Source organism: Lolium perenne, chromosome 6 (assembly GCF_019359855.2).
Source record: "Lolium perenne isolate Kyuss_39 chromosome 6, Kyuss_2.0, whole genome shotgun sequence".
Taxonomy (NCBI): Eukaryota; Viridiplantae; Streptophyta; class Magnoliopsida; order Poales; family Poaceae; genus Lolium; species Lolium perenne.
Genome location: NC_067249.2, coordinates 19,337,970 through 19,410,058, shown reverse-complemented (window position 1 = coordinate 19,410,058; position 72,089 = coordinate 19,337,970). Strand labels below are relative to the sequence as shown.

At 41.0% G+C, this 72,089-nt stretch overlaps 2 protein-coding genes and 1 long non-coding RNA gene across 5 annotated transcripts; 1 reads left to right on the top strand and 2 right to left on the bottom strand.

Annotated features, from left to right (window-relative positions):
• The first annotated feature begins 15,516 nt into the window (after positions 1 to 15,516).
• Positions 15,517 to 17,610, top strand: LOC127308678 (probable glucuronokinase 2). Its single transcript, XM_051339573.2, has 6 exons — positions 15,517 to 15,890; positions 16,083 to 16,232; positions 16,318 to 16,506; positions 16,643 to 16,759; positions 16,863 to 17,023; positions 17,146 to 17,610. The coding sequence occupies exons 1-6, from the start codon at positions 15,699 to 15,701 to the stop codon at positions 17,411 to 17,413; spliced, it is 1,077 nt and encodes a 358-aa protein (XP_051195533.1). The 5' UTR covers positions 15,517 to 15,698; the 3' UTR covers positions 17,414 to 17,610.
• Positions 17,611 to 41,449: 23,839 nt separating this feature from the next.
• On the bottom strand, positions 41,450 to 44,863 carry LOC127308676 (uncharacterized). 3 transcript variants are annotated; one of them, XR_011746545.1, is made up of 6 exons: positions 44,533 to 44,863; positions 44,336 to 44,411; positions 43,807 to 44,148; positions 43,144 to 43,282; positions 42,722 to 42,808; positions 41,450 to 42,049 (listed from the first exon to the last, which is right to left on the bottom strand). It is a non-coding gene; the product is annotated as an uncharacterized lncRNA (long non-coding RNA). The 3 variants fall into 3 exon arrangements; XR_011746546.1 differs by having other exon boundaries at positions 43,807 to 44,005; XR_011746544.1 differs by having other exon boundaries at positions 43,807 to 44,411.
• A 90-nt stretch (positions 44,864 to 44,953) lies between these two features.
• On the bottom strand, positions 44,954 to 47,565 carry LOC139829924 (uncharacterized). Its single transcript, XM_071822044.1, has 5 exons — positions 47,064 to 47,565; positions 46,340 to 46,495; positions 46,148 to 46,247; positions 44,999 to 45,150; positions 44,954 to 44,957 (listed from the first exon to the last, which is right to left on the bottom strand). Exons 1-5 carry the CDS (start codon positions 47,168 to 47,170, stop codon positions 44,954 to 44,956), a joined length of 519 nt encoding a protein of 172 aa, XP_071678145.1. The 5' UTR covers positions 47,171 to 47,565.
• Between the last annotated feature and the right edge of the window lie 24,524 nt (positions 47,566 to 72,089).

Here is a 72,089-nt window from a genome sequence, read left to right as displayed (position 1 = left end):
TGAATTTTCTATCATTTTCTTATAGGGATTTCTATTTTCGTGCCCTCGGGTCCTTAGTTGTACTCAGTTTTCCCCAGCTCCTTAGTTTTTCCTCAGTTTTCCCCAAGCCCTTGTCTGAACCCGCAGAAGGAGCTCGGACGAAAGGAATCCGTTAAGTTGACCGTTCCGTGCTGACGAGTGGGGTCGTGTCGTTTGTGGGGTCGCGTCGTGTGGGACCGCGTCGTGTGGGGCTGGTAGGAAGGGACCGCGTGGGACAGGACGAGACCATGTTTGTGGGGTGATACGTCTCCGACGTATCGATAATTTCTTATGTTCCATGCCACATTATTGATGTTATCTACATGTTTTATGCACACTTTATGTCATATTCGTGCATTTTCTGGAACTAACCTATTAACAAGATGCCGAAGTGCCGATTCTTTTTTCTGCTGTTTTTGGTTTCAGAAATCCTAGTAACGAAATATTCTCGGAATTGGACGAAATCAACGCCCAGGGTCCTATTTTGCCACGAAGTTTCCAGAAGTCCGAAGAGGAGACGAAGTGGGGCCACGAGGTGGCGACACCCTAGGGCGGCGCGGCCTGGCCCCTGGCCGTGCGGCCCTATGGTGTGGGCCCCTCGTGCCGCCTCCTGACCTGCCCTTCCGCCTACTTAAAGCCTCCATTGCGAAACCCCCAGTACCGAGAGCCACGATACGGAAAACCTTCCAGAGACGCCGCCGCCGCCGATCCCATCTCGGGGGATCCAGGAGATCGCCTCCGGCACCCTGCCGGAGAGGGGAATCATCTCCCGGAGGACTCTACGCCGCCATGGTCGCCTCCGGAGTGATGTGTGAGTAGTCTACCCCTGGACTATGGGTCCATAGCAGTAGCTAGATGGTTGTCTTCTCCCCATTGTGCTATCATTGTCGGATCTTGTGAGCTGCCTAACATGATCAAGATCATCTATCTGTAATTCTATATGTTGCGTTTGTTGGGATCCGATGAATAGAGAATACTTGTTATGTTGATTATCAAAGTTATATCTATGTGTTGTTTATGATCTTGCATGCTCTCCGTTACTAGTAGATGCTCTGGCCAAGTAGATGCTTGTAACTCCAAGAGGGAGTATTTATGCTCGATAGTGGGTTCATGCCTGCATTGACACACAGGACGATGTGAGAAAGTTCTAAGGTTGTGTTGTGCTGTTGCCACTAGGGATAAAACATTGATGCTATGTCTAAGGATGTAGTTGTTGATTACATTACGCACCATACTTAATGCAATTGTCTGTTGCTTTGCAACTTAATACTGGAGGGGGTTCGGATGATAACCTGAAGGTGGACTTTTTAGGCATAGATGCAGTTGGATGGCGGTCTATGTACTTTGTCGTAATGCCCAATTAAATCTCACTATACTCATCATGATATGTATGTGCATGGTCATGCCCTCTTTATTTGTCAATTGCCCAACTGTAATTTGTTCACCCAACATGCTGTTTGTTTTATGGGAGAGACACCTCTAGTGAACTGTGGACCCCGGTCCAATTCTCTATACTGAAATACAATCTACTGCAATACTTGTTCTACTGTTTTCTGCAAACAATCATCTTCCACACAATACGGTTAATCCTTTGTTACAGCAAGCCGGTGAGATTGACAACCTCACTGTTTCGTTGGGGCAAAGTACTTTGGTTGTGTTGTGCAAGTTCCACGTTGGCGCCGGAATCCCTGGTGTTGCGCCGCACTACATCCCGCCACCATCAACCTTCAACGTGCTTCTTGGCTCCTCCTGGTTCGATAAACCTTGGTTTCTTTCTGAGGGAAAACTTGCTGCTGTGCGCATCATACCTTCCTCTTGGGGTTCCCAACGAACGTGTGAGTTACATGCCATCAAGCTCTTTTTCTGGCGCCGTTGCCGGGGAGATCAAGACACGCTGCAAGGGGAGTCTCCATATCCCAATCTCTTTACTTTGTTTTTGTCTTGCTTAGTTTTATTTACTACTTTGTTTGCTGCACTAAATCAAAAACACACAAAAAATAGTTACTTGTTTTACTTTACTTAATATCATGCATGTTTTTATTTCACTAGTTAAGCATAATGGAAAACAACAAAAATATGAGAGATCTTTATGAACTTTATCTTGAATTAGGACATGATGTGTTTGAAGAGAGAATTAAAAAACCCATGGAACTTTATATGCATGCTAATGGGAATGTTATTACTATGAATGCTTTGAACACCATTGTTGCTAATGCTATGGAAAATTCTAAGCTTGGGGAAGCTGGCTTTGATGAGCATGATCTTTTTAGTCCCCCAAGCATTGAGGAGAAAATTTTCTTTTATGATTACAATATGCCTCCTATATATGATGATAGCCACTTTGTTGAATTTGCTCCCACTACAACTAATAAAATTGATTATGCTTATGTGGAGAGAAATAATTTTATGCATGAGACTCATGATAAGAATGCTTTATGTGATAGTTATATTGTTGAGTTTGCTCATGATACTACTGAAAGTTATTATGAGAGAGGAAAATATGGTTGTAGAAATTTTCATGTTACTAAAATGCCTCTCTATATGCTGAAATTTTTGAAGTTACACTTGTTTTATCTTCCTATGCTCGTCACTTTGCTCTTCATGAACTTGTTTATTTACAAGATTCCTATGCATAGGAAGCATGTTAGACTTAAATGTGTTTTGAATTTGCCTCTTGATGCTCTCTTTTGCTTCAAATACTATTTCTTGCGAGTACATCATTAAAATTGCTGAGCCCATCTTAATGGCTATAAAGAAAGAACTTCTTGGGAGATAACCCATGTTTTTACTACAGTACTTTGTTTTATATTTGTGTCTTGGAAGTTGTTTACTACTGTAGCAACCTCTCCTTATCTTAGTTTAGTGTTTTGTTGTGCCAAGTAAAGTCGTTGATAGAAAAGTTCATACTAGATTTGGATTACTGCGCAGAAACAGATTTCTTTGCTGTCACGAATCTGGGCTGTTTTCTCTGTAGGTAACTCAGAAAATTATGCCAATTTACGTGAGTGATCCTCAGATATGTACGCAACTTTCATTCAATTTGAGCATTTTCATTTGAGTAAGTCTGGTGCCTCGATAAAATTCGTAAATACGAACTGTTCTGTTTTGACAGATTCTGCCTTTTATTTCGCATTGCCTCTTTTGCTATGTTGGATGAATTTCTTTGATCCATTAATGTCCAGTAGCTTTATGCAATGTCCAGAAGTGTTAAGAATGATTGTGTCACCTCTGAATATGTTAATTTTTATTGTCGCTAATCCTCTAATGAGTTGTTCTAAGTTTGGTGTGGAGAAAGTTTTCAAGGATCAAGAGAGGAGTATGATGCAACATGATCAAGGAGAGTGAAAGCTCTAAGCTTGGGGATGCCCCGGTGGTTCACCCCTGCATATATTAAGAAGACTCAAGCGTCTAAGCTTGGGGATGCCCAAGGCATCCCCTTTTCATCGACAACATTATCAGGTTCCTCCCCTGAAACTATATTTTTATTCCATCACATCTTATGTGCTTTGCTTGGAGCGTCGGTTTGTTTTTGTTTTTTTTTTGTTTTGTTTGAATAAAATGGATCCTAGCATTCACTTTATGGGAGAGAGACACGCTCCGCTGTAGCATATGGACAAGTATGTCCTTAGTTTCTACTCATAGTATTCATGGCGAAGTTTCTCCTTCGTTAAATTGTTATATGGTTGGAATTGGAAAATGATACATGTAGTAATTGCTATAAATGTCTTGGGTAATGTGATACTTGGCAATTGTTGTGCTCATGTTTAAGCTCTTGCATCATATGCTTTGCACCCATTAATGAAGAAATACATAGAGCATGCTAAAATTTGGTTTGCATATTTGGTTTCTCTAAGGTCTAGATAATTTCTAGTATTGAGTTTGAACAACAAGGAAGACAGTGTAGAGTCTTATAATGTTTACAATATGTCTTTTATGTGAGTTTTGCTGCACCGGTTCATCCTTGTGTTTGTTTCAAATAAGCCTTGCTAGCCTAAACCTTGTATCGAGAGGGAATACTTCTCATGCATCCAAAATACTTGAGCCAACCACTATGCCATTTGTGTCCACCATACCTACCTACTACATGGTATTTTCCGCCATTCCAAAGTAAATTGCTTGAGTGCTACCTTTAAAATTCCATCATTCACCTTTGCAATATATAGCTCATGGGACAAATAGCTTAAAAACTATTGTGGTATTGAATATGTAATTATGCACTTTATCTCTTATTAAGTTGCTTGTTGTGCGATAACCATGTTTACTGGGGACGCCATCAACTACTCTTTGTTGAATTTCATGTGAGTTGCTATGCATGTCCGTCTTGTCTGAAGTAAGAGAGATCTACCACCTTATGGTTAAGCATGCATATTGTTAGAGAAGAACATTGGGCCGCTAACTAAAGCCATGATCCATGGTGGAAGTTTCAGTTTTGGACATATATCCTCAATCTCATATGAGAAAATTATTAATTGTTGTTACATGCTTATGCATAAAAGAGGAGTCCATTATCTGTTGTCTATGTTGTCCCGGTATGGATGTCTAAGTTGAGAATAATCAATAGCGAGAAATCCAATGCGAGCTTTCTCCTTAGACCTTTGTACAGGCGGCATAGAGGTACCCCTTTGTGACACTTGGTTAAAACATGTGCATTGTGATGATCCGGTAGTCCAAGCTAATTAGGACAAGGTGCGGGCACTATAGTATACTATGCATGAGGCTTGCAACTTGTAAGATATAATTTACATGATACATATGCTTTATTACTACCGTTGACAAAATTGTTTCATGTTTTCAAAATCAAAGCTCTAGCACAAATATAGCAATCGATGCTTTTCCTCTATGGAGGACAATTCTTTTACTTTCAATGTTGAGTCAGTTCACCTATTTCTCTCCACCTCAAGAAGCAAACACTTGTGTGAACTGTGCATTGATTCCTACATATTTGCTTATTGCACTTATTATATTACTCTATGTTGACAATATCCATGAGATATACATGTTACAAGTTGAAAGCAACCGCTGAAACTTAATCTTCCTTTGTGTTGCTTCAATACCTTTACTTTGAATTATTGCTTTATGAGTTAACTCTTATGCAAGACTTATTGATGCTTGTCTGAAGTGCTATTCATGAAAAGTCTTTGCTATATGATTCACTTGTTTACTCATGTCATATACATTGTTTTGATCGCTGCATTCACTACATATGCTTTACAAATAGTATGATCAAGGTTATGATGGCATGTCACTCCAGAAATTATCTGTGTTATCGTTTTACCTGCTCGGGACGAGCAGAACTAAGCTTGGGGATGCTGATACGTCTCCGACGTATCGATAATTTCTTATGTTCCATGCCACATTATTGATGTTATCTACATGTTTTATGCACACTTTATGTCATATTCGTGCATTTTCTGGAACTAACCTATTAACAAGATGCCGAAGTGCCAGTTGCTGTTTTCTACTGTTTTTGGTTTCAGAAATCCTAGTAACGAAATATTCTCGGAATTGGACGAAATCAACGCCCAGGGTCCTATTTTGCCACGAAGCTTCCAGAAGTCCGAAGAGGAGACGAAGTGGGGCCACGAGGTGGCGACACCCTAGGGCGGCGCGGCCTGGCCCCTGGCCGCGCGGCCCTATGGTGTGGGCCCCTCGTGCCGCCTCCTGACCTGCCCTTCCGCCTACTTAAAGCCTCCGTTGCGAAACCCCCAGTACCGAGAGCCACGATACGGAAAACCTTCCAGAGACGCCGCCGCCGCCGATCCCATCTCGGGGGATCCAGGAGATCGCCTCCGGCACCCTGCCGGAGAGGGGAATCATCTCCCGGAGGACTCTACGCCGCCATGGTCGCCTCCGGAGTGATGTGTGAGTAGTCTACCCCTGGACTATGGGTCCATAGCAGTAGCTAGATGGTTGTCTTCTCCCCATTGTGCTATCATTGTCGGATCTTGTGAGCTGCCTAACATGATCAAGATCATCTATCTGTAATTCTATATGTTGCGTTTGTTGGGATCCGATGAATAGAGAATACTTGTTATGTTGATTATCAAAGTTATATCTATGTGTTGTTTATGATCTTGCATGCTCTCCGTTACTAGTAGATGCTCTGGCCAAGTAGATGCTTGTAACTCCAAGAGGGAGTATTTATGCTCGATAGTGGGTTCATGCCCGCATTGACACCGGGACAAGGACAGAAAGTTCTAAGGTTGTGTTGTGCTGTTGCCACTAGGGATAAAACATTGATGCTATGTCTAAGGATGTAGTTGTTGATTACATTACGCACCATACTTAATGCAATTGTCTGTTGCTTTGCAACTTAATACTGGAGGGGGTTCGGATGATAACCTGAAGGTGGACTTTTTAGGCATAGATGCAGTTGGATGGCGGTCTATGTACTTTGTCGTAATGCCCAATTAAATCTCACTATACTCATCATGATATGTATGTGCATGGTCATGCCCTCTTTATTTGTCAATTGCCCAACTGTAATTTGTTCACCCAACATGCTGTTTGTTTTATGGGAGAGACACCTCTAGTGAACTGTGGACCCCGGTCCAATTCTCTATACTGAAATACAATCTACTGCAATCGTTCTACCTTGTTTCTGCAAACAATCATCTTCCACACAATACGGTTAATCCTTTGTTACAGCAAGCCGGTGAGATTGACAACCTCACTGTTTCGTTGGGGCAAAGTACTTTGGTTGTGTTGTGCAGGTTCCACGTTGGCGCCGGAATCCCTGGTGTTGCGCCGCACTACATCCCGCCGCCATCAACCTTCAACGTGCTTCTTGGCTCCTCCTGGTTCGATAAACCTTGGTTTCTTTCTGAGGGAAAACTTGCTGCTGTGCGCATCATACCTTCCTCTTGGGGTTCCCAACGAACGTGTGAGTTACACGCCATCATGGGGCCGTAGCGTGTGGAGCCGTGTGGGTCCGGGACGGGAGCACGAGTGGTTTCTGTCTCTTTCGCCCAGATTAGCAGTTTTCAATGTACCTTTTTCCCCTCTCTCGCTCGATCTCATTCATATTTGATAGCCCAAATTGGTAGCAAATCTAGAGCAGCTTGTCCTTCTGTTTTTTAACGCCATTCATTTCTTTATGCCTTCGTTTTTACCCAATCAGGTAGGAAATCTAGGGCACAAATCCAGAGAGAAAATATACGATAAGCTGCATACAACAACCAACATAGCATAGATATATTCAGGACAGATCCAAAAGTAGTACCAATAGATCCAACATAAGCTACATTTTACATGAATTTAAGCTGCTCTACAGATAGAGCAGTCACATACAGAGAGTGCAGTAGGCACGTTCAACGCCTCCAGGAAGCGCGTGTGACTCGCTTGGAGGTTGCGCAGGTGAATCCCAAGTGCTTTGTGTTTGGCCATGTACGCATGCACGTTCACGGTCCTTCCAACTCTAGCGCCACATCTGCCAATGGATTCAGCATGGTTCACCAGGGAGTTGAAGTTGGTGGCGCGGAGCTTCCTGTTGCAGAAGGGGCACTTGTAAATGCCTCGAGCAAAGGGGCCATCGTAATGGCCGGACTGCAGCCTCCTGAGGACGTGACGAGTCTTGGTGTGGAAGGACTCGTCGTCGCTGTCGACGTCGCTGCTCTGCACCTGTCACGTAGCACCAAAGATCGTGCAAAAAAACGGAGTCAATTGCAACGATGATGGAACAGAGAGTGAACAAAAAATCATGCATGCTAATATGGGCTCGAAAAAAAGAGGTAGCCTCAGTTACATTTGACACACTTATATCCAGGATTTGAGTCAAGAAACCAAAGATCATGCACAACAAATTTGTACACACCAATTGTTTACTGACCAAACCCTGAATCAATTTATGCCCAAATATTCATCATCATCGGCACAAATCTTAAACAAAAGCAAATCACAAACACTAATAACGCAAGATCTAACACAAAAGGATCGAACTAGGAACAGACGAACAGTAATAACGCAAGATCTAACACAAAAGGATTGAACTAGGAAATGTATTTAACCGTAATAACGCTAGATCTAACACAAAATGATTGAAATGAGATAAGAACAAGGGAACAAAGGGTTACCTCCGGCTCGTTGTCGACGATGCTGGTGTCGTAGGGGTTCTCCGGCGCGTCGTATTGCAATCGGTTCGTACGGGTCCCAAGCGACGGGGGACTGGACGGTGGCGGCGGCCGATGCGCCGGCTGCTACGTTGGAAGCAGCGACAGGGGCCTGGACGGGGGCGGCGGCCGATCCGCCGGCTGCTACGTTGGAAGCAGGGACAGGGGCCTGGACGGGGGCGGCGGCCGATCCGCCGGCTGCTACGTTGGAAGCAGCGACAGGGGCCTGGACGGGGGCGGCGGCCGATGCGCCTGTTGCTATGTTGGAAGCAGCGACAGGGGCCTGGACGTGGGCGGCGGCTGATGTGCCGACAATGGGCATCTCATTCTTCTCCATCGCCGGCGGTTTTCTTCGGGGTTTTTCTTCGGTTGTGGAGAAGATGATGGGACAGAGAGGCGGTTGCGGTGAGCTGAGAACGTGCGTCGAGGGAGAGAAAGAGGGGCTCTATAAAGACGAAGGTGGCGTGTACCGCAACACGCGTCCGCTATGCACGGCTGCAGCGTGCACCGCTACACGAGTCTAACCCTGGGACGTTTGGTGTACTCAGTTATAACCTCAGGCCTTATACAGAAATTTTATCTGTACTCAGTTTTCCCCTCGAGGACTTAGACCGGCAAGTGCAATATACTCAGTTTTACCCTCAAGTAGCTGGTCAACAGAGAGTCAACAAATGAGATTAACATAGCTAATTGAGTCATTTCATGCGCAAAAAATTCCAAAAAAATACAAACTTAGTGGCAACTACTCATGGAGTCTTCCTACGCAACCTGCCACCTAGAAAACCTTAACAAACATATATAAATCAAGTTTTACCACAAATTGCCACTTCTCAGAATCACTAGTGTAGCTATGAAGATGATTGGTTTTCCACCCAAACCCCTTTGCAAAACATCTTTCCCAAAACATAGTTTGTCTAAATGATGCCATAATTGTCACACTCATGTATATTTGAATTGCAAATAATTTGATGTAGCCCAATATGAATTATATTGTACAAAACACACATTTTTCATTTTGTAATTCTTTTGTTTGAATCCCTTAGTCTATTTACTATTTATGTGCCCTTGGATTCTTAGTACTACTCAGTTTTGCCCTCAAGTACTGTCACAAATGCTCTGAGAAGCCCAAACTTATCCTGATTGGTTGAGCCGTTGTCACACGGATCGACTCCACGAACCGTTGATCCACTGATCTAACGGGCAGTATACCCCTATCCGTCTCTTCGTGGCAACCTCTCTCTCTCTCTCTCTTCGTGGCCACCCCTCTCTCTCTGTCGGTGGAGAATGCCCACCCCTCTATTTATGTGCAATAACGAGTTTGCCACTTAATATAGTTTGGGATATAGTATTGGTATAAACATGAGGCATACATATTTGCGGATTTCGGTGATTGCATTATTTGTCACCCCTCTAACAATTATCAACTATCTTTAGCTGTCCTTTTCTTTTAGGGAATATAGTTTGGGATATAGTATTGGTATTTTGAAACGGCCTAAAAGTGGTATAATTTTGTTATAAACATGAGGCATACATATTTGCGGATTTTGGTGATTGCTATCAACTATCTTTAGCTGTCCTTTTCTTTTAGGGAATATAGTTTGGGATATAGTATTGGTATTTTGAAACGGCCTAAAAGTGGTATAATTTTGTTATAAACATGAGGCATACATATTTGCGGATTTCGGTGATTGCATTATTTGTCACCCCTCTAACAATTATCAACTATCTTTAGCTGTCCTTTTCTTTTAGGGAATATAGTTTGGGATATTGTATTGGTATTTTGAAGTGACCCTATTTTGAAAGGGATCCCATTTTGAAACGGCCTAAAAGTGGTATAATTTTGTTATAAACATGAGGCATACATATTTGCGGATTTCGGTGATTGCATTATTTGTCACCCCTCTAACAATTATCAACTATCTTTAGCTGTCCTTTTCTTTTAGGGAATATAGTTTGGGATATGGTATTGGTATTTTGAAACGGCCTAAAAGTGGTATAATTTTGGTATAAACACGAGGCATACATATTTGCGGATTTCGGTGATTGCATTATTTGTCACCCCTCTAACAATTATCAACTATCTTTAGCTTTCCTTTTCTTTTAGGGAATATAGTTGGTAATTTCGGTGAATGCACACACTAACTTTGAAAACAACTACAAGTACATGTAACTGAATAATGGATTTGTAAGGTATCCCTTGTAACAACTTCTAGCGCCTGGTGAGCAATGATAAGAATCCGATCGTAATTATACAACAAAAAAAACCCAGCCATCAGGTTAGCTTGCTTCTTCAACTCGATCAGCTGCCTTAACTGCTTGTTCATTTTCTTCAGTTCTCCCTTCACTTCCACCAGTTCTGCATTGGGAGCATTAGGCATAATCGGAACGGCTCCTCTCTCCGCCGCATTCTCTACAAACAAGTCCCCTCCCAAATTGCGCCCCCAATAGCGCCAATTGATTCCTCGCAAATCGAAGCCTACGAACGTACACATCGATCCACTCGAAATGCCTGCATTTCTTCAAGATCTGAAAACAACAACGTGAACCCTAAATCCCAAATTCGAGGGAATAACAAGAAAATCGAGAGAAAACAGAGAAATTGGAGCGAGATCTAACCTTATCCCCCTCTCTATATGGCAAGCTCTCGCATGCAACGAACTCACGTCCACGGTTGCCGTTCTCGTCCGTCTTACAGATCGACCGCTTCAGAGGCTCCTGGCGTGGGCAGTCAGGGCATCTTGTCAAAGGCACGGGTCCATACTGCGGCCATGAAGAACGGGAGGTCGAAGAGAAACTAGACATCACCCGCCTACCGGAGAAGGGCTACCGCTGGCGGAGAAGAAGAACAATGGGGCGCGGAGAAAGAAAGGGGAAGCAATGGCACGGGCACGGGCGCGGGGCTGGCTCTGGCTCCCATTTTGCAACGGTCACCTGGGTAAGCTGTGGGTCCGGCGCGCTAACGTGGACAAGTTGTGGGTCCCACGATGATCTGGATAAGTGGAGACGTGTCCACTGCGGGGCACCAACAGCGGCCCCACTTGCCAGCACCAACCAACGTCAACTAAACGGGATTCCTTCCGTCCGAGCTCTTTCTGCGGGTTACAGACAAGGGCTTGGGGAAAACTGAGGAAAAACTAAGGAGCTGGGGAAAACTGAGTACAACTAAGGACCCGAGGGCACGAAAATAGAAATCCCTTTCTTATATTTATTCGAGAACTGAAAAGGCGATCCATGGGGGGGTGGGGAGGGAAAATTGCATCTCTCCTTACTACCGGCGCACCACCATGTAGGTGTTTCGGTAGTAAGGGGGTCCCGATTTTCAACTTTGCTTGGAACCTGGTTCACCATTATCCCAGGCGCACTGAATTTCTTCTTCTTCGGCGGTTTTGGGTCATCACCGGCGCGGCGGAAACATGGTGCGCCGGTACTATTTAGCACCGGCGACACAATTGTTGGTGCGCCGGCATTATTTTTTGCGGCTATAGGCCTCACAAAGATGAAACTTGAACCAAAGGGATGCATGCAGAGAGGTGTCAAGCCCAGGACACCAGTCCATGGACTACAAATAGAGGCAGTCGGCGGAAAAAAAACCAAGATACATTCCATCTACTCTTCTTCATCAAGGCAACAAGATAATATCCTTGAATTACTAAAGAACACAAGCAACTCTATGAACTCAGAGAATATTTTCAAACACCACCAGACCATCACAAGCAAAAATTCTTACTTAGTAATAGCAGGCCAACAAACTAGGAGTAGCGTCTTATCCGCAAGAAGCGGGTTAACCAGAGCCAGAAGACCGAGGAGCAGTTGTTGGATAACCGCCTCCAACATGTAGATTTCACAGTCGGGGAGCGAGGCACCATGGATCTTTCACCCTCCGAAGTCCGTTTCACCCCCATTCGACTCTAGCGCTTCCACTTACCCTAAAAATTGTCAATATATACCCCTCTCTAGCGATCTAATCTCGCATCGAGTCTTTTTGAATGAACCTTGTTTTGTTGTCCTGTCCTTTCATCCTTTTAGCGATGGCAAGTTCCTTATCTGATCTAGGAGGAGAATACTCCGAGAAGAGGGACATGATGAACTGATGCCTCAACTCTATGGTGGCTCCTTTGAAGACCTTAACCTTCAAGGAGGGGGTGCTTTTCATGGAGGAGGTGAAGGCTCCCAAGACCGAGGGCACCATGGAGGAAAAGCTGCAAGTTCTGGAGGACACCGTCTTCAGTTATGGAACTGTGATTGAGCACAACCTTGATGCCCATCACTTTATGAATATTGAGATGGAGAAGAAGTTTGAAGCCTATGCTGCAAGGATCAAAGATATGGGGAAGTATGTGCACACCATCACACATATGGACATGTTCCAAGCCCTCATGTGTGATATGGAAAACCAAAATTTTGAGTACAAAAATCGCTTCAAGAAGATCGCCAAAGATGCCTCCACCATGTTCAACGATCCACCAATGTCCTTATACAATGGGAGGCCCTATTCTTGGAAGCTCAAGAAGTGGGACACCTACTACGAGGAGAGCGATGCCAAGAAAGAAGATCCAACGCCAACAATCTAAGATTGGGGAAGTTTTATCCAGTCTTTATGATGTTTAGTTAGTTATATTGCTTTTAGTCGTGATATTTAGATTGGTTTTGCTTCTATCTAGTAGGTATCGATTTTCTCATAGATTGAAAATCTCTTCGAACATTATTATTTATATTTGGTCGAGTGGTTTTTGAATAAAGTATGAAGTATGGTGTCATCCATGATTCTTTTGTTTGGAGATTTATGGGTAACACTCATGTAGATGTGCACCTCATATCTAGAAGTTTCAGTTACACCTTGTCTTGAATTAGATTAACTTGAGTGTGTCGGACAAGTATGGAACTTCTCAAACAAACAAAAAAACTTGCAACAAAGGAAAGATCCATGCAAGTGATGTTTACAACCAAAGAAAAGAAAATAATACCTTGAATTTGGGGTTGAGATATGGTTTTGTACAACAAACAGTTAGAAAGAGATGATGACAAAGGGACATGAGAAACTTTTGTACTACTTAGTAATCAATGAGTAAACTGAGAGTCATGGATATTTCAATACATATGCTCAATAGAAAAGTGTATGAAAGGTAGGTACCCGAGGATTCAACTAGAAATGGAAAGTGTGAAGCAAAGGTTGAGTAGATCATATGACACGATTGAAATATCCATGAATAAGTATTATATTGTTTACTAAAAATAGGACTGTTAACTTCTACCATTTAAAAGTGGTGAAAGTGTTCGATAGAGTTGAATTTCATGTCTATATTGTTATTATAACTCTCTTCTTTTAACTAGTTATCCTATGAGAGTTTATCCGTTTTGTGAATTCAATAGTAAAACCAAGATTAGCAGAGTGGATAACTTTGAAAAAATAACAAAACTGAGGATGGTTCAGTTGTCCAACATACAATATTATTCATGTTCAAAAGTAAGGTGTAGTTGCTAGAACTTCTATTCATGTTTCCCTCATTTGAATGGTTGATAGTTTATACATATTTTAAGATAAGTGAACATGCAAAAGTTGATGATACAATGTTCGTATTTAGTTGATCAACCATAAGATCATTGATGCATGATACGATCTATTCGTTTATTTGCTTGAAGATGAGCAAAGGTTTAAGCTTGGTTGAGTTGATACATGCATTTTGTATCATCATAATAGAAACATATATGATCAATTTAGAATGATATTTGCATCAATATACCATTTTTATGCATTTTAGATGATTTCTAATACTTTCCTACAAAGTATCCTTCATTCATATTAATATCTAGGAGGAAGAAGACTTCCTTTTTTGTACTTTGATATTTCAGGGACCTTCTGGAATCCAAAAAATTCGGGGAAAAAATACGGTAAAAGTTTTTCACCAGGAGAAAGACTATGGGCGAAAGAAACACGTGAGCGCAGCCACGAGGACCAATAGAGCCCAGGTGGCGCGGAGCCACTGTAGGCCACTCCACCGCGAATCGTTTGCACCTTGAGCTTTGCCTCGCCTCTCCCTTTTTACATACACCTCTGTTTCACTAGAAAACCTGCACCATATTTTTATCACGATTTACAGAGGTGGAGGCGGAGACGGAGGCGAAAGTTCTCTCCTACTCCGGGAGAGGGCAAACCTGCTGCTCCGGAGCCTTCGGTGAGGGGGAAATCGAAGCCATCGTAATCACCACTCCTCCTTGGCATAGGGGGGGCTCTCCATTAACTCAAACATCATCCCCAATATCAACACCATCTTCATCTCCATGTTCCACCTCGATCCCCTCAAAGTTTGAGATTGATTGAACTCTCAATATTGGTTAAGTGCTATTTGCATGATTGTGATTGGAAACTTATCTTTATTGGTGGTCATATTATATTTTTAATTGTATTTTAATCCATATGCCACTGATCCATACCATGTTTCATCATTGCTTGCCATGTGAAAATGACCGATAGTGCGCTAGGAAACTGGTTCCTCCCATGATGATAGTGTGCCGTCTGGAGCATGAAAAGGTGATATCCCTGCTAGTTGACGATACTGTTGGCTAGGAATGAAACCCTCATGCCAGGTGAGCCATGGTAGCGTGCGAGGTAATTAATAGTGGCCCTCTCATCTTGGACATGGCGGCCTGCTTGTACCTCTTGTCGGCCTCTCCATGTTTTGAGCTCCTTCCTATGTGTGCCTCACCTAGTCCTTCTATCACAACATAATTTCGTGTTCGGTTGGCTAGCGGACAAAACCAGGTGCGGACACGTGCGTCCTTGGTTTCTTCGGATATGTAGCCATGGCACTTCGACATAAAACATAGATGGAGTCCATATAAACATGCGAATCAAAATATGCAAAAGCACAACATGGTCCAGAACCCCCAAATCTAACCGCTAATTGAAGAATCAACACTACACTTTGAAGAATCAAAAATATAAACACTACCAACTTGTAACAGGATTTCAAGATTAAATAAATAAAAAGTAAAATAAAGGAATATAAGCACATCGTACTGGAGGACGACGGTGCCTCCAAGACGACGAGCATTTGGGCACACATGCTTATATGTATTGATCGCCGATGTTTCCGTTGATCACTTTTGCGTGATACTTATGTCATACTCTTTAACTTTTCCTTTTCAACATTTTGATCATGTGCATGATCGATGTATTCACTATTCCTAATTTTGTGTTACTGCAAATGTGAATGTACTCTGTGTCGTCATGACACACGTATACTGAACAATATCCTAGAGAAGTAATGTTTGGCAGATATGATCGCCAGATGTGTGCACGTAGTCAAGATTATCATGATACAAAATATTGAAACATTATGCCAATAACGTAATAGCTGGCAGATATGATCGCCAGATGGAACACACTGCTGTTGCCGGAGATAGCACAGTATATGACCAATACACCGGCAACAGTTCAAGTACAGGAGTAGCGGCATCGGAGAAACCGGTGGTGACGAACTCTTCTGCTGGCGTCGTTATCCGGTCCACCAACCTGACCTGACTTGTCATCCATCTCTACCCGGAGCCGGAGGATCAGCGGCGGCGGCGGCGATGGAAGTGGAACACAGGGCATACGCGCGCGTGGGTCTCCTCGGCAACCCCAGCGACGTGTACGGCGGCCGCGCCGTCTCCTTCGCCGTCGCCGGCCTCTGGGCGACCGTCCGCCTCCGCCCCTCCGAGGAGCTCCTCATCCAGCCCCACCCGCGCCATGACCTCGTCGCCTTCCCCTGCCTCTCCGCACTCGTAAGATCGCAATCCCCAAATCGAAATTCTTCCTCCTTCCCACCGTCTCTTCTCCTCCCAATCAGCTAGCCCAATCCGATCATGCAGAGATTAATCGGATTTGGCAAGACATAGTTTCTTTCGTGCCAAGATCGATCGGCACCGATTAGTCAATTGCACGAATCAAAACCGACATCTCCGTGCGTGTAACAGGTGGAGCGTCTGGACGGGGGAGGGTACTACGGCGGCGTGCGGCTGCTGCTGGCCATCTGCAAAATCTTCCACAGCCACTGCAAGCACAACGGCATCGCCCTGGAGGACAAGAACTTCACTCTGTCCTATGACACCAACATTCCTCGCCAGGTACCCCGCCCTTAGATTCCTCTGTCCTACAACACCCTTTTGTCATGACGTAACTGACAGTCCTGTTTCCTCTGCATTTCTGTAGGCCGGGCTCTCCGGCTCGAGCGCCATCGTGTGCGCGGCGCTGAGCTGCCTCCTCGATTTCTACAATGTCAGGGACAAGATCAGGGTCGAGGTCCGGCCTAACCTCATCCTCGACGCGGAGAAGGAGCTCGGGATCGTCGCCGGGCTCCAGGACCGGGTCGCGCAGGTCTACTGTGGCCTTGTTTACATGGTACGGCAAATTTGTGTGATTGGTGGCAGCTATATTATAAAACACCCCTCCACGTCGATCACCTAACCTAGCTACCTGATTGTTAGTCATGATGATGACTCTTGTGGGCTAATCTTTCAGTTTTGCCACTTGTCAGGATTTTAGCCAAGAGCATATGGATAAGCTGGGTCACGGCATATACACACCGCTAGACGTCAATCTACTCCCCCCTCTCTATCTTATCTATGCTGAGAACCCAAGCGACTCTGGCAAGGTTTGTTCAATCTTGGTTAATATTCCAAACCTTTTGTTTGAAAAATATTTTTACACTCCTTTAGACTAATATATCAAACTTCAAACCTTGTATAACCAATTAGGTCCACAGCAGTGTCAGGCAAAGATGGCTTGATGGCGACGAGTTCATAATATCATCCATGAAGGAAGTCGCGCATCTAGCCTATGACGGCCACAATGCGTTGTTGCAGAAGAATTACACTGAACTCGCGAGGCTTATGAACAGAAACTTTGATCTGAGAAGGTGAGGCTAACGTCAACGAGGCTTAGAAATCAACAATCTTGTTAGCCAAGATATGAGATTTTCCATCGCAACAATATTACCGACTAGTGAGTTAACTAGTTAAGCGTGATTGGTGGTTGTAGGCAAATGTTTGGAGACGACGTGCTTGGAGCGGTGAATATAAAGATGGTCGAAGTAGCGAGGAGTGTTGGCGCTGCATCGAAGTTCACCGGCAGCGGAGGTGCAGTGGTTGCGTTTTGCCCGGATGGGGACGCACAGGCGGAGCTCCTGAAGAAGGCGTGCGAGGAGGCTGGCTTCGTCGTGGAGCCGATCGAAGTCGCCCCGTCGGTGCTGACAGAGGAGGAGGTTGCAAGCTTGTACAAGTCACCGGTAGACAAAAGGATATCATAAGCAAACTCTTGCTATAAAGCATAGCAAATATCCAATTTGTTGAAATCACTCGCAGTCACAGGAGTTGTGTCATGTGAACGATATTCTGAGAGTGAGAAGTGCTGTTTGATAATTGATATATTTTTCATGCGGTGCAAGTGTAACATTGTTCTTTTACAGGAAAAAATAAATATATACTAGCAAAGCTTCGTTTTTTTTCACTGGTTGCTAGCTAGCTAGAGGAATAGTTATACTCCCTTCAATTCGTTTTAATTAACACAAATTTAGTCAACTTTTCTACTAATTTTTTATCAATTAAAAAAATCGAAGAAAATATTAAAAAAATATGGATGAAATCCCTCAAAAAGGAACAACATGGATGGAACCAATGAATCTAGTTCTACTCCTAGTGAAGGATAACCCGAATTCGGTAGAGAAGGCTCCATCTTCGGGTACCACTATTTTTTTCGAAACGCGGTACAAACGTAGATGCTTACAAAAACGTGCATACACTCGCCCCTATAAACGCACACACGCACACCCTACTTATATGAACATCTCCGAGAGACTGTGTCCAAAAAACTTGATCCGGCAGGTTTTGAGATTGATGAAGTCACCACATGCATCTCGCGGTCGACGGGAACGCCGCCTCCCACTAAAACGTATTACACCTTAATTTGCATCTAGCTAGAACGCGTTTTTCATCCACACAAACGCAAGCAGACGCTTTTCGTCTATTTGCGTCGATCCGTTGATACCCTAATTACCCAAACATCCAGCTAGAGATGCACTACGGAACCAGTCAAGGTGCCGACGGCCGGCGGCCGGCGGCATAGCTTGCCTTGCCTTTGGCACAGGCTTGTGCCGACGGCAGCCGTCGGCACAATAACGCCTCGGCACAGGCAAATATGCCGTCGGCATAGAAATAACGCCGTTTGGTAATTCTGGCTCGAATTTTTTCAAAAAAAATTCAATTTTTTTATCCCAATTTTTTAATCTCTCACCTGCACCATTTTAACTCTAACTACACTTACTATTAGGTCTAATTCCACTCATGGTCAAACTTCCCAGTCAGTCACCCATCCTCACACTACTCCACCCCTAGCACGCTTAACTTCTCGGTTCCATTTAGATTGGATTCCATGAAAGAAATGACACCTTCTGACAATAATACCATATCAATACTATTAATCCTTATTGCTTGATGTTGCACATCATTATTTTTTGAATTCCAAACAATTACCTACATAAACTACAAGAATGAGTATATTAATCTTGAATTCAAATGGACAATAAAATAATTTTTTCTTTTTTATTTAATATGGAATAATTAATATCTTTAAATCTGTAAATCAAAATTTGACAAATAATATGTCTAAATCGATTAGAAAAATGAGAGGAATCCAAATATGACACCTATATCATATTTTGAATCTAAAAATAATTTTTCCAAAAATTCATGAGCATTAGATCATGTACCAGTTGTTCAAATCTGGCCAGCCTCCTACCGATTCGGGATTTTGTCTTTTTCATGAGGGATGGATGGAAAAGTTCCAGATCCACCGGTTGGGAAATTTTCCATCTTAGGTGGTCTAGTATTTTTTTAAAAATGTGTCGGTACCAATGTGAAACTTTAATTTGGTGGTTGCTTCACAAAACATCGCGTTTTTGGCACCTCAAAAAAGGAAAATGGCTTTTTCGCGCGATGAAAAGGAAAATTTCCTCCTGCAACATCGTAAGACATCTCAAAATACACATGTGTGCATAATATAGGCACATTATCACAAACTATGCCGCGATTCTATCCATAACATTGGTCGTTTGACCTAAATGTCATGAAACCTCGAACATCATAGCTCATTTTGTGAAGGATTTTTTGTGATGTTCGCAATTTTCCAACTTTAATATTTTTCCTTGCAACTATGACATATAATATGATAGCACGCGAAGGTTTCACATTGTTTGGACCATTTTTGAATTTTTATTGCCGTTTCAAACTACATTCAAAACGGCGGGCATGAAGATCCTTTGCCCGGGGCCGAGGCTCGCTAAACTTGCACTGGATCTCTGATGAAATAGCATGTTGTGAATCTAAAAATATTTTTTACAAAAAATCTTGAGCAATATATCATGTACCTGTAGTTCAAATCTGGTTGGCCTCCTACCGATTCGGCGGGAATTTGTCTTTTTCATGAGTGGTAGATGGAAAGGTTCCAGATACACCGGTTGAGAAATTTTCCATCTTAGTTGGTCTACTATTTTTGAAAAATGTGTTGGTACCAATGTGAATCTTTAATTTGGTGGTTGCTTTACAAAACACCCCGTTTTCGGCACCTCAAAAATGGAAAATGTTTTTTTCGTGCGATGAAATGGAAAACTTCCTCCTGCAATATCGTAAGACATTCCAATATGCACATGTGTGCACAATATGGGCACATTATCACAAACTATGCCGCGATTCTATCCATAACATTGGTCGTTTGACCTAAATGTCATGAAACCTCGAACATGATAGCTCATTTTGTGAACGATTTTTTGTGATGTTCACAATTTTCCAACTTTAATATTTTTCCTTGCAACTATGACACATAATATGAGACCACGCGAAGGTTTTACATTGTTTGGATCGTTTTCGAATTTTTTATGCCTATTTCAAACTATATTCAAAACGGCGGGCATGAAGATCCTTTGCCCGGGGCTGAGGCTCGCTAAACTTTCACTGGATCTCTAATGAAATAACATGTTGTGAATCTAAAAATAATTTTTACAAAAAATCATGAGCAATATATCATGTACTTATAGTTCAAATCTGGTCGGCCTCCTACCGATTCTGCAGGAATTTGTCTTTTTCATGAGGGGTGGATGGAAAGGTTCCAGATACACAGGTTGAGAAATTTTCCATCTTAGTTGGTCTAGTATTTTTGAAAAATGTGTTGGTACCCATGTGAATCTTTAATGTGGTGGTTGCTTCACAAAACACACCGTTTTCGGCACCTCAAAAATGAAAAATAGTTTTTTCGTGCGATGAAATGGAAAACTTCCTCCTACAATATCGTAAGACATCCCAATATGCACATGTGTGCACAATATGGGCACACATCATCACAAACTATGCCAGGATTCTATCCATAACATTGGTTGTTCTGTGTGAAAGTCATAAAACATCGGATATGATAGCTCATTTTTTATAAGGTTCTTTGAGATATTTTAAATATTCCAAGTTTGATATTTTTCCAAGATAGAACTTATTTTTCTGAAATTTTTGATATATTATTTATATTTTTCTGATTACAATGATTTAGTTATGATTTTTTGAAGATTAATGTGGTAAAATGAAAAATAGCTATGCCGACGCCGTCGGCACAGGGCTGAAATATGTGGGCACAGGTCTGACGCTGTTAGTTCACCGTCACGACGGAGAGGTTGTGCCGACGGTTGCCATCGGCACAGACCTTCATGTGCCGATGGTTTACCTGTGCCGACGACTGACCTGCTGGCTTGGTCGGAACGACGCTCCGATATTTTACCATCGGCACAGGATCTAGCCGTCGGCACCTTAACTGATTTCCGTAGCTATGAAACTTAAAGAGAAGTTGGACCGGCCGCTGGATGATCGCGTGGCAGAGACCACGTCGGTCCCTTCCAGCCTGCGCGACGCGCCGCATGCATCCATCCCTCCTAGCTTGCTCTAGCACATGTATGCAACCGATCAGCGTTATCGCTAATCACCGTCAGCACCACATGGTTTTTGGTACAGTAGTACGCATGGTTCGCTTTCATTTACTAAAAAGAAGTGCGTCATTGCACATCAGCCCATCTACTCCGAGGCACAAATACATCCCTAAAATTCGAGTATTATACTAAGATCGAAAGTATAGTACTTTCTCCGTTCCATTAAACATGTTTAGATCTAGATATTATTTCTAGATATTATTTGATATCTAAATACATCCATATTTAGACATATTTAATGGGAGGGAGGGACGCAACTAAAAGCGACACCGGTATCTACCTGCTACCGACCACATTTCACATTGTTGCTTTCCGTCTTTCTTTCGCGTCGCGTCTCCCCTCCCGCGCCTCTCACCTTTTCACCGTTGATCAAATCGTCGGTCACTCCAACAGAATATTTCTCCTGCGTTGGAATCTGTCGCGACGCCGGACTCCTTCACCGCCCTTTTCGCTGCATGTAGTTCGCTAAATCGGGCCAGAACGCGGCGGCCACTCCCCCCTCCACTGCGCACAAAAGGTGTTCGACCGTTTGTCTGGTAGGCGACACCGGTCGCTGTTTGTTGCCTCCATTGCTGCCGATGATTTCGAACCCCTTTTTTTGCCTCTAGACATGGATAGCGACAAGGAAATGATCCAACAAATCATGGATGACGATGCAACCTATGATGACGACGTTCGGGAGCAGTTGGTGATCATCACTTGCCTTCAAAAAATGTTTGATGGCGTCGAGGAGAAGAAGAAGAGGTCGCACCATGGAGGTTCAAGACCGGGAAGAAGTAAGTCGAAGCTCCGGCAGAGGTTGGAGGGTCATATGATGTTGTACTACGACTAGTTCTCTAACACTGCAACACACGCCAACAGTTTTTTGCGGCGCTATAGGATGAGCGAGGGCTTGTTCATGGAAATCCTTCATGGCGTGAGAGAGTTCGACCCCTGCTTCCGGCTGAAGCACGATTGATGGTTTTTGAGATTCCTCCTTCAACGGTGGGGCCGTTGATGGTGTTTTTAGGAATAATGGTCTCTCAGTCCATGACCCTGCTTGGCGGAGGTGTTGCTGATCCCGACGAGAGCTTTGTGGAGTCCAAGCTATTGGAATGACTTCGATCTGACGTTGTATCGTGGCATCATGGCAGAGATGGGTTGTTCTTGGAGTGCGGCGGTCTTGACTATTGTGTGTCTGCGAATAATGGTGAGGATCCAGCCGCCTGAAGGGCGGGGTGGTGTTGGCCCTGGATCCGGCGCCGAAGAGGCTCGGGGCCTCCTTCGGTCGATGTTCCTTATCGGGCTAGATCCAGTCTTACGGAGTTGATGGCTATCGTGGCTCATTAACACATTATGGCTAGGGTTTATTCAACGTCAACGAATGGACCAACTGTTGGTGCTCTTCTTCTCCGGCGACAAAGAAGGATGTGTGTGCTTGGTAGTTGTGGCGATGGCCGTTTTCAGCAGCACAACCGTTTGTATCTTCCTTGTGTTCTTATGTTTATGAATACAGGTAATGTATGCATATGGCCTGAATTCGCTAGACATGGAATTTCTTAATGTGTTTGGATGCACAGAATTTGACCTTGGAATCGAATTGGAGTGAAATTCCAAATCCAAGATGGAAAGGAAATTGACCCCATTTCAATTCTGTTGTTTGGATGTACCTGATATTCGTTGTTAGAATCAAAGGTTGGCACCCAATTCCAATTCGTGTTTGGATGCCGCAAACCGTGGAATTTGATGTTTTGTTAAATTTAGACGATATAAAGTTGTCTACGTATAAGAAAATATAATATGTTTATATTAGAATGTTCATTTATTATTTTTCACACATAATAATATCAAAATAATTATCATCCAATAATTTTTTTCACACAACTTTTCTATCAAATGCAGCAACAATTGACTTGCAAAATCTGAAGGAATCAACCATGATTTGTGTAGAGTGTAAAAAAACAAGATCAACCACGATTTAGATTTAGAAAAGGCTTGTGTAGACAACAAATCAATCACGATTTAGCTCCAGACAACAAATCAATCACGATTTAGAAAAGGCTTGGGGAGATGAAGCCTAGCTAAGAGTCCGGCTTGGGGAGCGGTAGGGAGATGCCTTGGTTCCCCTCCCGCCGCCGGTAACCCTCCTGCCGTCGTTCCCCATCGCATCTAGGGTTGGAGGAGGCCAGGGATGCAGAGAGGAGGACGGGGATGCAAAGGAGAGCAGGGATGGGGAGAGGGGAGCGGGGATGGGCAGAGAAGAGCGGGGAAGAGATGAGGAGGACGAAGGCGGGGAGAGGCTTACCGGAGGCGCCGCCGCCGCCGGTCGCGTCCAGTTCGTGAGAGAGGCGAGCTCACTCGCCAGACAAGAGCGAAGCGGTACGCGGGTTAGCGACCAGATTCCACGCGTTTCCGAGCTCGCACCCTCGGAAACTCGCTAGGCAGAGCGGACGGGTGCGGGGTGGGCTTGGAATTGGGTCAAGTTTCCGAGCTGCAATTCTATGGCCACCCAAACAGACGAATTGGGCCAATCTGGGTCGAATTCCATTTCCGAGGCCAGATTCTGTGCATCCAAACACAGAGAAGTTGGACCAGCCGCTGCATGACATGTGCCAGAGGCCACGTACTCCCTTCTGCCCAAAAAATGTTGGTTTGGTCGAAGCCAAGCTTCGTAAAGTTTTATCATCTATATTGATAACAAAAGAATCATATTTTTAGAAATGCCATGAAATGTATTTTTATATTATATGCATTTGTTATAGTATATCTTTATATTATTATCTATATTTTTAGTTAAATTTTGCACAGCTTACTTGCATAAAAAATTATGAGCAATATAAAATAGGCAGGAGGGAGTACGTTCCTTCCAGCCTTCGCGGCGCGCCGTCGCATGCATCCATGACCACCCCCCTAGCTAGCTCTAGCACATGTATATATGCAATCGATCGGCGCTATCGCTAATAATCGTCAGCTCTACCACATGGTTTTCCTTAGTAGGCAGTTCTAAGAGCATATACTCCATTTATTTTGAAATACATGTTAGACACATTTTAAAATGTAAAAAAATTGAAACAAAAATTTCGCACGTATATCTTCATGTGCTACGCGCTCACAAAGTCGTTTCATGAAAAATCGACATGTCATGTGCCGTGTGTTAAAAAGACAAAATTCGGTGATGTTTTGGCACATGGGAGCATATGCTCCCTTTATTTTGAAATACATGTTAGACACATTTTAAAATGTGAAAAAAATTGAAACAAAAATTTCGCATGTATATCTTCATGTGCTACGCGCTCACAAAGTCGTTTCATGAAAAATCGACATGTCATGTGCCGTGTGTTAAAAAGACAAAATTCGGTGATGAAACAAAGACTTGTCACAAGATAAATTTTCTCTTTTTCGCTTAGACTACAAAAAATATCATTTTTTCGTGAAATTTGACGAATACACATATATTATGGAGATGTACATGTAAAAAATTTATCAAATTTTTTTAACACTTGAAAATATGTTTTTATGGTAGAGGGATCATACGCACCCGGGAGCCGAATTGAGTTTCTAGTTCTAAGACTAATAAAAAGAAGTACGATCATTACACATCTGCCTATCTACTCTGAGCACAAATACGTCCTTAATAAAAATCCGAGTATACTAAAATCCAAAGTACCCTGCAGTACAAGTGTGTACAATAGCCGAGTGTAGTTACAAATACATCCGAGTATTACGAAGTACGAGTATAACTCGGTGATATAAAAAATGCAATTGCATCGAAGTAGAAGTACAACTCAGTGAAACCCAAATACAGTTACGTACAAAACATAAGTAGTTACATACAAATTCAAGTACACCGAATAATGAGTATAACTCAATGAAAAACCAAGAAAACCGAAGTACAAGTAATCTCCTAGTGAAACCCTTAGAGTATATTGAAGTATGAGTACAAATCCGAATACAATTACGTATCAACCCCGAGTACAACCATACTAGTTTTAGAGTAAAAAAAAAGTTTCTTCAAATCTATTGTGGAATTGCATAAATCTGATCTGATGAAAGAGACTAGGTAATTATATTTAATACCTCCCCTCTTGTCTAGGCCGGTGAGCTTTTTTTAGATCTCGCCCGGGTCTTTGACATGTATCGTTGGATTTTTTTAGGGATTCCACTAAATATTTATTTTAAATACTGCATTGGCTAGAATTTAAACCTAGATCTTGTAGATCCGATGCCATGTGGAATTGCATGCTCCAGCAGTTCAACCATAAGACCGATATGATGAAAGAGACTAGGCAGTAGGATTATTTTCTTCGCAAGACCTTTTACTTTTTTTAATCATGTGGGAGTTAGAATTAATTCCTATTTACTTACTTTTATCCATGTGGGGAGGGGGGGAAGAGGCGTCTATATTCAGCTATAAAGTTTATTTTGTATACTGCAGGCGGCTCCAGCTTTTTCTTAATCAGAGTTCTGGGTATGGCTGACATTCTCGCTTCCGCTTCGTCGACCCCCGCTTTCGCGGTTGCTTCCCTCTAAGGCGGAACGCTCCCCTACCGATGCCTTGAGTTTCTCGCCCCTTTGCCTTAGGATTCGTTAATTGTCTTTCTCGATGGGACGGGGAAGGGATATAACTCATTCTTTCTCAACAATTATTAAAATTGGAATAGTTTTATTACTTCAATGCAATCTATTTTTCTTTTTTAAAAAGAAAATACCTCGCCCGTGAAGTAAATCATTGCTTGCGCGTGATAGGGATTGCAACGGCGCTAGAAAGTAGCTTCTTGTGACGGTAAAGCACACGTCCATTGGAAACCCCAAGAGGAAGGTGTGATGCGTACAGCAGCAAGTTTTCCCTCAGTAAGAAACCAAGGTTTATCGAACCAGTAGGAGATGAAGGCCACGTGAAGGTTGTTGGTGAAGGAGTGTAGTGCGGCGCAACACCAGGGATTCTGGCGCCAACGTGGAACCTGCACAACACAATCAAGATACTTTGCCCCAACTTAACAGTGAGGTTGTCAATCTCACCGGCTTGCTGTAAACAAAGGATTAAACGCATGGTGTGGAGAATGATGTTTGCTTGCAAAGAACAACAGAGAACAATGATTGTAGTAGGTTGTATTTCAGATGTAAAAGAATGGACCGGGGTCCACAGTTCACTAGTGGTGTCTCTCCAATAAGATAAATAACATGTTGGGTGAACAAATTACAGTTGGGCAATTGACAAATAGAGAGGGCATAACAATGCACATACATATCATGATGACTACTATTAGATTTACTTAGGGCATTACGACAAAGAACATAGACCTCTATCCAACATGCATCTATGCCTAAAAAGTCCACCTTCGGGTTAGCATCCGCACCCCTTCCAGTATTAAGTTGCAAACAACAGACAATTGCATTAAGTACTGTGCGTAATGTAAACAATACAAATATCTTTAGACAAAGCATTGATGTTTTATCCCTTGTGGCAACAGCACATCCACAACCTTAGAACTTTTTGTCACTGTCCCAGATTCAATGGAGGCATGAACCCACTGATACGTCCAAAACGTATCTATTTTCCCGAACAATTTTGCTATTGTTTTGCCTCTAATTTGTGTATTTTGGATGCAACTAACACGGACTAACGCTGTTTTCAGCAGAACTGTTCTGGTGTCTCGTTTTTGTGCAGAATTCCAACTTTCGGGAAAATCCTCGGAATTTATGCAGAAGGCCCTATTTTCCCAGAATACTGACGGAGCCAGAAGGACAAGTAAGGTGGAGGCCTGAGGGCCCCACACCATAAGGCGGCGCGGCCCAGGGGGGGCCCGCGCGGCCCTATGGTGTGGCCCCCTCGGCCGGCCTCCGACGCCCTCCTTCGGACTACTTATTGGCCTCGACCTAAAAACGCACGAGGAGAAGTCAAAGTCGCCAGAAACCCTCCAGAACGCCGCCACATCACGAAACTCCGTCGCGGGAGCCAGAAGTCTCCGTTCTGGCACTCCGCCGGGACGGGGAATTGGAGGAGATCATCGCCGCCATCACCGCCAACGCCTCTACATCAACCAGCCATGTTTCCCCCATCCATGTGTGAGTAATTCCCCCGCTGTAGGCCGAAGGGGATGGTAGGGATTGGATGAGATTGGTCATGTAATAGCATAAGATTGTTAGGGCATAGTGCCTAGTGTCCGTAATTGGTACTTTGATGATATTGTTGCAACTTGTTATGCTTAATGCTTGTCACTAGGGCCCGAGTGCCACGATCTCAGATCTGAACATGTTATTGTTTCATCAAGATATTCATTGTTTATGGTCTTACCTATAAGTTGTATACACATGTCGCTGTCCGGAACCAATGGCCCCGAAGTGACAAGAATCGGGACAACCGGAGGGGATGGTAGTGATGTGAGGATCACATGTGTTCATGGAGTGTTAATGCTTTGCTCCGGTACTCCATTAAAAGGAGTACCTTAATATCCAGTAGTTTCCCTTAAGGCCCGGCTGCCACCGGCTGGTAGGACAAAAGATGTTGTGCAAGTTTCTCATTGCGAGCACGCACGACTATATATGGAACACATGCCTATTGATTGCTTTGTACTTGGACACCGTTTTATTATTATCTGCAAATACCCTACTATGATTGTTACATGAGTTTCTCTCATCCATGCAACGCCCGTCATCTGTCCCCGTGCCTACAGTATTTTAATCCTGATGTTTACTATAATCACTACTGCTGTCTTTGTTACTCTGCTGCTGTTATTTCACTACTGCTACTGCTATAAAACTGTTACTACTGATAAACTCTTGCGAGCAAGTCTGTTTCCAGGTGCAGCTGAATTGACAACTCCGCTGTTAAGGCTTTCAAGTATTCTTTGTCTCCCCTTGTATCGAATCAATAAATTGGGTTTTACTTCCCTCGAAGACTGTTACGATCCCCTATACTTGTGGGTCATCAAGACTATTTTCTGGCGCCGTTGCCGGGGAGCATAGCTTTATTTGGAAGTTCACTTGGATTGATATTGTTCGCTGCAAATTCTCCATCATGGGTAAACCTCGCGATTCTAAAGTCGCCATATTACCATCCACTACAAGAAAAGGTACAATTCTGAGTACCTCCGCTACACTTGATTCACCATCTGTGATTGATAAACTTGTTTCACCGCCACATGCTTCACATGCGGGTACTTCTGCTGAATCTGAAAACTCTCATAATATTGATAATATTTCTGCTGTGCTTGATGATAGTGGTTCATTGGGATCCTTTCTAGATGCTACGATTGCTAGGTCTAGACAAATTGAAAATACTGAAACTCCTAATGCTACTACACCTGTTAATTCACCTGAACTTGATTATTCTAGTGATGATCCTGATGAAGATTATGTGGAGCTTAATGATGATTTTATTGAAAAATGCAATGCTACTACTGATGCAAGAAAAATTAAAAAGTTGCTTGCAGAACATGCTGTTAGATATAAACTGTCTCCTGATCCTAAGTTTGCCACATCTCCTATAAACATTAAGGATAAAGATTATGATTTTTCTCTTGATTTATCTCATATAGCTATTGTTGAGAAAACACCCTTTTGTGGTACTGAAAAAGAAAGTGCTGTTGAACACATGATTGAGTTATCTACTCTGAGTGGCTTGTTTTTACGATGATGTTAAGAAGCGTACTTACTTTGTTGCTAAAATCTTTCCATTCTCATTAAAGGATGACGCTAAAACTTGGTATAATAGTTTGCCACCTAATTCTATTAAAAGTCCAAAAGAATTGCTTGATGTTTTCTTCCGTAAATACTTTCCTGCTAGTGCTCAACATATTGCTTTGCAGAGAATCTATAATTTTGACCAGGGAGATGGAGAGAAATTGCACGAGGCTTGGGCGAGATTTTGCTCTCTTATTAGAGCTCGGCTTTGATCATGATTTGGAAAAGCATGATTTACTTGATATATTTTATAGTGGACTAACCATTGAGTCTAGGGCATACCTGGATAGTTGTGCTGGTTGTGTTTTCAGGAAAAGAACTCCAGACGACGCTGAGGAATTATTGGCTAAAATAGGCCGGAATCATGATGATTGGTCTACACCTGAACCAACCCCGACACCGATACTGAAGAAGAGGGGTTTAATTAAATTGAATGATGAAGATATGAGGGAAGCCAAGAAGTCTCTCAAGGAGAAAGGTATTAAATCTGAAGATGTGAAGAATCTACCTCCCATAGAAGATGTATGTGAGATAATTCCCCCTTCATCCATGATTGAGGTAAACTCCCTTCAACGCTTTACTAGGGAAGATATTCCGTATTCGAAACCTCCTGCACAATGCTTAGATGAGTTTGATAATTATATTGTTAAGCAAGAAAATTTTAATATGAGAGTAGAGAATCATTTAATGGAAAATTCTCGAGCTATTAGTGAATTGCATGATATTGTAGAAAGAACCTCCAATGATGTTAAGATGCTTGTTAAACATTTTCATATGGTTCAAACTCAAATTGATCAACTCACTAAAGTGCAAAATGACTTATTGGGGAATAATTCTAAAGAGAAACATGCTTATGAAGTAACAACTAGAGGTGGTGTTTCTACCCAGGATCCTCTATATCCTGAAGGGCATCCCAAAAGAATTGAACAAGATTCTCAACGCATTGAACCTAGTGCTCCTTCTAAGAAGAAAAAGAAGAAGAAACATAAAAATGTTGTAGAATCCTCTGAACCTGCTAATGATCCTAATAGTATTTCTATTTCTGATGCTGAAACTGAAAGTGGTAATGAACATGATAAAGATAATGATAAGAATGATGCTTCTGATAAAGAAGATGTTGAAGAAGAACCTGAAAAGCATGCTAAAAATAAAAAGTACACTAAAGAAGATTTTATTGCTGAGAAACATGGTAATGAAAGAGAACCTTGGGTGCAAAAGCAAATGCCTTTTCCTGCTAAGAAACTAAAATCAAAGGAAGAAGAACACTATAATAAATTTTGCGATTGGATGAAACCTTTATTCTTGCAAATCCCTTTGACTGATGCTATTAAATTGCCTCCTTATTCAAAGTATATGAAGGATATTGTTACTAACAAAAGGAAAATCCCCAATGAGGAAATTTCCACTATGCTTGCTAATTACTCTTTCAATGGCAAAGTTCCAAAGAAATTGGGCGATCCAGGTATACCTACTATTCCTTGTTCTATTAAGAATAATTATGTTAAAACTGCTCTATGTGACTTGGGAGCCGGTGTTAGTGTTATGCCTTTTTCTCTTTACAAGAGACTTTACTTAGATAAGTTGATACCTACTGACATATCTTTGCAAATGGCTGATAAATCTACTGCTATTCCTGTTGGTATATGTGAGGATGTTCCTGTTCAAGTTACTACTAACTGCTTGATATTAACTGATTTTGTTGTGATGGAAATGCCTGAAGATGATAATATGTCTATTATTCTTGGGAGACCTTTTCTTAACACCGCAGGGGCTGTTATTGATTGCAATAAAGGAAAGGTTACTTTCAATGTTGATGATAGGGAGCATACCGTTTATTTTCCCAAGAAGATTGATAAAGTATGTGGAGTCAATACTATTTCTAATGTGAGAACTATCAAAGTTGGAACTATTGATTGTCCTATATATGAGACTAAAGAAGAATATCAAACTCTCGTGATTGGATCCACATCAATACAATTCAAGGTAACATGATTGATTTGAGGTTTATTTCTTCCTATGCTATGTAAAATTTATTTGGTGGCAAGACTTGATCAACCTTGTTAACAAATACTTTTTATATGCATAGAGGAGGTAAACAACATCTCTTTCTTCCTCCACTTGCTCTAGTTGCTGTAGCACTTTTAATTTGCAAAGTTCCTTACTTAATTAGAGTTTTCAAAAAAATTTCCTGGCCAGTAATAATAAACTTAATACCCAGAAATGTGCATTTTTCAAAGTTTTCAAAAATTCACAAAAATTATACCGTTGGTCCTATTTTTCGAAGAGGCACCTGGGAGCACCAGAGGATGGCCTGTGGGGCACCCCAGGGTGCCACACCACAGGCCGGCGCGGCCAAGGAGGGGGGCGCGCCACCCTGTGGTGTGGGCCCCTCCTTGCCCCACTATCTCATCTCTTTCTCCCAGCATCTTCTCTCTCCTGAAAAAACTCAAACCAGCTTTCTCTCACTCGCGTTTTTGCTCAAGAGCTCAGGATTTTTCGATCTATTTGCTCAGCCCAGATTTCTGTCTGAAATTTGGCACATTTGCTCTCCGGTATGTGACTCCTCCACCTATCCAAGTAGAATTTTGTTTGGTTGAGTATATCTTGAATATTTTGCTGCTGTAGGTAACATGTTTAGTGAGCTTGCATGCTTGTTCTAAGTTGTATAAACTAGTTTTGATGCATGATTAGTACTCTAGCAAGTTCCTATAGTAGTTCCCCTTGATTATATGTCACCAAATCAAATTTTTATATTGTTTGTTGAAAATTTCAGAAAATGGAGTGGAATAGATATCACTTGAACCAACAAGAATTGGAGGTCCAACAAGTTATGAGAGTGAACCGTGAAGAGGGAGTATACCCCTCTTACTACCCGTGCGCGGATTTCATGAGAAGCGCGGGAATATTGGAAGATGTTCGGAGTCTAATTTCTCGAGCAGGGCTGAGTGATTTTGTTGAAGGAGAGCCAAGACAATATGCAAAATTAACTATGTCTTTTGTGCAGGACTTTAAGTTCAATTGGTCGCGATCTAACCCCACGGTCCAGTATAAAATTTACAATAAAGCTGTCAACTTGCCATTCAGTGATTTTTGTGCAGCAATTAGAGTACCGCAATGGGGATCATGCGAGAGGATAAGGGGATCGCCGCAAGAACTCTTAAGCCTCTTCAAGATGATTTGCTATGGAAGGAGTTTCTCAGAGGATAGTGGTAAAATCACTAGCATTCAGCTCCCGGCTATCCGCTACTTTGCCTATTTCATTACTAAATGCGTTCTTGCTAGAAAGATTGGTGGTAAACTTTCTATCCCGGATTTAGCTTTTCTAGCTGCGGCACTGCAAAGTAGTAGGACTTATAATTTGGGGGCATTGATAGCTTATAGACTCGCTACTAACCGTGAGAAAGGTGGAATTTGTGGAGGTCTCATCGCCTCTCGTTTACTAGCTTTTCATAATGTAGAACCTCATCATTTTGATATTCCATTCTCCATAGAAAAACTTGACATAGCCTCTATGATTAAACATGAATTTGTTTCTGATTCCTCCAACTTGGGTAACCTGTTTTACAAGATGACATTTTATAAGAAAGTCTGGAGGATAACTAAGAAAACTGAGAAACTAGTAAGATTGCCTGCGCCTGTTCTGTCTAACCTTGATTCCAGGGAAGATTGGTCGGTCACAGAAGGTGCACTGGATGCACACATAGAGGGAGGAGGCCATCATGCAAGAGACGACACGGAGGTCGAGGAGCACCTCGACTCATCATCCGATGCAGCAAGTTCCTCGCATCAACATGTTGGGCATGTGGAGCCTCCACGCTTTTCTTCTGCACAGGAACTTTACTATGACTACGCCATGAATTATCCACCGGCGAGGAACAGCGACCCTCGTTGGGGTTGAACTCCACTTAGGCCAAAAGCCTAAGCTTGGGGGGAGGTATACCGGCATCACTCATTCTTTGCATATTATGATTGCTGGATACTTGCACATACTTGTTTAGTCTCTTTGAGTGGTTTTCTAATGAGAGGGAGATGATATTTGGGGAAGTGCTGCCTGAAAACAGATTCTGGACTGTTACTAGAAAAATTCGTGCGCACAGCCAGAACGTTATTTTGAGCTGCCAATTTTTGTGCAGGTTCCCCAGGTTGTTATCTAACTTTCATTAGTTGAACACTTTTCGAGCTGAGCAATGTAAGATTTTTGTAAAAATCGATTTCTGTACTGCTGTCAGGTTTTGGCAGATTTCTGCCATCTCGCTTTTCTGTATTTCTTCTAGTTTGCTATTTCTTGTTTTTGCTTTGTTTCCTTTCCAAAACACAAAAAGACCAAAAATATTTCTGTTGTTTCTCTTCATAATTTGTTTGCTTTGGTTTCTTGCATTTGTTTCGCTTTATTTGCTATTGCTAGTTTGCTATAAGAAAACCCAAAAAGATTTTGCTTTGTTTTCTTGTTTCCTTTTGTTCTTATTTGCAATTCGAAAACACCAAAAATATTTGCTGTTCTTCTTTGGTTTGTAAAGTTCATTATGAGTTCAATGGTCTTCGGTGGCTGGAGCGTGGTTTTCATTTCATATTATCCAAGCTACACAAGTGAAAAGGCAATAATGACGATCTACGACAATTGGATTGTGGTGAGAGGCTGGTATGAACTCTATTTGGTTTCATTTTTGTACATATACTCATCCATGTGAGCATGCTTAGTTGCTTCATGTGAGGCATATGTTATTTGAGAAAGTCTAGTAGTTCATGGTCTCTCATGTTTAACTCCAATTTATTAATATGAGTAGCATGTCATGGATGTTTGCTTGCATTGTTTTATTCATAAGTAGGTATGGCATTGTGGTATCCTCCTCTGAATAATTCATTTATATCGACTTGGCACATGCTCACGCATGCATATGACTGAACAAAAAGTCAATTAAGCCTCGATGATCTATATTGCTTCAGAGTTCTTGTATCATTTTTATGCCTCCGTTAATTTATTTTGCCGCAAGCATGATTATGACAGTTACTGCTCTCTTGATTTGTCGCTCTCTAGTCTTTTGCTAGCCTTCACTTGTACTGAGCGGGAACGCTGCTCGTGCTTCCAAATACCTGAAAACCAAGTTGTTCCAAAGTTTCCACCATAAATACCTATGCATGGCATTTCAAACCATTCTAAGTAAATTCTCATGCGCTACCTTTAAAACCTTCAAAATGCTTCTCAGTTTGTGTTTATGTTTCATAGCTCATGAGGAAGTATGTGGTGTTTAGCTTTCAACCTTGTTGTTTACTTTTGACGGACTCTCATATGGACTAGTGGCACATCCGCTTATCCAATAACTTTGCGAAAAGAGCTGGCAACGGGATTCCCAGTCCCAAATTAATTAACCTAAATAGACACTCCTCCATGGTTTGTGATTGTTGGACGGCACCCGAAGGATTCGGTTAGCCATGGCTTGTGTAAGCAAAGGTTGGGGGAGTGTCATCATTATAATAAAACTAAAATAAAAAGGCACTCCTTCATGGTATGAGATTGTTGGCAGGCACCCGAGGATTCGGTTAGCCATGGTTTGTGTAAGAAAGGTTGGAAAGAGTGCCACATAAATATGCAAATAATTCATGGGAGCCGCTCTTGAGAGTCCGGTTGGCGAGGTAGTTAGTGTACCCATTACCATTCGTTGACAACAACAAACACCTCTCAAAATAATTTTACTCCTGTCTTTATAAAAATGAAAAGCTCTAGCGCATGTTAATCCCTGCTTCCCTCTGCGAAGGGTCAATCTTTTACTTCTATGTTGTGTCTCCATTATTTCTTTGAGCACTATCTTGAGAGCACAACTGTCATTCTTAGTATAATATGCTTGTCTCAAAATATGATTGATTGTGGTATAACTTTGATGCTTTTATCTTTGACAATCACTACTTCTAGTCTTTCTATGAACTCCAGAGGTGCCCGGGCATTTAAGTTTTGCCAATCAAATACAGGCAAGCGAGATACCACTTTATCATACTCTCTTATGAACATTGCAATCCTGCTTATATACATGATTCATGATGCTTATTATTAATTGTTGATACCTCTCCATGATTGACATAGCTGTTAGATGATCTTATTTGCATGTATCTCATTATGAAATGTTTAAGTATTAGCCATAGCATGAGAATATATACATCATATGAGCAAATGCGTTCGTGAAAGTTCTTTTATCGCTCAGTTGTTAACTGAATTGCTTGAGGACAAGCAATAAGCTAAGCTTGGGGGGAGTTGATACGTCCAAAACGTATCTACTTTCCCGAACACTTTTGCTATTGTTTTGCCTCTAATTTGTGTATTTTGGATGCAACTAACACGGACTAACGCTGTTTTCAGCAGAACTGTTCTGGTGTCTCGTTTTTGTGCAGAATTCCAACTTTCGGGAAAATCCTCGGAATTTATGCAGAAGGCCCTATTTTCCCAGAATACTGACGGAGCCAGAAGGACAAGTAAGGTGGAGGCCCGAGGGCCCCACACCATAAGGCGGCGCGGCCCAGGGGGGCCCGCGCGGCCCTATGGTGTGGCCCCCTCGGCCGGCCTCCGACGCCCTCCTTCGGACTACTTATTGGCCTCGACCTAAAAACGCACGAGGAGAAGTCGAAGTCGCCAGAAAACCTCCAGAACGCCGCCACATCGCGAAACTCCGTCGCGGGAGCCAGAAGTCTCCGTTCTGGCACTCCGCCGGGATGGGGAATTGGAGGAGATCATCGCCGCCATCACCGCCAACGCCTCTACATCAACCAGCCATGTTTCCCCCATCCATGTGTGAGTAATTCCCCCGCTGTAGGCCGAAGGGGATGGTAGGGATTGGATGAGATTGGTCATGTAATAGCATAAGATTGTTAGGGCATAGTGCCTAGTGTCCGTAATTGGTACTTTGATGATATTGTTGCAACTTGTTATGCTTAATGCTTGTCACTAGGGCCCGAGTGCCATGATCTCAGATCTGAACATGTTATTGTTTCATCAAGATATTCATTGTTTATGGTCTTACCTATAAGTTGTATACACATGTCGCTGTCCGGAACCAATGGCCCCGAAGTGACAAGAATCGGGACAACCGGAGGGGATGGTAGTGATGTGAGGATCACATGTGTTCACGGAGTGTTAATGCTTTGCTCCGGTACTCTATTAAAAGGAGTACCTTAATATCCAGTAGTTTCCCTTGAGGCCCGGCTGCCACCGGCTGGTAGGACAAAAGATGTTGTGCAAGTTTCTCACTGCGAGCACGCACGACTATATATGGAACACATGCCTATTGATTGCTTTGTACTTGGACACCGTTTTATTATTATCTGCAAATGCCCTTCTATGATTGTTACATGAGTTTCTCTCATCCATGCAACGCCCGTCATCCGTCCCCGTGCCTACAGTATTTTAATCCTGCTGTTTACTATAATCACTACTGCTGTCTTTGTTACTCTGCTGCTGTTATTTCACTACTGCTACTGCTATAAAACTGTTACTACTGATAAACTCTTGTGAGCAAGTCTGTTTCTAGGTGCAGCTGAATTGAAAACTCCGCTGTTAAGGCTTTCAAGTATTCTTTGTCTCCCCTTGTGTCGAATCAATAAATTGGGTTTTACTTCCCTCGAAGACTGTTGCGATCCCCTATACTTGTGGGTCATCACCCACTATCTAGCATAAATACCCCCTCTTGGAGTTACAAGTATCAACTTGGCCAGAGCCTCTACTAGCAACGGAGAGCATGCAAGATAATAAACAACACATATATGATAGAACAATAATCAACTTGACATATTATTCCATATTCATCGGATCCCAACAAACACAACATGTAGCATTATAAATAGATGATCTTGATCCTGATATGCAGCTCACAAGATCTAAACATGATGGCATAATAGGAGAAGACAACCATCTAGCTACTGCTATGGACCCATAGTCCAAGGATGAACTAATCATGCATCAGTCCGGAGGCGGGCATGGTGATGTAGAGCCCTCCGGTGATGATTCCCCTCTCCGGCAAGGTGCCGAAGGAGATCTTTAGAATCCCCCAAGATGGGATTGACGGCGGCGGCGTCTCAGTAACTTTTATCGTATTTTGGCTCCCGGTACTAGGGTTTTCTGATACGAAGGAATATATAGGCGAAGAGGCAGCGTCGGGAGAGCCAGGTGGTGGGCTCCCCATACCTGGGCGCGGCAGGGAGCCAGGCCGCGCCGCCCTATGGGGTGGCCCCCCTACTGGCCGCCTCCGACTCTTCTTCGATGTTCTGGAATCCTCCGTGGAAAATAGGGCCGTGGGCTTTTGTTTCTTCCAATTCCGAGAATATTTCCTGTGTAGGATTTCTGAAACCAAAAACAGCAGAAAACAGGAACTGGTGCTTCGGCATCTTGTTAATAGGTTAGTACCGGAAAATGCATAAAAATGATATAAAGTATGAATAAAACATGTATGTATTGTCATAAAACTAGCATGGAACATAAGAAATCATAGATACGTTTGAGACGTATCAAGCATCCCCAAGCTTAGTTCCTACTCGTCCTCGAGTAGGTAAACGATAAAAAGAATAATTTCTGAAGTGACATGCTACCAACAGATCAATACTATTGTAAAGCATATGAAATGAATGAAGTGACTCAAAGCAATGGTCTATAGTTTTTTAACAAATAGATAATGACTAAACAATTGAAGCATATAGCAAAAACTTTTCATGAATAGTATTTTCAAGACAAGCATCAAAAAGTCTTGCATAGGAGTTAACTCATAAAGCAATAGATTCTTAATAGAATGTTTTGAAGCAACACAAAGGAAGATTTAAGTTTCAGCAATTGCTTTCAACTTTCAACATGTATATCTCATGGATAATTGTCAACACAAAGTAATATGATGAGTGCAAATAAGCAAGTATGTAAGAATCAATGCACACAGTTGACACAAGTGTTTGCTTCTAAGATAGAAGGAAGTAGGTAAACTGACTCAACATAAAGTAAAAGAAAGACCCTTCGCAAAGGGAAGCAAGCATTAAATCATGTGCTAGAGCTTTTCAAGTTTTGAAATCATATAGAGAGCATAAAAGTAATGTTTTGAGAGGTGTTTGTTATTGTCAACGAATGGTAGTGGGCACTCTAACCCCCTCGTCAAACATACTTTCAAAGAGCGGCTCCCATGAAGGACGTTATCTCTACCAGCAAGGTAGATCATCCATCTTCTCTTTTGTTTACACATGTACTTTAGTTTTATTTATGGATGACACTCCTCCCAACCTTTTTCTTTCACAAGCCATGGCTAACCGAATCCTCGGGTGCCTTCCAACATTTCACATACCATGGAGGAGTGTCTATTTGCAAAATTAAGTTGCTTACTGATGAATCAGGGCAAAACATGTGAAGAGAATTATTAATGAAAGTTAATTAATTGGGGCTGGGAACCCCGTTGCCAGCTCTTTTTGCAATATTATTTGATAAGCGGATGAAGCCACTAGTCCATTGGTGAAAGTCTGCCCAACAAGATTGAAAGATAAAACACCACATACTTCCTCATGAGCTATAAAACATTGACACAAATAAGAGATAATAACTTTTGAATTGTTTAAAGGTAGCACATGAAGTATTTATTTGGAATGGCAGAAAAATACCACATAGTAGGTAGTTATGGTGGACACACATGGCATAGGTTTTGGCTCAAGGTTTTGGATGCACGAGAAGCATTCCCTCTCAGTACAAGGCTTTGGCTAGCAAGGTTGTTTGAAGCAAACACAAGTATGAACCGGTACAACAAAACTTACATAAGAACATATTGCAAGCATTATAAGACTCTACACTGTCTTCTTTGTTGCTCAAACACTTTTACCAAAAAATATCTAGACCTTAGAGAGACCAATCATGCAAACCAAATTTCAACAAGCTCTACGGTAGTTCTCCACTAATAGGTTTAAACTACATGATGCAAGAGCTTAAACATGATCTACTTGAGAGATCAAAACAATTTCCAAGTATCAAATTATTCAAGACAATATATCAATTACCACATGAAGCAATTTCTGTTTCCAACCAAATAGCAATAAATGCAGTAGCTTTCAACTTTTGCCATGAACATTAAAAGTAAAACGAAGAACACCAGTGTTCATATGAAAAAGCGGAGCGTGTCTTTCTCCCACACAGGCAATGCTAGGATCCGATTTTATTCAAACACAAACAAAAATAAAAGCACACAGACGCTCCAAGTAAAGCACATAAGATGTGACGGAATAAAAATATAGTTTCACTAGAGGTGACCTGATAAGTTGTTGATGAAGAAGGGGATGCCTTGGGCATCCCCAAGCTTAGATGCTTGAGTCTTCTTGAAATATGCATGGATGAAACACGGGGGCATCCACAAGCTTAGACTTTTCACTCTTCTTGATCATATTATATCATCCTCCTCTCTTGATCCTTGAAAACTTCCTTCACATTAAACTCAAAACAATCTCATTAGAGGGTTAGTGCATAATCAAAAATTCACATGTTCAGCAAGGACACAATCATTCCCAACAATTCTGGACATTACCCAAGGCTACTGAAATTTAATGGAGCAAAGAAATCCACTGGAACACAGTAAAAGAGGCAATGCGAAATAAAAGGCAGAATCTGTCAAAACAGAACAGTCAAATTGAATGAAAGTTGCGTACATATCTGAGGATTACTCATGAATTTTTTCAAGATTTTACGAATTTTCTACAGGGAGAACAACGCAAAACCGTGATAGATAGAAATATATTTCTGTGCAGAAATCCAAATCAAGTATCATCTTTCTATCAAAGACTTTACTTGGCACAACAATGCAATAAAGTAAAGATACAAAGGTATTGCTACAGTAGTAACAATCACCTTGACTCAAATATAAAACAAAATTGCTATAGTAAAATAATGGGTTGTCTCCCATAAGCACTTTTCTTTAACGCCTTTCAGCTAGGCGCAGAAAGTGAAAATCAAGTAACATCAAGAGAAGAAACATCAACATCATGATTTTCCTTAAAAACACAACTTGTCGCAATAGGTATCATAGATGCTCCATTATCTAAATTTTCCATAGTGGTACTAAGGGTTTTATCAATTTTAAGCTCATAATGATTCTTTGGCTTAGGCATCTTAGAGACATACATGAACTTTTGCTACTTACCCACATAAGTTTTCTCCTTAAACTTAAGAGAAGAAAAATTTGAACCCAAGGTTCCCATAGCTTCTTCAAGTTCACCAATCTTATGGGTTTGATTATCATGGATAGCACAAGTTTCTAAGCCAACAATTCTTTCATTAATTCCTACTAGAGATTTATCAAGTTTATCAGTATTATCAAGTAATATTCCCAATTTAGTCTCAACACTTGGAAGATTTTTCTCTATGGCCTCTAACTTTTTCATGACATCCTCAAGAGAGATTTCAATTTTAGCTTCATTAACAGGTGGTATTCCGACTAGACTCTCAATAATGCAACTAGCTTCTAAAGCAGGAGTACCTAGGAAATTACCCCCTGCAAGAGTATCAAGAACATACCTATTCCAGCTAGAGATACCAACATAAAAGTTCCTAAGGAGGATAATAGTGGAGTGTTTCTTAGTGCACCTATGATGAGCATCACTAATTCTATACCAAGCATCTTTTAAACTTTCTCCCCCTTGTTGCTTAAACGAACGAACTTCAACTTCAGGATTACTCATTTTAGCAATAATAAAAATAAATAAAACAAAACGAATTAAATAAGTAAAACAAGTAACTAATTTTTTTGTGTTTTTGATATAAAGAAAGCAAACAAAACAGAAAATAAAATAAAGCAAGACAATAAACACCGTAAATAGATTGGGTGTGAGAGACTCCCCTTGCAGCGTGTCTTCATCTCCCCGGCAATGGCGCCAGAAAAGTAGCTGCTTGCTGATACGTCTCCAACGTATCGATAATTTCTTATGTTCCATGCCACTTTATTGATGATACCTACATGTTTTATGCATACTTTATGTCATACTAGATGACCCATTGCGCTATCGCGCAAATGGCAAAGTCAAGTTAAAATTTAAATCATAAGTATTAGCTTATTTAGTATTAAGAATTAGTCTGCAATTTAACTGCTTTAGATCCAAACACTCCATTCCATCAAGGTGATGCAATAAGATATAACAATTTAGTACAATTTCACACTATTTTTTCAGCTTTTGCATAAGCTCCTCCACCAAATTATGGTTATTGTATCGAAAGAGAGGTAGCATTCTTAAAAAACATAAATGAACAGTTACTAATTCCAAGAAAAATGTATCTACTTTAAGACAAAAAAAGATATTTGAATCAAACAGTTGCAGCCCTTATGAAAAATATTTATGTTGTAGCATTAACCAAACAAAATTGCATACAATGGAAGTACTTTTCAAAAGAAAATTCAGTAGTCTCAAGTATCAAATAAGTGATATAGTAATGATATAAACAATAGGTCGGATTCAAGGCATCAGATTCTTTTTGAAAAGTTAAATAAGACTGAGCAATACACATTGTTGTAATTCTACTGAAATAACCCATTGCGTCACTGGCACAATTTGCAAAATGGAGACACAGATTTTGCCCTAAGGTTTCTATTTTGATTCATGGACATTTGGCATGATATCACCAAAAGTTTGCTAATACTTAAAAAGAAGACAGGACTCATGGCGCAATTCGCAAAATGGAGACACAGATTTGGCCCTAAGGTTTCTATTTTGATTCATGGACATTTGGCATGATGTCGCCAAAAGTTTGCTAATACTTAAAAAGAACACAGGACTCATGGCGCAATTCGCAAAATGGAGACACAGATTCGGCCCTAAGGTTTCTATTTTGATTCATGGACATTTGGCATGATGTCAACAAAAGTTTGCTAATACTTAAAAAGAACAAATGACTCGCTAACCACACCGCCTCTGGATCAGACCCAACTCCTGCCATCGTACTTGATGATGAGCCCAAGGTAAACCGGGCACGGTGATGCGCATGGCAACACCCCTTCATCTCCTGCTCAATCTCAACCGCTCCTGATGTTCCTCTTCTCCCACGACGCTTTCCTCCACTGGACCAAGCACATCGCCCCCGTACCTGGCCTTGGAGCAGCAACACATCGAGTAGTGGCAGATGCTAGCCTAGAGCAGCAATATCTTGGTACTTGATTCTTCAGATGACATCGGCTCAGCACATTCAGTGTCACCTCCCTCGGACCAGTCTCTTCATGACATGAGCCAAAACAATCTCACTGAGCTACTCAACTTTGGTCACCTACACCTCCGGCACGCCTGCATTTAGTTAGTTATATAAGAAGCTAATACTTAATACCACAAATTAACTCAAATTACATATTCACTTTGAGCACTTAACATACTCATGTTATTTTTAGATGTACTCTTTGCAGTTACAAAGGACCATAGTATCATAAAGTTTGAGAAATAGAAATAACTAAGGGACATACACAGGGTGAAGCAAAAAAAGATTTTCCAGGTTGGAAAAAATGTACCTTGAAGCAGTTTGGTTACGAGAGATTGCCTGCCATTTTCAGCCATTTGCTTCATGTTAGCATGAGTAAAGCATAGTTTTGAGTTAAGTTATGTTTCATTAGCTGAATGTGTAATATTTAGTGACATTAAGCTTGTGCATGTCTATTCCATTCCATGGTCTCAGGATAAGCTGTAGGGTTTTGCTTCTTATGCCCCCTCCATTGAGGGTTGTATCTTAAGAAGTCAAAATCACCAGAAAATGACTTTGATATTGATTAAATAGGTTTGTATGTCGGTATATGGCCGTAGCAGTCATCGATTCCAGCCCAAGATTATTTACCCCAAATTTGTCATGCATGGTGCAATCGAAGCAACCGCGTGAATCGCTCAAGATTGATCACTACTTGAAAATCAACACCTAGCTCTAGCCCTTCCCTCCCAAGACTATAATCATTCCGATGTTTGTCTGCTCACCTGCTCCCCATTGAAAATCGCCCAGGAGTCCGAGTCGGTGAGTCTGCTCCTCCCTCATCGCCCTTGCTCACCTCCTTGTCCCCTCGTCTGCAGCATCCCATAGATATATGTAAGTAAATTTCAGGATCAAACCATGGATTAGCAAACCTCAAGCCATCATATACGATAAATAAGAATTAAAGACCAAACACCACAAAGGAAGTTATTGCTACTGAAAGCAGACTACTGCCACATGAACTCTCTTGTTAGGTTATATGGGCTGCCCACTCATTCTCATGACATGAAATGATCGATTATAGTTTTAAAAAAGTAATGGGCATCACCATATTTAGAAGGTTCGCTCCTAAATGCAACAGATCAACTTAATGTCATGTAATAAATGTTAGAGGAAATAGAGTAAGATCAAGTAATTATTGTGACACCTTTGCATACTTGTTTCCAATACCAAGATGGCTATAGGCAAGCTTCCTTTTATTCACATCATCATAAGGAGAACTAAAGCAGTCAGCCTCCAAATCATATTTCGTCACGTGCCTGGGCCAAGAAAACATCATTCCGCATCTGAAACCCAAAAACCCATAATCACATAAAAGAGACAAATCTTTAAAAGAAAGCATCATTGTCAAAGTAAGAAAAACATGAAAGGAACACAATAAAGGCACTCACATGAATTTTATTTAGGATTATTATGCAGCAAAAAGTCCAATTAAACAAACCTCACTTCAAAAAATAATCGCCAGAAGCATATCAACCAAGCAAAACATGGAAAAAGATGGCCAAAGCAAGCAGATCAATACTATTATTTACACTTCAATTCAACAAGAATTATAATCACACAAAAGACAAAAGTCTACAAGAGAAAGAATTCTAATCGAAGTAAATAACACATAAAGGAACACAATAAATCCGCTCACATGCACTTTCTTTAGGATTATTATGCAGCAGAAAATAACACATAAAGCAACCCTGGGAACCACAAGGATTATCTCCACTGTCAACCTCTTGTAAATTAATTATTGACACATACGATGATCAAAGCATGTCAATTTTAGACAAGTCAATACTGCAGTTATTACTTTGGGTACCTTGCGGAAGACAAATGGACCAAGCCTTTGCTGCTGCACAGAGGATCAAATGAAGAAAACCACATGGACTTGAGTGGTCAGAATTAGAGAGGGATGAGACGTAGAAATATGGCTTAACAACAACTTATTTGTGCCCGCCGCATCTTTCAAACAGATATCCGACTGCTGAACTAAATGAGACCTTCCGCGCCGCATTGTCCTGCATACCGAGTAAGACATGTGAAAGACCTAGCTCCATGTGCATCAGAGATCTTAAACATCTCAGGTTAAAGCTTCCGCTTGTTTCTAGCTGATCCCTCGTGTCATTGCATGGCGTGATGCCCTCCTCCACATGTTTTCAACCTCCAGGTCAAAAGAAAATAACATAATAATTAACCTTGCAGTTGATGATACAGCTACTTCAGTTCAGCACGCATCTCCTAAAATAACACCGGTGGATTGAATCAAGCTAGATAATTTCTACATGGTAAATTAAAGGTTGGCATGCCGAAGATTGTCAGGGGCACATGGAAGACACGGTACTCAGTACCTCACAGGCCACGGCTCAAAAACGAAGTGTTGACATCTCTTCACCTTGCAAGTAGCTGTTGACGAACACCCTATACCTGCAATGCAAACTATATAATCAATCAATCTGACTTCCACTAATCAGGACTGCAAATTACGGTAAGCTACTTCAGAATGCAAAATTCAGTATCAGCATAAATAAAGCAATATATATAGTACCTAGGAGAGTTACTGAAAACACCGTTGCTCTAAACAAAAAAGAATTATTCAGAGCAGTATCATTATCTGCCTAATAATGAAGGCATTTCAGACTATTGAGCAGGTCAGAGTACATGTGTTATCCAAAACTAATCTGGCTGTGTGGACGCTGGATGGTGATACATAACTTTTTTGCTCTTTTTCTTGCTCACATAGCATCACATCAGAGGAGGGACTGAAGCCAGCCGTGGCTGGGAGACAAAGGAGGACGGTGGGGACTGGGGAGACATCAACACCAGCGCTATGGCCGGTCCGAGCCAAGTTGCCTCACTTGCTAGCATCCACAGACCCCCGCCTTCTACGGCCGATGACATGCATTACAATAGTCCGTGGTTAATACATGCCAAGTTGTACTTTTCCAGTATATTTGTTGACCTCAGTCTCAACTGAATCGAGTAAATGACAAAAAGAGTAGCAGCTAGTGTACCTGAATCCAGCATTGTTTGGGTGAGATGACGTACAACCTAACAGCCAGAAACAATGCCGGAAAACAGCCAGAATGGGTAGACCTGCAACAACAATGGACTCCACGAACAATAATGCTGTGGTGTAAGAAACTCCTGGACATCCAGAGCCTGGCTGCAAAATAGAATTAAATTGGTGAGGAAGGAATAAGATGGACAGATGTACTCTAAAACATGAAATATTTCTAGAGGCCCTACCGCGTATGCTTGGGAACCGCAGATCTCTTTGCCATGTAAACAGGAAGGAAAAACAAGAAACAATAAAAAAAATCTGGATGCAATCACTATCCAACATGATATATGGAAGCAGAACACTAATGCTCAATAGAACTACACCTGCTATCCTGGGATGATCACAGTGAGAATCATCCACAACGCACTAAAAACACAAACCTTAAAATTTTCTGTAACTTCAAAAATTAAAGATCTCATCAAACTGAACACGACCATAGGCATCACATAGGGGCCAACAACAGCCTCTGAAGTATAGAGTGACGGAAGCCCCAAAAAGAACAGTAACATATGATTTAGTAACTACCAAAGCATAAGCGCAAAAAAACGTAAATAAACTAACAAAAGTCAATTTAGATTCGTACAACAATGCCCCTGCCCAGATCTAGCTAAAGATTGGTAAATGATCTAAAGAAATCAAATTCCAAAAGAACCTCGTGCTATATCTTTGCACAACATGTATATAAACTACAGAAACTTTTTTTCCAGTTAAAGGAAATATACCATTGCGCTCCACAAAGCACGAATTTAGTCACTCCACAAGGCACTAAAACCACAAACCTTAAAAATCAACACGAACCTTAACACTAAGTTGGGGATGTAGACTACCAGACCTAATATGAAGGTTATTTCTTGAAGTCTCATATCTTCACAATTAACCTGTCACAATCATATATAGAGCTTTTCTTTTTTAGTAAGCCAAGCAGAAAAATTATCAGCTACATATCATTGTTGAATCCCCACATTTTCACATCTTAATTTGCTTCTATATCCAGCGAAACAACAAACTAAAGAGATAAAAATCGCACTGCACACTGAGTCGAGCATATACCAAAGCGAGGGTCACTGAAAATGAAAGAGACAAGAAAGAGTTTGTATACCTGCAGAGGTGCTCGAGATGGCAAGTCGTCGACAAGGAAGCCCAACTCTGGCTGAGAACATCCGTAAACATTACCAAAAGCATTCTCGGTAGTAAAAAATCTGGGGGAGAGAGAAACGTACTATTCATATGTACTTGAAGTATTAAATCCTGCAGTATTACAAAGAGAAAATTGAAGTGTCTGAGTGCTCACCTAGGACTAAAAAAATCTCTATCGCTGCTCAACCCTTCCGCACCATTCTGAAACATATACCACACGCCAGCGAAAGCCACTTTCCTTGTCTGTATCTCCATAACTGGCCAAAACGAGATTGAATAATAACCAACTTCCCCGCTAGCAACCTCCAACCTAGGCACAAACAAAATATAGATCAGGTTGTATAGAACAAGTATCTGCGACAAAAGAATGATTTCCTTCAAGAAAAGGAAAATAAACATTCTACAACAGAAAAGTTTGATTGGAAACTTTTGAAGTGCTCTATCATTCTAATCAGGTTGTATAGAACAAGTATCTGCGACAAAAGAATGATTGTGGAGCTTTTGAAGTTCCATTGGAAACTTTTGAAGTGCTCTATCATTCTACCCGTTGGGATTTTCTTGCTGAAGTGAAACACAAACAAGAGCAGATGCCTGGAAAATAACCACTACTACCCGGCCAAGTTTAAGTAGTAGTAGCCATATTCTGTGGATGCCACTGGGGAAAAAGGTCTTTGAAACCTCGTCCCATCCTGCTTATATTATTTCAGGATGGTATCAGCATGTTATTTCTCTCACATGGACCATTATTCTGTCCAAATAGTCAGTAATCACTCATCTAAAAAGGAAGAAAATAACATTGGTATAATATATACTGCAAACAATCATGAGCAGTAATAATGCTTATAGAGCTAAGAATCTCCGAAGATCTGAGTACTTGCCAGGTGGCTGAGTCACCTGAGTGGCTGAGTGAGTGATATGACTTTTCAGCTTGAAGTGACAGCCATTCTTCTTTTCCTTCAGGCCACACACACAAAATCCAGCCCATGGGAGATCCACCAATGACATAAGACACTTCACGTGTCCAAACAACTGATTTGTGCGGCTAGCTATCTCACTTGTATTGTCTTGGCTTTCCGCTGAAACCCCACTGCAGCAAAAGAAAGTAGATATGATAAAGAGACTGCTACATTGAAATGTTGGAGTAAATGGAGAGCCGCATGTCCTAAGCTTTGCAAGCAAGAATAATTCCAGCTGGTCTGAACTCGGTGCAAGGAAAACAATAACCACCTACAGATAAAATGACAATTGTAGTTTGCAAGGAGTTACATACATCCAAATATTTTGTCCAAAGAAAACGAAAATCATAATGGCGCCATATTCTCATATTACAAAGGAGAATCTGATTTTGATCTCTCAAATTTCATCCTTGGTGTTAAATTAGATCAAGTAGATCAAAGGAAAAACAACTATAAAATTCAAAATTCATTTTGGTTTTTGCTATTTATAAATTCACCCGCAAGCAGATCACCAAGCACATAAGAACATCATCAGCCAATAAGCTTTCAAAAAAACATCATCAGGCAGTACATCAGCATAAATTAAAAATTGCATATATCGCTCAATCCCTCCATTTTTTAGTTTTTTTGTTTAACATCAATCACTTTTAGTATTTTATATAGGATTATCAAGAACATAAAAAACCCATGCTAAATTTTGAATATCAAGAGAAGCGATATAGCAATAATTGAGACGGGTTTGTCTATGCAGCAACAAAAAGCTTTAATACGCATTGCCTTTACCCTGAGAATACATTTAGCTTGTGATGTATGAAATAATAAATTGGGTGAGAATAGAATGAATGTTCTTTTTGTTTGAGAAATAAATGCAATATGAATATAAGTGGCATAATCTCAAACACACCAAAATCATGTAAAAAACACAACAGATTTAGTTAGTTTTCTTTCAAGACAATTACCATGGCACACCAACAGCTAAAGAACAATACATCAGTTAAAAAGTAGCCATGTTGTCAAGACCATTATATATTTTTATTTAGAAAACATTGGCTGAAATGACCGGGGACAAACTGAAATTGCTAAACATGGTACTGAACAGTTACCGATTGACCAAGTAGATGGGAGTTCTTTTCTCTGCTAGAAAAAACACCAAAACCACATCAGACTGACTGATCAGGAGACGGTGGCAATGTCAAGCTGATTTTGTCATATACAAAATGGTGAATCAATTTCAGTTACCAGTCCTGTCACACATCGATGTGAAATATGGAGTTACGGCTCCATATCTTCCCTCTTTCTTATGGATCCAACATAATCTTCAAACTAATATAGTACCAAATATACTGCTGCCTCTGTACAAAACCAACAAATTTCCACAACATTATTTAGGAGCAGAGCACGTCAGTAGCAACATATAGAAATTTGAATTGTCAGTCACAGTATGGCAATAATATTAATTCTCGAAAGGATAAGAGAGTTAAACAATGGAACGGAAGTACCCTATACAATATTCACTTAAACCAAGCTGGCATGCAGTTTAAGTTACTAAGAGAAGGTATATGGCACTGACAAAATAGAAACAGATGGGGGCAGTAACTCATAATAAACTATCATCCATTAGTTCATTCCAGAATAGAATCCTAGCTGCATGCTGTACCTCTAAACCAAAAAATATTTCTTTGTAATTCACGTGCCTATTATAATTCCGATCTTAAGCTTATTAAACTGTGGCATATAAAAAGCTATCATCACAAAAGCATTCTTCAGAAAGAGCCAATAAGTCCATCCTACTCATTGTGTATTATAATTCCGATCTTAAGCTTATTAAACTGTGGCATATAAAAAGCTATCATCACAAAAGCATTCTTCAGAAAGAGCCAATAAGTCCATCCTACTCATTGTGTAATAAACTTGAGTTTTAAGCTTATTAAACTGTGGCATATAAAAAGCTATCATCACAAAAGCATTCTTCAGAAAGAGCCAATAAGTCCATCCTACTCATTGTGTAATAAACTTGAGTTTGATAGCGGAAGCAATTGGCTTCTCCAATTCTGCAAGCCATTCGTTGCAAAGAAACAAACCTCCACTCCAAACTCTTCCATAGGAACAGAGACAAAATAAATTAAATCAAGGAACAGGGAAAATCACCTGGAGCTTTTGATCATGTTTCTAACCATGGAAACCTCACGGCCCATGGTTTGGCAGGATCCACCACCATCATGTCGTACAGCTTCCCCAATGACTGCAGCGACAGCACGATGAAGCGCGTTCATGGCAAGTCATCGGATCCAACACCCACCACACCTCCTCCTTCCACGCTTGAGCCGCCGCCGTGCTGCTCTCTGACATGGCCAAGCCAGCCCCTACACACACGCCAAATTTATGTTTAGAAGATATATAGACTAATTATCTTTCACAATAGCTCTGCAACATAAACACGAGTTCACAATAAGCATCTGTAGGTACACCCCTGGACTCTTCACCGCCATGGTCGCCTCCGGAGTGATGAGTGAGTAGTTCACCCCTGGACTATGGGTCCATAGCAGTAGCTAGATGGTCGTCTTCTCCTAATTGTGCTTCATTGTTGGATCTTGTGAGCTGCCTAATGATAACCCACAAGTATAGGGGATCGCGGCAGTCTTCGAGGGAAGTAAAACCCAATTTATTGATTCGACACAAGGGGAGGTAAAGAATACTTATAAGCCTTAACAACTGAGTTGTCAATTCAGCTGCACCTGGAAAAGCACTAGTAACAGGGGTGATGTGAAAGCAGTAGTAATATGAGAGCAATAGTAACAATAACACAGCAGCAGCAATAACACAGAGGCGATGGCACCAGAAAATAGTTGATACTACTTCCAATGACATATAGAACGAGTATATGATGATGAGAGATGGACCGGGGTTCCCAGCGATCTACACTAGTGGTAACTCTCCAATAACAAGTGACAAGTGTTGGGTGAAAAAATTACAGTTGGGCAATTGATAGGATTGATAAAGCATTAAGACAGAACATCCAGATTATTAATTATGTAGGCATGTTTTCCATATATAGTCGTACGTGCTCGCAATGAGAAACTTGCACAACATCTTTTGTCCTACCAGCCGGTGGCAGCCGGGCCTCAAGGGAATCTACTGGATATTAAGGTACTCCTTTTAATAAAGTACCGGAGCAAAGCATTAACACTTGGTGAAAACATGTGATCCTCATACCTACGCCTTCCCCTCCGGTTGTCCCGATTTCTGTCACTTCAGGGCCTTTGGTTCCGGACATAGACATGTGCATACAACTTGTAGATACAATCTAAGCAATAAGTATAGAGCTTAAATCTAAGATCATGCCACTCGGGCCCTAGTGACAAGCATTAAGCATAACAAGATTGCAGCAACAATAATTTCACAAACTTTATAGATAGACTAATCATAATGTATCATCCATCGGATCCCAACAAACACAACACCGATTACATCAGATGAATCTCAATCATGTAAGGCAGCTCATGAGATCATTGTATTGAAGTACATGGGATAGAGAGTACCAACTAGTTACTGCTAGAACCCGTAGTCCATGGGGGAACTACTCACGGAGCATGATGGAGGTGGTGGCGTCGATGGAGATGGCTTCCGGGGGCACTTCCCCGTCCGTGAGGTGCCGGAACAGAGACTTCTGTCCCCCGAATTGGAGTTTCGCAATGGCGGCGGCGCCCCTGGAGTCTTTCTGGAGTTTCGTCAATTGGTATCGAGTTTTTAGGTCGAAAGGGCTTATATAGGCGAAGAGGCGGCGCAGGAGGGGCAACCGGGTGCCCTCCCCTATGGTGTGGGGCCCCAGTCCTCCCCTCTGACTCCCCTTCGGTGTCCTGGTCCGTCTCGGTGAATTATGATGTTTGGTCTTTGTTTCGTCGAATTCCGAGAATATTGCCCGAACAGCCTTTCTGGAACCAAAAACAGCAGAAAACAGGAACTGGCACTGTGGCATCTTGTTAATAGGTTAGTTCCGGAAAATGCATGAAATCATCATAAAGTGCAAGCAAAACATGTAAGTATTGTCATAAAACAAGCATGGAACATCAGAAATTATGGATACATTGGAGACGTATCAGCATCCCCAAGCTTAGTTCCTACTCGTCCTCGAGTAGGTAAACGATAAAAAGAATAATTTCTGTAGTGACATGCTACTTACATAACCTTGATCATACTATTACAAAGCATATGAGATGAATGCAATGACACAAGGCAATGATCTATAGTTGCTAACAAATAGATAACATATAACAAAACTTTTCATGAATAGTACTTTCAAGACAAGTATCAAAAGTCTTGCATAAGAGTTAACTCATAAAGCAATAAATTCAAAGTAAAGGCATCGAAGCAACACAAAGAAAGATTTAAGTTTCAGCAGTTGCTTTCAACTTTCAACATGCATATCTCATGGATAATTGTCAACATAAAGTAATATGATGAATGCAAATAAGCAAGTATGTAAGAATCAATGCACAGTTGACACAAGTGTTTGCTTCTAAGATGGAAGGAAGTAGGTAAACTGACTCAATATAAAGTAAAAGAATGGCCCTTCGTAGAGGGAAGCATTGATTGCTATATTTGTGCTAGAGCTTTGGTTTTGAAAACATAAAGAGAGCATAAAAAGTAAAATTTTGAGAGGTGCTTGGTGTTGTCAATGAATGGTAGTGGGCACTCTAACCCCCTCGCCAGACAAACCTTCAAAGAGCGGCTCCCATGAATTATTTTTATTTTTGTGTGACACTCCTTCCAACCTTTGCTTTCACAAACCATGGATAATCGAATCCTCGGGTGCCTGCCAACAATCTCATACCATGAAGGAGTGCCCTTTTATTTTAGTTTTATTATGATGACACTCCTCCCCCCTTTGCTTTCTCAAGCCATGGCTAACCGAATCCTTCGGGTGCCGTCCAACAATCACATACCATGGAGGAGTGTCTATTTTGGTTAATTAATTTGGGACTGGGAATCCCATTGCCAGCTCTTTTTGCAAAATTATTGGATAAGCGGATGAAGCCACTAGTCTATTGGTGAAAGTTGCCCAACAAAATTGAAAGATAAACACCACATACTTCCTCATGAGCTATAAAACATTGACACAAATCAGAGGTAATAAATTTTGAATTGTTTAAAGGTAGCACTCAAGCAATTTACTTTGGAATGGCAGGAAATACCACATAGTAGGTAGGTATGGTGGACACACATGGCATAGGTTTTGGCTCAAGGTTTTGGATGCACGAGAAGCATTCCCTCTCAGTACAAGGCTTTGGCTAGCAAGGTTATTTGAAGAAAACACAAGTATGAACCGGTACAGCAAAACTTACATAAGAACATATTGCAAGCATTATAATACTCTACACTGTCTTCCTTGTTGCTCAAACACTTTTACAAGACAATATATAGATCTTAAGAGAGACCAATCATGCAAACCAATTTTAACAAGCTCTACAGTAGTTCTCCACTAATAGGTTTAAACTACATGAAAAAACTTAATCATGATCTACTTGAGAGCTCAAAACAATTGCCAAGTGTCAGATTATCCAAGACATTATGAGGCATTTTCTGTTTCCAACCAAATAACCATAAGTATTGTAGCTTCCAACTTTTATCATTGAACATTAAAAGTAAAACGAAGAACAAGTGTTCATATGAAAAAGCGGAGCGTGTCTCTCTCCCAAACAAGGATTGCTAGGATCCATCTTTATTCAAACACAAACAAAAATAAAACATACAGACGCTCCAAGTAAAGCACATATGATGTGACCGAATAAAAATATAGTTTCAATAGAAGAAACCTGATAAGTTGGTGAAGAAGGGGATGCCTTGGGCATCCCCAAGCTTAGTCGCTTGAGTCTTCTTGAAATATGCAGGGATGAACCACGGGGGCATCCCCAAGCTTAGACTTTTCACTCTTCTTGATCATATATAATCCTCCTCTCTTGACCCTTGAAAACTTCCTTCACACCAAACTTCTCATAAACTTCATTAGAGGGGTTAGTACTCAAAAAATTTGAATCCACCTTGGTCCTGTAGTGACACATTGCAAGAACTCAATAAAACATTAGCTACAGCTCTCCACGTGTAGAAAGCCTTGCTTAAAAATCCACAAGAGACAATGCAAAAAACAGAGACAGAATCTGCCAAAACAGAACAGCCAGTAAAGACGAATTTTAAAGAGGTACTTCCGTTGCTCAAATAAGAAAACTCAAAACTAATGAAAGTTGCGTACATATCTGAGGAACACGCACGTAAATTGGTAGATTTTTCTGAGTTACCTACAGAGAACACAGCGCAGATTCGTGACAGATAGAAATCTGTTTCTGCGCAGAAATCCAAATCTAGTATCAACCTTCGATTAGAGGCTTCACTTGGGACAACATTGCAATAAAATAAAGATAAGGAGAGGTTGCTACAGTAGTAACAACTTCCAAAACACAACAAAACAGTAGCAAAATAAACACATGGGTTATCTCCCGAGAAGTTCTTTCTTTATAGCCATTAAGATGGGCTCAGCAATTTTGATGATGCACTCGCAAGAAATAAGAGTTGATGCAAAAGAGAGCATCAAAAAGCAAATTCAAAACACATTTAAGTCTCACCCACTTCCTATGCATAGGAATCTTGTACAAAAATAAATTCATGAAGAACAAAGTGACAAGCATTGAAAGATAAAAGAAGAGTAACTTCAAAATCTTCAGCATATAGAGAGGTGTTTTAGTACCACGAAAATTTCTACAACCATATTTTCCTCTCTCATAATAATTTTCAGTAGCTTCATGAATAAACTCAACAATATAACTATCACATAAAGCATTCTTTTCATGATCCATAGACACATAATTTTTATCAAGCTCAAAAATAGTGGGGTCAAAACTTTCAAACCCGCTTTTATCAATAATATAACAAGATGATTGATCAATCTCAAGAGATATGGGACTCATAGATAATGTCAAGACTTCTTCAATCCCATTTTCATTAGTAGTACAATTAATATTATCAAGTAACATAGGACCATCATCTAGAGCTTTATCATAAACATTTGCTACGCAAAACTCTTTAGTACCATGCATTTCGACATCAGGCACAAACAAAGCATTATCATAAGATTTATCAAAGTAGCATGGATTATCATAAATAACAGTACCATAATTATTTTCACAAGTTTTATCCATAGGAAATATTTCAAGAGAATCCACAGGAACATAACATTCAACCTCTTTTGGTAAGCATGGAGGACAATCAAATAGTGTAAGAGATAAAGAGTTACTCTCATTAGAAGGTTGGCATGGGTAGCTAATCCATTCTTCCTCCTTTTGTTCATCACTCTCCTCTTCTTTTTCATCCAATGAGCTTTCAGGTTCATCAATTTCCTCCTCTTTTTCATCCAATGAGCTTTCAGGTTCATCAATTTCTTCTTCCACAGGTTCCTGCAAATTGTGAGTGCATTCTTGTGCATTAATGAGTCTCTCTTTATAATCAATGATATAAGGATTATCACTGTAGCTTTCTATGCAAAAATTAAGGATAGAAGAGACATAATCTTTAAGGTCCTTACAAACAACACAAGTTTCATAATTTTTAACCATGAAGGATTCTATCTCAGAGGCTCCCATAAATAAGACAAATTGTTCTACCTCTTCGAACCCAAGATGAATATAATTATTCCAATTATAGTTCTTAATTAAAACTTCTTCACTAAAGCCACATTGAAATTTCAGATGTTTAGTATCCTCTTTAGAGCAACAATTTATATCATGGCGTTTAAGCAAAATTTTAGCAATTGTATTCAATTTTTCTATCATAGCACTCATTACTTTACCAGTTCTTGATTCTCTATAATTATTATAATATTCTATAAGCTCCAAGTAGGTTATGGGTTCTCCCATAACAGCAGTTTTTAATTTTTTGGTTTTTCAAATTTTTATGGATTTTTGGGTATAAAATAAAACAAGACAAAAAGAAACTAAGCAAAAGTAAACTAAGCAAAATAATACTAGACAGAAATAAACTAAGCATAAAGAAACTAAACAAAAGTAAACTAAACAAAACAAAATAAAATAAAATAAAAACAGAGAGAGGTAGAGTGTACTCCCCAGGTGAACTTATGAGTAGAGCTATGCCTCCCCGGCAACGACGCCAAAAAACAGTCTTGATAACCCACAAGTATAGGGGATCGCGGCAGTCTTCGAGGGAAGTAAAACCCAATTTATTGATTCGACACAAGGGGAGGTAAAGAATACTTATAAGCCTTAACAACTGAGTTGTCAATTCAGCTGCACCTGGAAAAGCACTAGTAACAGGGGTGATGTGAAAGCAGCAGTAATATGAGAGCAATAGTAATAGTAACACAGCAGTAGCAATAACATAGAGGCGATGGCACCAGAAAATAGTTGATACTACTTCCAATGACATATAGAACGAGTATATGATGATGAGAGATGGACCGGGGTTCCCAGCGATCTACACTAGTGGTAACTCTCCAATAACAAGTGACAAGTGTTGTGTGAACAAATTACAGTTGTGCAATTGATAGGATTGATAAAGCATTAAGACAGAACATCCAGATTATTAATTATGTAGGCATGTTTTCCATATATAGTCGTACGTGCTCGCAACGAGAAACTTGCACAACATCTTTTGTCCTACCAGCCAGTGGCAGCCGGGCCTCAAGGGAATCTACTGGATATTAAGGTACTCCTTTTAATAAAGTACCGGAGCAAAGCATTAACACTTGGTGAAAACATGTGATCCTCATACCTACGCCTTCCCCTCCGGTTGTCCCGATTTCTGTCACTTCAGGGCCTTTGGTTCCGGACATAGACATGTGCATACAACTTGTAGATACAATCTAAGCAATAAGTATAGAGCTTAAATCTAAGATCATGCCACTCGGGCCCTAGTGACAAGCATTAAGCATAACAAGATTGCAGCAACAATAACTTCACAAACTTTATAGATAGACTAATCATAATGTATCATCCATCGGATCCCAACAAACACAACACCGATTACATCAGATGAATCTCAATCATGTAAGGCAGCTCATGAGATCATTGTATTGAAGTACATGGGATAGAGAGTACCAACTAGCTACTGCTAGAACCCGTAGTCCATGGGGGAACTACTCACGGAGCATGATGGAGGCGGTGGCGTCGATGGAGATGGCTTCCGGGGGCACTTCCCCGTCCCGGCAGGGTGCCGGAACAGAGACTTCTGTCCCCCCGAATTGGAGTTTCGCGATGGCGGCGGCGCCCCTGGAGTCTTTCTGGAGTTTCATCAATTGGAATCGAGTTTTTAGGTCGAAAGGGCTTATATAGGCGAAGAGGCGGCGCAGGAGGGGCAACAGGGTGCCCTCCCCATAGGCCGGCGCGGTGGCATGGTGTGGTGGCCCCAGGCCTCCCCTCTGACTCCCCTTCGGTGTCCTGGTCCGTCTCGGTGAATTATGATGTTTGGTCTTTGTTTTGTCGAATTCCGAGAATATTGCCTGAACAGCCTTTCTGGAACCAAAAACAGCAGAAAACAGGAACTGGCACTGTGGCATCTTGTTAATAGGTTAGATCCGGAAAATGCATGAAATCATCATAAAGTCCAAGCAAAACATGTAAGTATTATCATAAAACAAGCATGGAACATCAGAAATTATGGATACGTTGGAGACGTATCACCTAACATGATCAAGATCATCTATCTGTAATACTATATGTTGTGTTTGTTGGGATCCGATGAATAGAGAATACTATGCTATGTTGATTATCAATCTATTATCTATGTGTTGTTTATGATCTTGCATGCTCTCCATTACTAGTAGAGGCTCTGGCCAAGTTTTTGCTTGTAACTCCAAGGGGGAGTATTTATGCTCGATAGTGGGTTCATGCCTCCATTAAATGCAGGACAAGTGAGAAAGTTCTAAGGTTGTGGATGTGCTGTTGCCACTAGGGATAAAACATCGATGCTATGTCTAAGGATGTAGTTGTTGATTACATTACGCACCATACTTAATGCAATTGTCTGTTGTTTGCAACTTAATACTGGAAGGGGTTCGGATGATAACCTGAAGGTGGACTTTTTAGGCATAGATGCATGCTGGATAGCGGTCTATGTACTTTGTCGTAATGCCCAATTAAATCTCACAATATTCATCATATCATGTATGTGCATGGTCATGCCCTCTTTATTTGTCAATTGCCCAACTGTAATTTGTTCACCCAACATGCTATTTATCTTATGGGAGAGACACCACTAGTGAACTGTGGACCCCGGTCCATTCTTTTAATCGAATACAATCTACTGCAATACTCGTTCTACTGTTTTCTGCAAACAATCATCATCCACACTATACATCTAATCCTTTGTTACAGCAAGCCGGTGAGATTGACAACCTCACTGTCACGTTGGGGCAAAGTAATTTGGTTGTGTTGTGCAGGTTCCACGTTTGCGCTGGAATCCCTGGTGTTGCGCCGCACTACACTCCGCCGCCATCAACCTTCAACGTGCTTCTTGGCTCCTACTGGTTCGATAAACCGTGGTTTCTTACTGAGGGAAAACTTGCCGCTGTACGCATCACACCTTCCTCTTGGGGTTCCCAACGGACGCGTGCTGTACGCGTATCAAGCTCTTTTTCTGGCGCCGTTGCCGGGAAGATCAAGACACGCTGCAAGGGGAGTCTCCACCTCCAATCTCTTTACTTTGTTTTTGTCTTGCTTTACTTTATTTACTACTTTGTTTGCTGCACTAAATCAAAACACAAAAACATTAGTTGCTAGTTTTACTTTATTTGCTATCTTGTTTGCTATACTAAAAACACAAAAAAATTAGTTACTTGCATTTACTTTATCTAGTTTGCTTTATTTACTATTGCTAAAATGGGTACTCCTGAAAATACTAAGTTGTGTGACTTCACAACCACAAATAATAATGATTTCTTATGCACACCTATTGCTCCACCTGCCACTACAGCGGAATTCTTTGAAATTAAACCTGCTTTACTGAATCTTGTTATGAGAGAGCAATTTTCTGGTGTTAGTTCTGATGATGTTGCTGCCCATCTTAATAATTTTGTTGAATTATGTGAAATGCAAAAGTATAAGGATGTAGATGGTGACATTATAAAATTAAAATTGTTTCCTTTCTCATTAAGAGGAAGAGCTAAAGATTGGTTGCTATCTCTGCCTAAGAATAGTATTGATTCATGGACTAAATGCAAGGGTGCTTTTATTGGTAGATACTATCCTCCTGCTAAAATTATATCTTTGAGAAGTAGCATAATGAATTTTAAACAATTGGATAATGAGCATGTTGCACAAGCATGGGAAAGAATGAAATCTTTGGTTAAAAACTGCCCAACCCATGGACTGACTACTTGGATGATCATCCAAACCTTTTATGCAGGACTGAATTTTTCTTCGTGGAACCTATTGGATTCAGCTGCTGGTGGTACCTTTATGTCCATCACTCTAGGCGACGCAACAAAGTTTCTTGATAACATGATGATTAATTACTCTGAATGGCACACGGAAAGAGCTCCACAAGGTAAGAAGGTAAATTCTGTCGAAGAAACCTCCTCTTTGAGTGATAAGATTGATGCTATTTTGTCTATGCTTGTGAATGGTAGGACAAATGTTGATCCTAATAATGTTCCGTTAGCTTCATTGGTTGCTCAAGAAGAACATGTTGATGTAAACTTCGTTAAAAATAATAATTTTAACAACAATGCTTACCGGAACAATTCTAGTAACAACTATAGGCCATATCCTTATAATAATGGCAACGGCTATGGTAATTCTTATGGGAATTCTTACAACAATAATAGGAATTCATCCCCTAGACTTGAAGCCATGCTTAAAGAATTTATTAGTACACAAACTGCTTTTAACAAATCTGTTGAAGAAAAGCTTGGGAAAATTGATATACTTGCTTCTAAAGTCGATAGTCTTGCTGCTGATGTTGATCTTTTGAAATCGAAAGTTATGCCTAATGAAAATAATAATAATAAGATTGTTACTACCAAAAATTCCATCCAAGTTAGAATTAATGAGAATATAAGATTGATGGCTGAATTGCGTGCTAGGTGGGAAAAAGAAGAAAATGCTAAAGAAGATAATATAGCTAAAGTTTGGACTATTACCACCACTAGTAATGCTAATGATCCACATGTTGCTGCACCTCTTACTATTAATGGTAAAATAATTGGTGTTGGCAATGTTTCCATTTCTAATGCAAAGCGTGAAAAACTGCCTGAAACTGCCTGTGATAAAACTGCTGAAATTTTTTCCAACATTGGGGACAATGATCCCATTGCTTTAGATTATAATGGTTTGGATTTTGATCATTGCCACATCTCTGAAGTTATAAAGTTCTTACAAAAACTTGCTAAGAGTCCTAATGCTAGTGCTATAAATTTGGCTTTCACGAAACATATTACAAATGCTCTCATTAGAGCTAGAGAAGAGAAACTAAAACTTGAAACTTCTATTCCTAGGAAGCTAGAGGATGGTTGGGAGCCCATCATTAAGATGAAGGTCAATGACTTTGATTGTAATGCTTTATGTGATCTTGGTGCAAGTATTTCCGTTATGCCTAGAAAGATCTATAATATGCTTGACTTGCCACCATTGAAAAATTGTTATTTGGATGCTAATCTTGCTGATAATTCTACAAAGAAACCTTTGGGGAGAGTTGATAATGTTTGCATTACCGTTAACAATAACCTTGTCCCCGTTGATTTTGTTGTCTTGGATATTGAATGCAATGCATCTTGTCCCATTATATTGGGAAGACCTTTTCTTCGAACTGTTGGTGCTATCATTGATATGAAGGAAGGTAATATTAAATATCAATTTCCTCTCAAGAAAGGTATGGAACACTTCCTTAGAAAGAGAATTAAGTTACCTTTTGATTCTATTATTAGAAAAAATTATGATGTTGATGCTTCGTCTCTTGATAATACTTGATACACACTTTCTGCGCCTAGCTGAAAGGCGTTAAAGAAAAGCGCTTATGGGAGACAACCCATGATTTTACTACTGCACTTTTGTTTTATATTTGAGTCTTGGAAGTTGTTAATACTGTAGAAACCTCTCCTTATCTTATTTTTGTTGCATTGTTGTGCCAAGTAAAGTCTTTGATAGTAAGGTTCATACTAGATTTGGATTACTGCGCAGAAACAGATTTCTTGCTGTCACGAATCTGGGCCTAATTCTCTGTAGGTAACTCAGAAAATTATGCCAATTTACGTGAGTGATCCTCAGATATGTACGCAACTTTCATTCAATTTTAGCATTTTCATTTGAGCAAGTCTGGTGCCTCTTAGAAATTCGTCTTTACGAACTGTTCTGTTTTGACAGATTCTGCCTTTTATTTCGCATTGCCTGTTTTGCTATGCTTGATGGATTTTTCGATTTCATTGACTTTCAGTAGCTTTGTGCAATGTCCAGAAGTGTTAATAATGATTATGTCACCTCTGAACATGTGAATTTTGATTGTGCACTAACCCTCTAATGAGTTGTTTTGAGTTTGGTGTGGAGGAAATTTTCAAGGATCAAGAGAGGGAGATGATACAATATGATCAAGGAGAGTGAAAGCTCTAAGCTTGGGGATGCCCCGGTGGTTCACCCCTGCATATTTCAAGAAGACTCAAGCGTCTAAGCTTGGGGATGCCCAAGGCATCCCCTTCTTCATCGACAACATTATCAGGTTCCTCTAGTGAAACTATATTTTTATTCCATCACATCTTATGCACTTTGCTTGGAGCGTCTATTTGTTTTTGTTTTTGTTTTGTTTGAATAAAATGGATCCTAGCATTCATTGTGTGGGAGAGAGACACGCTCCGCTGTTGCATATGGACAAATATGTCCTTAGGCTTTACTCATAATATTCATGACGAAGGTTGAATCTTCTTCGTTAATTTGTTGTATGGTTGGAAAACGGGAAATGTTGCATGTGGTAGTGTATAATAAATTACTTGTAGATCATTGAGCTTTGATGATTTGATTCCTTGCAAATGTTTTGAGGTATTTAGGTGCTGAGGCTTGCTGGATAAATAAGTTAAAATTAGTAGTGGATTGTTGTCTTTAAGCTTGTGCCATACTACAAACTATATTTAAATAGTTGAAGGTGTAGTTGGATTTGATAGCTTTCCATGTCTGAGAGTTCATCGTAATAACTAAGTTGTGCTGAAGGTCGAGGGAGCTAGCGGGGTGATACGTCTCCAACGTATCTATAATTTCTGATGTTCCATGCTTGTTTTATGACAATACTTACATGTTTTGCTTGCACTTTATAATGTTTTTATGCGTTTTCCGGAACTAACCTATTAACAAGATGCCACAGTGCCAGTTCCTGTTTTCTGCTGTTTTTGGTTCCAGAAAGGCTGTTCGGGCAATATTCTCGGAATTGGACGAAATCAACGCCAAACATCCTATTTTTCCCGGAAGCATCCAGAACACCGAAGAAGAGTCGGAGGAGAGCCAGGGGGGCACCAGGAGGGTGGGCCGCGCGGGCCAGACCCTGGCCGCGCCCCCCTATGGGGAGGCCACCCTGTCGACCCTCCTGCGCTGCCTCTTCGCCTATATAACCCCTTTCGACCTAAAAACGCAGTACCAATTGACGAAACTCCAGAAAGACTCCAGGGGCGCCGCCGCCATCGCGAAACTCCAATTCGGGGGACAGAAGTCTCTGTTCCGGCACCCTGCCGGGACGGGGAAGTGCCCTCGGAAGCCATCTCCATCGACGCCACCGCCTCCATCATGCTCCGTGAGTAGTTCCCCCATGGACTACGGGTTCTAGCAGTAGCTAGTTGGTATTCTCTCCGCCATGTACTTCAATACAATGATCTCATGAGCTGCCTTACATGATTGAGATTCATCTGATGTAATCGGTGTTGTGTTTGTTGGGATCCGATGGATGATACATTATGATTAGTCTATCTATAAAGTTTGTGAAGTTATTGTTGCTGCAATCTTGTTATGCTTAATGCTTGTCACTAGGGCCCGAGTGGCATGATCTTAGATTTGAGCTTTATAATTATTGCTTAGATTGTATCTACAAGTTGTATGCACGTGTCACTGTCCGGAACCAAAGGCCCCAAAGTGACAGAAATCGGGACAACCGGAGGGGATGGCGGTGATGTGAGGGACACATGTTTTCACAGAGTGTTAATGCTTTGCTCCGGTACTCTATTAAAAGGAGTACCTTAATATCCAGTAGATTCCCTTGAGGCCCGGCTGCCACCGGCTGGTAGGACAAAAGATGTTGTGCAAGTTTCTCATTGCGAGCACGTACGACTATAATTGGAAAACATGCCTACATGATTAATGAATTGATGTTCTTTCTTAATGCTTTATCAATCCTATCAATTGCCCAACTGTAATTTGTTCACCCAACACTTGTCACTTATTGGAGAGTTACCACTAGTGTAGATCGCTGGGAACCCCGGTCCATCTCTCATCATTATATACTTGTTCTACATGTCATTGGAAGTAGTATCAACTATTTTCTGGTGCCATTGCTCTCATATTGCTATTACTGCTGCTGTGTTACTTTTACTACTGCTCTCATATTACCGCTACTTTCACATCACCCCTGTTACTAGTGCTTTTCCAGGTGCAGCTGAATTGACAACTCAGTTGTTAAGGCTTATAAGTATTCTTTACCTCCCCTTGTGTTGAATCAATAAATTGGGATTTACTTCCCGCGAAGACTGCCGCGATCCCCTATACTTGTGGGTTATGAAGACTATTTTCTGGCGCCGTTGCCGGGGAGGCATAGCTCTACTCATAAGTTCACCTGGGGAGTACACTCTACCTCTCTCTCTGTTTTATTTTATTTGGTTTTGCTTAGTTTACTTTTGTCTAGTTTACTTGTGCTTAGTTTATTTCTGTCTAGTTTTATTTTGCCTAGTTTACTTTTGCTTAGTTTGTTTTTGTCTTGTTTTACTTTTCTCATATACCCAAAAATCCATAAAAATTTGAAAAATCTAAAAATTAAAAACTGCTGTTATGGGAGAACCTACAACCTACTTGGAGCTCATAGAATGTTATAATAATTATAGGAAATCAAGAGCGGGTGAAGTAATGAGTGCTATGATAGAAAAAGTGAATACACTTGCTAAAATCTTGCTTAAACGCCATGATATAAACTGTTGCTCTCAACAGGATACTAAACATCTTAAATTTCAATGTGGCTTTAGTGAGGAATTTTTAATTAAGAACTATAATCAGAATTGCTATATTCATTATGGGTTCGAAGTGGTAGAACAATTTGTCGTATTTATGGGAGCTTCTGAGATCGAATCCTTCATGGTTGAGAATTATGAAACTTGTGTTGTTTGCAAGGACCTTAAAGATTATGTCTCTTCTATCCTTAATTGTTGCATAGAATGCTTCAGTGATAATCCTTATATCATTGATTATAAAGAGAGACTCATTAATGCACAAGAATGCACTCACAATTTGCAGGAACCTGTGGAAGAAGAAATTGATGAACCTGAAAGCTCATTGGATGAAAAAGAGGAGGAAATTGATGAACCTGAAAGCTCATTGGATGAAAAGGAAGAGGAGAGCGACGAACAAAAGGAGGAAGAATGGATTAGCTACCCATGCCAACCTTCTAATGAGAGTAACTCTTTATCTCTTACACTATTTGATTGTCCCCCATGCTTACCGAAAGAGGTTGAATGTTGTGTTCCTGTGGATTCTCTTGAAATAGTACCTATGAGTAAAACTTGTGAGAATCATTATGCTACTGTTATTTATGATAATCCATGCTACTTTGATAAATCTTATGATAATGCTTTGTTTGTGCCTGATGTCGAAATGCATGGTACTAAAGAATTTTGCTTAGCGAATGTTTATGATAAAGCTCTGGATGATGGTCCTATGTTACTTGATACTATTAATTGTACTACTAATGAAAATGGGATTGGAGAGTTATTGACTTTATCTATGAGTCCCATATCTCTTGAGATTGATCAATCATCATGTTATATTATTAATAAAAGTGGGTTTGAAAGTTTTAATTCCACTATTTTTGAGATTAATAAAAATTATATGTTTGTGGATCATGAAAAGTATGCTGCATGTGATAGTTATATTGTTGAGTTTGTTCATGAAGCTACTGAAAATTATTATGAGAGAGGAAAATATGGTTGCAGAAATTTGCATGGTACTAAAACACCTCTCTATGTGCTCAAAATTTTGAAGTTGCACTTGTTCTATCTTCCTATGCTTGTTACTTTGCTTTTCATGAACTTGTTTATTTACAAGATTCCTTTGCATAGGAAGCATGTTAGACTTAAATGTGTTATGGATTTGCTTTTTGATGCTCTCTTTTGCTTCAACTCTTATTTCTTGCGAGTGCATCATTAAAACTGCTGAGCCCATCTTAATGGCTATAAAGAAAGAACTCCTTGGGAGATAACCCATGTGTTTATTTTGCTACAGTACTTTGTTTTATATTTGTGTCTTGGAAGTTGTTTACTACTGTAGCAACCTCTCCTTATCTTAGTTTTGTGTTTTGTTGTGCCAAGTGAAGCCTCTAATCGAAGGTTGATACTAGGGTTGGATTTCTGCGCAGAAACAGATTTCTATCTGTCACGAATCTGGGCTGTTTTCTCTATAGGTAAATCAGAAAAATATGCCAATTTACGTGCGTGTTCCTCAGATATGTACGCAACTTTCATTAGTTTTGAGTTTTCTGATTTGAGCAACGGAAGTATTTCTTTAAAATTCGTCTTTACTGGCTGTTCTGTTTTGGCAGATTCTGTCTCTGTTTTTTGCATTGTCTCTTGTGGATTTTTGAGCAAGGCTTTCTACACGTGGAGAGCTGTAGCTAATGTTTTATTGAGTTCTTGCAATGTGTCACTACAGGACCAAGGTGGATTCAAATTTTTTGAGTACTAACCCCTCTAATGAAGTTTATGAGAAGTTTGGTGTGAAGGAAGTTTTCAAGGGTCAAGAGAGGAGGATGATATATGATCAAGAAGAGTGAAAAGTCTAAGCTTGGGGATGCCCCCGTGGTTCATCCCTGCATATTTCAAGAAGACTCAAGCGACTAATCTTGGGGATGCCCAAGGCATCCCCTTCTTCATCAACTTATTAGGTTTCTTCTATTGAAACTATATTTTTATTCGGTCACATCATATGTGCTTTACTTGGAGCGTCTGTATGTTTTATTTTTGTTTGTGTTTGAATAAAGATGGATCCTAGCAATCCTTGTTTGGGAGAGAGACACGCTCCGCTTTTTCATATGAACACTTGTTCTTCGTTTTACTTTTAATGTTCAATGATAAAAGTTGGAAGCTACAATACTTATGGTTATTTGGTTGGAAACAGAAAATGCCTCATAATGTCTTGGATAATCTGACACTTGGCAATTGTTTTGAGCTCTCAAGTAGATCATGATTAAGTTTTTTCATGTAGTTTAAACCTATTAGTGGAGAACTACTGTAGAGCTTGTTAAAATTGGTTTGCATGATTGGTCTCTCTTAAGGTCTAGATATTTTCTGGTAAAAGTGTTTGAGCAACAAGGAAGACAGTATAGAGTACTATAATGCTTGCAATATGTTCTTATGTAAGTTTTTCTGTACCGGTTCATACTTGTGTTTGCTTCAAATAACCTTGCTAGCACAAAGCCTTGTACTGAGAGGAAATGCTTCTCGTGCATCCAAAACCTTGAGCCAAAACCTATGCCATTTGTGTCCACCATACCTACCTACTATGTGGTATTTCCTGCCATTCCAAAGTAAATTGCTTGAGTGCTACCTTTAAACAATTCAAAATGCTTCTCAATTTGTGTTAATGTTTTATAGCTCATGAGGAAGTATGTGGTGTTTATCTTTCAATCTTGTTGGGCAACTTTCACCAATGGACTAGTGGCTTCATCCGCTTATCCAATAATTTTGCAAAAAGAGCTGGCAATGGGATTCCCAGTCCCAAATTAATTAACCAAAATAGACACTCCTCCATGGTATGTGATTGTTGGACGGCACCCGAAGGATTCGGTTAGCCATGGCTTGAGAAAGCAAAGGTGGGGAGGAGTGTCATCATAATAAAACTAAAAATAAAAAGGCACTCCTTCATGGTATGAGATTGTTGGCAGGCACCCGAGGATTCGGTTAGCCATGGTTTGTGAAAGAAAGGTTGGAATGAGTGCCACCCAAAAATAAAATAAAATGGGAGCCGCTCTTTGAAGGTTTGTCTGGCAAGGGGGTTAGAGTACCCGCTACCATTCGTTGACAACAACAAACACCTCTCAAAACTTTACTTTTATGATCTCTATATGTTTTCAAAATCAAAGCTCTAGCACAAATATAGCAATCGATGCTTTCCTCTTTGAAGGACCATTCTTTTACTTTACGTTGAGTCAGTTTACCTATTTCCTCCCACCTTAGAAGCAAACACTTGTGTCAACTGTGCATTGATTCTTACATACTTGCTTATTTGCATTCATCATATTACTTTATGTTGACAATTATCCATGAGATATGCATGTTGGAAGTTGAAAGCAACCGCTGAAACTTATATCTTCCTTTGTGTTGCTTCGATGCCTTTACTTTGAATTTATTGCTTTATGAGTTAACTCTTATGCAAGACTTTTGATGCTTGTCTTGAAAGTACTCTTCATGAAAAGTTTTGCTATATGTTTTCTATTTGTTAGCAACTATAGATCATTGCCTTGAGTCACTTCATTCATCTCATATGCTTTATAATAGTATGATCAAGGTTATGTAAGTAGCATGTCACTACAGAAATTATTCTTTTTATCGTTTACCTACTCGAGGACGAGTAGGAACTAATCTTGGGGATGCTGATACGTCTCCAACGTATCCATAATTTCTGATGTTCCATGCTTGTTTTATGACAATACTTACATGTTTTGCTTGCACTTTATAATGTTTTTATGCGTTTTCCGGAACTAACCTATTAACAAGATGCCACAGTGCCAGTTCCTGTTTTCTGCTGTTTTTGGTTCCAGAAAGGCTGTTCGGGCAATATTCTCGGAATTGGACGAAATCAATGCCAAACATCCTATTTTTCCCGGAAGCATCCAGAACACCGAAGAAGAGTCGGAGGAGAGCCAGGGGGCCACCAGGAGGGTGGGCCGCGCGGGCCAGACCCTGGCCGCGCCCCCCTATGGGGAGGCCACCCTGTCGACCCTCCTGCGCCGCCTCTTCGCCTATATAACCCCTTTCGACCTAAAAATGCAGTACCAATTGACGAAACTCCAGAAAGACTCCAGGGGCGCCGCCGCCATCGCGAAACTCCAATTCGGGGGACAGAAGTCTTTGTTCCGGCACCCTGCCGGGACGGGGAGGTGCCCCCGGAAGCCATCTCCATCGACGCCACCGCCTCCATCATGCTCCGTGAGTAGTTCCCCCATGGACTACTGGTTCTAGCAGTAGCTAGTTGGTATTCTCTCCTCCATGTACTTCAATACAATGATCTCATGAGCTGCCTTACATGATTGAGATTCATCTGATGTAATCGGTGTTGTGTTTGTTGGGATCCGATGGATGATACATTATGATTAGTCTATCTATAAAGTTTGTGAAGTTATTGTTGCTGCAATCTTGTTATGCTTAATGCTTGTTACTAGGGCTCGAGTGGCATGATTTAGATTTGAGCTTTATAATTATTGCTTAGATTGTATCTACAAGTTGTATGCACGTGTCACTGTCCGGAACCAAAGGCCCCGAAGTGACAGAAATAGGGACAACCGGAGGGGATGGCGGTGATGTGAGGGACACATGTTTTCACGGAGTGTTAATGCTTTGCTCCGGTACTCTATTAAAAGGAGTACCTTAATATCCAGTAGATTCCCTTGAGGCCCGGCTGCCACCGGCTGGTAGGACAAAAGATGTTGTGCAAGTTTCTCATTGCGAGCACGTACGACTATAATTGGAAAACATGCCTACATGATTAATGAATTGATGTTCTTTCTTAATGCTTTATCAATCCTATCAATTGCCCAACTGTAATTTGTTCACCCAACACTTGTCACTTATTGGAGAGTTACCACTAGTGTAGATCGCTGGGAACCCCGGTCCATCTCTCATCATTATATACTTGTTCTACATGTCATTGGAAGTAGTATCAACTATTTTCTGGTGCCATTGCTCTCATATTGCTATTACTGCTGCTATGTTACTTTTACTACTGCTCTCATATTACTGCTACTTTCACATCACCCCTGTTACTAGTGCTTTTCCAGGTGCAGCTGAATTGACAACTCAGTTGTTAAGGCTTATAAGTATTTTTTACCTCCCCTTGTGTCGAATAAATAAATTGGGATTTACTTCCCGCGAAGACTGCCGCGATCCCCTGTACTTGTGGGTTATCACGGGGTACTTGTGCCACCGTGAACGGCCCTCCTTGGAGTAAATTTTAATCATGCTCTTAATGATGAACCTGCTAGTTGTTTGCAATAAGCTTGTGAGTTCTTTTTGACTAATGTTAAGCTACGGTTTTTGGCACTTCCACCATCCAAATTTGCTAGCCTCTTCGGTACTGTGCATTGCCTTTTGCTCAGATTGAGAATTGTGCATACTTCGCCAGTACATCCAAACCCGTGGGAGGACTTTCTCTTGTCCTCCTACACATAAGCCCATACATCTCCTCAAAACAGCCACCATACCTACCTACCACAGCATTTCCATAGCTGTTCCGAGATATATTGCCATGCAACATCCATTTTACATTACATGCCATGTTGTCATTTATTATTTATATATTGCTTTGCATGATCATATACAGCTGATGTGTGGTTTACCCATGTTACGCTAGATCATTGCACATCCTGCTACACTGGCAGAGGCATACAGTTTCATACATCATGTTTCATTCATTATGAGTTATTTGTACCAAAAAGTGTGTTGTCATATTAGGATGTTGCCCCTAAAAATGAAAAGAGCCATGGAGGCCATCAAAAAGACAAAAAAAAAGAAAAGAAAGAAAAAAAATGAAAAGAAAGAAAAAAGGAAAAAAAGAAAAAAAAAGAGAAGAAAAAAAAGAGAATAAAGAAAAAGGGGGCAGCATTACTATCTTTTATCCACACTTGTGCTCATGTTTTAGCACCCGCATTATTCATAGTCATCATTTGTGCTCATGTTTAGCACCTACACTTCATATGAGAGAGTTTTCATGCTTTACTAGTATAACTATGTGGGGAATTTACACTATAGAACTTGGGTTGTATATTCCAATGATGAGCCTCCTCAGAAGTGCTCTAGGTCTTCGTGAGCAACCAAGTTGGATGCACCCCCACTAGTTCCATTGGAGAGCTTTCATACACATATAGCTCTATGTGCATCCGTTGCATGGCAATCACTACTCCTTGCATAGCTTCGATCATAAGGCTTCCTCTTGTCTAATGGTCATTTACAGCTTTGCAAGCCTTTCTTCCATTTGGCCTTCCAAACCCCCATTAACGTTCTTTATGCCATAACATCCTGGTGCTAATACCAAATGCTTGCGCTCACCGGTTGAGTAGACTTCGAAACAGTTGATTCATGACGTTCATGTTTATGTTTACTTGACTGAATCCTTCTTATGTTGTGAAAATTTACTTGATGCTTGGAATGAAGGATAGAACTTCTACGCTGAATACTTAACACATCCTTAATGAACTTTGTACGGTTTCATGTCTTTAAAGCGATAGTTCATGAAAACTTCTAGCTTGTTTAACTCTTGCATTATCATCTCTTATATCAATATGGATATTTGCTTTGAATGATTTGATCTCAGCTCATGTGCTTACAATAGTATGATCAAGATTATGATGGCATGTCACTCCAGAAATTATCTTTATTATCGTTTACCTACTCGGGACGAGCAGGAACTAAGCTTGGGGATGCTGATACGTCTCCAACGTATCGATAATTTCTTATGTTCCATGCCACTTTATTGATGATACCTACATGTTTTATGCATACTTTATGTCATATTTATACATTTTCCGGCACTAACCTATTAACAAGATGCCGAAGAGCCAGTTGTTGTTTTCTGCTGTTTTTGGTTTCAGAAATCCTAGTAAGGAAATATTCTCGGAATTGGACAAAATCAACGCCCAGGGGCCTATTTTTCCACGAAGCTTCCAGAAGTCCGAAGAGGAGACGAAGTGGGGCCACGGGGCGCCGCCACAGTAGGGCGGCGTGGCCTACAGGGGGCCCGCGCGGCCCTGTTGTGTGGGGCCCCCGTGACGCCTCTTGACCTGCCCTTCCGCCTACTTAAAGCCTTCGTCGCGAAACCCCCAGTACCGAGAGCCACGATACGGAAAACCTTCCAGAGACGCCGCCGTCGCCAATCCCATCTCGGATGATTCAGGAGATCGCCTCCGGCACCCTGCTGGAGAGGGGAATCATGTCCCAGAGGACTCTTCACCGCCATGGTCGCCTCCGGAGTGATGAGTGAGTAGTTCACCCCTGGACTATGGGTCCATAGCAGTAGCTAGATGGTCGTCTTCTCCTAATTGTGCTTCATTGTTGGATCTTGTGAGCTGCCTAACATGATCAAGATCATCTATCTGTAATACTATATGTTGTGTTTGTTGGGATCCGATGAATAGAGAATACTATGCTATGTTGATTATCAATCTATTATCTATGTGTTGTTTATGATCTTGCATGCTCTCCGTTACTAGTAGAGGCTCTGGCCAAGTTTTTGCTTGTAACTCCAAGAGGGAGTATTTATGCTCGATAGTGGGTTCATGCCTCCATTAAATCTGGGACGATGTGAGAAAAGTTCTAAGGTTGTGGATGTGCTGTTTCCACTAGGGATAAAACATCAATGCTATGTCTAAGGATGTAGTTGTTGATTACATTACGCACCATACTTAATGCAATTGTCTGTTGTTTGCAACTTAATACTGGAAGGGGTTCGGATGATAACCTGAAGGTGGAGTTTTTAGGCATAGATGCATGCTGGATAGCGGTCTATGTACTTTGTCGTAATGCCCAATTAAATCTCACAATATTCATCATATCATGTATGTGCATGGTCATGCCCTCTTTATTTGTCAATTGCCCAACTGTAATTTGTTCACCCAACATGCTATTTATCTTATGGGAGAGACACCACTAGTGAACTGTGGACCCCGGTCCATTCTTTTAATCGAATACAATCTACTGCAATACTCGTTCTACTGTTTTCTGCAAACAATCATCATCCACACTATACATCTAATCCTTTGTTACAGCAAGCCGGTGAGATTGACAACCTCACTGTCACGTTGGGGCAAAGTAATTTGGTTGTGTTGTGCAGGTTCCACGTGGCGCCGGAATCCCTGGTGTTGCACCGCACTACACTCCGCCGCCATCAACCTTCAACGTGCTTCTTGGCTCCTACTGGTTCGATAAACCTTGGTTTCTTACTGAGGGAAAACTTGCCGCTGTACGCATCACACCTTCCTCTTGGGGTTCCCAACGGACGCGTGCTGTACGCGTATCACTTGCGCGTGACAGGGATTGCAACGACGCCAGAAAGTAGCTTCTTGTGACGGTAAAGCACACATCCGTTGGGAACCCTGATACGTCTCCAACGTATCGATAATTTCTTATGTTCCATGCCACTTTATTGATTACCTACATGTTTTATGCATACTTTATGTCATATTTATGCATTTTCCGGCACTAACCTATTAACAAGATGCCGAAGAGCCAGTTGCTGTTTTCTGTTGTTTTTGGTTTCAGAAATCCTAGTAAGGAAATATTCTCGGAATTGGACGAAATCAACGCCCAGGGGCCTATTTTTCCACGAAGCTTCCAGAAGTCCAAAGAGGAGACGAAGTGGGGCCACGGGGCGTCGCCACAGTAGGGCGGCACGGCCTACAGGGGGCCCGCGCGGCCCTGTTGTGTGGGGCCCCCGTGACGCCTCTTGACCTGCCCTTTCGCCTAATTAAAGCCTTCGTCGCGAAACCCCCAGTACTGAGAGCCACGAT

Bases quoted from the DNA above. Each gene is read 5' to 3' on its own strand.
- LOC127308678 (XM_051339573.2), top strand. From the start codon at position 15,699: ATGGAAGTGGAACACAGGGCATACGCGCGCGTGGGTCTCCTCGGCAAC. The intron at 15,891-16,082 runs GTAAGATCGCAA...TGCGTGTAACAG, and splicing joins TCCCCTGCCTCTCCGCACTC to GTGGAGCGTCTGGACGGGGG. The intron at 17,024-17,145 runs GTGAGGCTAACG...TGGTGGTTGTAG, and splicing joins AGAAACTTTGATCTGAGAAG to GCAAATGTTTGGAGACGACG.
- LOC139829924 (XM_071822044.1), bottom strand. From the start codon at position 47,170: ATGGGCTGGATTTTGTGTGTGTGGCCTGAAGGAAAAGAAGAATGGCTG. The intron at 46,496-47,063 runs GCAAGTACTCAG...GTTTGTGCCTAG, and splicing joins TCAGGTGACTCAGCCACCTG to GTTGGAGGTTGCTAGCGGGG. The intron at 46,248-46,339 runs GTGAGCACTCAG...TCTCTCCCCCAG, and splicing joins AGAGATTTTTTTAGTCCTAG to ATTTTTTACTACCGAGAATG.